Source organism: Mizuhopecten yessoensis, unplaced genomic scaffold (assembly GCF_002113885.1).
Source record: "Mizuhopecten yessoensis strain PY_sf001 unplaced genomic scaffold, ASM211388v2 scaffold10573, whole genome shotgun sequence".
In the NCBI taxonomy this organism is placed as follows: Eukaryota; Metazoa; Mollusca; class Bivalvia; order Pectinida; family Pectinidae; genus Mizuhopecten; species Mizuhopecten yessoensis.
Window position 1 is genome coordinate 397,073 of NW_018408614.1, and position 56,027 is coordinate 453,099.

Genomic DNA, 56,027 nt, shown 5'->3' on the forward strand with positions numbered 1-56,027 from the left:
ATTTTTGAAAACAAAAGTAGAACCTTCAATAATTATTTTACATGTTCCACATCTGGGCGAATTACATTTAGACACAATAAGTTCAGCTTGATTCGTTTCAAACTTGGAAAAACTCAATAGCCTTTTGAGATTTTTGGGTTGTCTTTTACTATTGATAATTCTATGTTGAAAAATGTTTTAGCTAAACATAGAATTATCAATAGTAAAAGACAACCCAAAAATCTCAAAAGGCTATTGAGTTTTTCCAAGTTTGAAACGAATCAAGCTGAACTTATTGTGTCTAAATGTAATTCGCCCAGATGTGGAACATGTAAAATACTTATTGAAGGTTCTACTTTTGTATATATATATTTATATTTATATTTAATTCCAACACAAGGACTTCTCAATGTTTTCTTTATATATACATATATATAGTAGATAATAAATAAATAAGTCCTTGCGAAGGAAAATATAGAATAAAAACAAATTTTTCAGATCGTCCGCCAGGCCTTTCTGCCTTCTAGGGCTTCTTCAGGCGGACATATACATATATATATATATATATCTAATTATATTTGTGAAATTACATACATGCATGGAGTTCGGGCAATGTTTACAAGTTCAAGTTGGCTGACGCTTACACATTTTTTAACTAAATTTTTGTTTATGTAAACATACTATTGATTAAAGTGAAAGTTTTGGTAAATTTTTCCACTCGGCGAGGTCGGTGGTGGGGTGGACCAATCATACCTGTTGTACCATTATCAGACTCGGCTAAGTCGGTGGTGGACCAATCATACCTGTTGTACCATTATCAGACTCGGCTAGGTCGGTGGTGGACCAATCATACCTGCTGTACCATTATCAGACTCGACTAGGTCGTTGGTGGACCAATCATACCTGTTGTACCATTATCAGACTCGACTAGGGCGTTGGTGGACCAATCATACCTGTTGTACCTTTATCAGACTTGGCTAGGTCGGTGGTGGACCAATCATACCTGTTGTACCTTTATCAGACTATCATCATCACGAATGACTCGGAATGACTGTCTTCGTTTTGCCACAAAAAGATAAGAAATGTTCTGGAAGTAGACAAGGTCCGAACCAACGCGCCAGGACTATGGAAGTCTGTAATACCGATTATTATTATGACTGGTGCTAATTCCCATCCCTGATTGGAGGAGCGACGTCATGAGACAAGTCTGTAAATAGAAAAGGGTTATAGAACACGACCCATAATAAAACAGTGTTACAGACCGCTACTAAAAATAGGCATCGGTAATTTCACAGCCAGTCTGTGAATCTGTTACAAATCAAACTACTGAATTCAACTACAAATTAGTTGTCCCATCAAATTCTGAACTATGTGATGCTATTGATGATGCGGTTGTGCAAATGATATTTACTTGAAATGAAATATCACATGAAGTGAATCTGAAATTGTGTATATTATTTTGTATTTGAAGTCCTTCAATCTGTGATTCCGAAATGGTACATGCCATCCATGTGTTTATGACATGAAACATGATTAAACTTATTGTTAAATGTCATATAATAAAATAATTGTGGACTTTATTTTCGGTATATCCTTGATTCACGGAGCTTGTCTGAACAATATTCACCTCGGCCTCCGGCCACAGTGAATATTGTTCAGACAAGGTCTGTGAATCAGGTATAGACCTCACCTGAAGTCCATAATTGTATGATAACTTTAGTATCGGTTGACAGCTGGTGATATGTAAAGTGGGGGTTATCGCGTAGAGTCCCCGTCCTGGACACTTCTGGTGATCTTCTCATTCTGTCGGAGAAATGGAATTTGGACTTGCAATTCTTTTATAACCTAAACATGGTGTACTCTATTTGTAGCCGCTACTTTAGTTTCGGACACTTATATTTCAGTGTTGACTGACTATAATTGTGGCTGTTAGTTTTTTTTAACACATATGTGGTTGACTATAATGATACTATTATTCGTGAAAACTTATACAATGAATTTCAAATATGTTTTTATAAACTTTCGTAATTTAACCTGGCGTGTCACTTGTTCCCTGTTTTCAACGAAAGACAATACGCATTCCAGCAAATGAATTTGTCAAACCTAATATATAAAAACGACAAAACAAAAAACACATACCGGAGTTGATTATAATATTTAATAAAAATATTTGATATAATTTGTAAATATTACCATGATACATTAGGTCGTTCGTCGCTACTCTTACGATATTATACAGCTGCAGCGTTAGGTTTACTTATGACGTCATGAATTAACCTTGTTCAATGGGAGTCTTGTCGCTTAACTTTGGATAGCATGCTACGTGAAACACTCAAATGACTTGTACCGCCAATGTCGTTTAAGGATCGAAGCATAAACAAAATGCAGTAAATAAATGAATTATTTCAGAACAAATGAATAAAATTAAACATTTGTTATATAGTAAAAATGTAAATATAGGGACTGAACGCCGTATTTTAAATTTTCATGCCGGTATGAACGCAAATCGGTTACATTCATATTAAACATGAAGCCCTAGCGGGCTTTATGCAATATGGATGTAACCGATTAGCCGTTCAATCCCTGTATAAATATTCAACACAAAGTTGTACGTCACCTCATTGATGTTAGTCGTCACTTGATAACAATATATATCTTCTACACAAATTCGTACGTCACCTCATTGATGTTAGACGTCACTTGATAACATTATAGATCTTCAACACAAATTTGTACGTCACCTCATTGATGTAAGACCTCACTTGATAACATTATATATCTTCTACACAAATTCGTACGTCACCTCATTGATGTAAGACCTCACTTGATAACATTTTAAATCTTCAACACAAATTCGTACGTCACCTCATTGATGTACGACCTCACTTGATAACATTTTAAATCTTCAACACAAATCAAATTTGTACGTCACCTCACTGATGCTGTCACTATTTGGTGACATAATTAACTTGCAGCGTAACATGCGCCAGGCGTAGTTATAAAACGGCGACACACAGATTACTATAGCGCTATTTCAACAGGTCGACTCGCTCTCTTCACATTTACTTGATTTATACGAGATGACGGACAGTAGGGTTCTGTTTGACCTTGAAGAAGTAGACGTGTCACTCGAACGTTGTGTACTTACACCATATCTCGTGTAACATACCTGGACACAGCTGCCAGACCTCGCTGCTTTAAGAAGTCCTAGAACCTTTTTAGAACACACGAAAGACAGAAAAATGAGAACGCCCTGCAAAGCGTTGAAAATGACAAATAAATACCAAAATGGGGGCAAATTTGCAAAAGTAGCGACACATGCGAAACCCCAAGTAAACCCCATGACGCTCGAGAGCTTCATATATATCAGTAATTTACAAGTTTGCTTTTTTTGAAGGATGCGTGACGTACTTTTGTCTGATACGTAGATAGCTCTAGCGGTAAAAATAAACAGGATCATATTGGTGAAAACGAGAGCAAATAAAGGAACTAAGAAGAAGTACAATAATGCATAACTGTTGGAAATCCAGCAGACGACAGCTCCATATTTAGGTTTGGAGTCCAATTCCAATGTTGTAAAATCGAAAACAACAGCAATAGAGACGATAACAGCAGGAGTTAGCCAGCTGTACAATGAATAGGAGAAAAAATGTTGAAAATCAGTTCCCTTGTCACTTCTTGATTGTGCGAGACCTCTTGAAAATGTAAGAAATATGTCTACTGCCATTACATTCATCCAGAAAAACGCGGCCAGATACGCGTAGTGCATCACTATAGCAACAATGGTACACAGAGGAGTAACGCCAATGGCGAGCGGCGCTAGGATGAAGAGCACCTGTGCCGTAAGCAGACTGGCCATCAAACAAATCAAGTTCTTACCGGGAATATTTTGTAATTTGGGAAAGCAGACGTATATCATCAGTCCGAGACACAGGGCCGTGATTGATAAACACTCGCACACTACAGAGAGAACGCTCTCCACACTGCTAAACACTAACGTTACTTTATCGGGTTCCAAAAAACGTGTTTTATTCAGTGGTTCTTGGACACATACCAAGGCGAATCCATCACCTATGTAAGAATCGTTTTTACTGTAAATAAACCCAGAAGATAAAATAAATACTTGATCAGTGTTAATGATTTGATATTCGCTTTGGTTGAGACGTACATACGGACACGGCAGGTGTTGTTCGTCATTCTCTGTTTTCCAGAGGTTGGTGTCTGCCACCGAACCTAGCGCACACTTTTTATCTTTATAAACAAATGGTACAGCACAAAATATCTGCCGACAGGTTTCAGCCAAAGGATCGTATACCCAGGAGTCTGTACAGAAATTAGATAAGTCCCGCTCCTCTTTCCTCTCCGCAGCCCTCCTCGCTGAGGCTACACCCACGCTAGTCAGGGCCTGGAGGTCCACCAGAAGCCGATAGCTGTAATTAATGGGCTTTCGTTTGTTTGGGTTTTTCGGGAAGATTTGGACACTGTTAGGATCACAAGATAGGTTCGCCAATACTTCACTATTACATAAGGCACAGTGAATGTTTTTAAATATTGCCTTTCCAAACACGAGGGCTCTGTCTCCTGTCTGGCATTTCTCTCCGTCATTAAACTTCTCCTCACACGAATCAACCACAGGGAGACATTCTCTTAGTTCCAAATTTACCAAAGATGGCGGTGGCTCGAAAATTGTTCTACAGTTGGAGTCGTTTAGAAGAGCAACTAAAGAATAGTTTCTTCCATAATAGTCAATCTTCCATGTACAATCAATTCCCGGTCTCCATGTCACGTAATCTTCCCGGTGACACATAGCACAGTACATGTTTCTGTACAGGAAGCCGGATTTTACACCAGAGACAGGTGTCCGAATTGTGATGTCGTCACCAGACGTGACATTTTCACATAACGTCTCCCACTGGTCGTTGTTATAACTATTTGGGCAGGTTTCTATGATATGTACGTAGGCCTTTTCTTTAACTTCCGGTATATATTTACATGTTAAATGGACGTTGTGTTGGACATCACTACCGTGGTCAGCACCTAAGCAGCAATCGTCATAGATTCTACACCTGTCATCACACTGGCACAGGTCTATCACACTACTCACGTTATCGGCACAGGTCCAGCTACTCTGACATTTCTGACTCCCTAAATTCCACTCCAGTTTAAAATTATCAACTGTATACTGGCATCGAAAACACGGCAGCGTCACTGTAACCACCGCTAACAACGGTAACAATGACAAAATGTTGTTTTTCAAAGATTCCATGACTTTCCGAGCTGCAGTGTTGTGATATCCTAGATTAAGTGTGAAGCGGAGGCAGTCGTTGGATGTTTATAAGTGGGATGCGGGGCTAATGATATGGCCCGGAGATGTTCGTGTGGGATTCTGACTGGGTAACATGGCGGAGGCATGAACAGCCTTCAGCTCTACTGTATTACTGACAAGTTAGACGGCGTACACACTTACTTAACAAACGTGAGACCGACTACGTATTAGCAACATGTAATAATACATAGTGACATGACTAAACATATCAAGAATTTCTAATGTTTCCAGAGAAAATGAATCAACTTAGTATCTTAAGCAGACAGTACTTTGAGTTTTGAGGATTGATACTCGAGATACAGTCAGCAGTAAGAGCGATATTTATACTAACGTTCAGCACCAAATACACGTGATCAGTCCGGAAGTTTTCTAATGACTTTCCATTTGGCATACAGCTTGTGTATACGTACACGTTTTGTTAATCATTGATTTAAGCTAAAAAAGGGAAAATATGATCAGTTGTGTACTGTGTGTGTCGTTAAACCCGAGGTAACACTTAGTGTCAGCTACATAGACTGTTTGTGTGTCGTTAAACCCGAGGTAACACTTAGTGTCAGTTACATAGACTGTTTGTGTGTCGTTAAACCCGAGGTAACACTTAGTGTCAGCTACATAGACTGTTTGTGTGTCGTTAAACCCGAGGTAACACTTAGTGTCAGCTACATAGACTGTTTGTGTGTCGTTAAACCCGAGGTAACACTTAGTGTCAGCTACATAGACTGTTTGTGTGTCGTTAAACCCGAGGTAACACTTAGTGTCAGCTACATAGACTGTTTGTGTGTCGTTAAACCCGAGGTAACACTTAGTGTCAGCTACATAGACTGTTTGTGTGTCGTTAAACCCGAGGTAACACTTAGTGTCAGCTACATAGACTGTTTGTGTGTCGTTAAACCCGAGGTAACACTTAGTGTCAGCTACATAGACTGTTTGTGTGTCGTTAAACCCGAGGTAACACTTAGTGTCAGCTACATAGACTGTTTGTGTGTCGTTAAACCCGAGGTAACACTTAGTGTCAGCTACATAGACTGTTTGTGTGTCGTTAAACCCGAGGTAACACTTAGTGTCAGCTACATAGACTGTTTGTGTGTCGTTAAACCCGAGGTAACACTTAGTGTCAGCTACATAGACTGTTTGTGTGTCGTTAAACCCGAGGTAACACTTAGTGTCAGCTACATAGACTGTTTGTGTGTCGTTAAACCCGAGGTAACACTTAGTGTCAGCTACATAGACTGTTTGTGTGTCGTTAAACCCGAGGTAACACTTAGTGTCAGCTACATAGACTGTTTGTGTGTCGTTAAACCCGAGGTAACACTTAGTGTCAGCTACATAGACTGTTTGTGTGTCGTTAAACCCGAGGTAACACTTAGTGTCAGCTACATAGACTGTTTGTGTGTCGTTAAACCCGAGGTAACACTTAGTGTCAGTTACATAGACTGTTTGTGTGTCGTTAAACCCGAGGTAACACTTAGTGTCAGCTACATACAGTGTTTGTGTGTCGTTTAACCCGAGGTAACACTAAGTGCCAGCTACGTATACATAGACTGTTTGTGTGTCGTTAAACCCGAGGTTACACTTAGTGTCAGTTTCATAGACTGTTTGTGTGTCGTTAAACCGGAGGTTACACTTAGTGTCAGTTACATAGACTGTTTGTGTGTCGTTAATCCCGAGGTTACACTTAGTGTCAGCTACATTGACTGTTTGTGTGTCGTTAAACCCGAGGTTACACTTAGTGCCAGCTACATAGACTGTTTGTGTGTCGTTAAACCGGGGGTTACACTTAGTGTCAGTTACATAGAGTGTTTGTGTGTCATTAAACCCGAGGCAACACTTTGTGTCAGCTACACACAGTGTTGGTGTGGCATTAAACCCGAGGTAACACTTAGTGTCAGTTACATACAGTGTTTGTGTGTCGTTAAACCCGAGGGAACACTTAGTGTCAGCTACATACAGGCTTTGTGTGTCGTTAAACCCGAGGTAACACTTAGTGTCAGCTACATAGACTGTTTGTGTGTCATTAAACCCGAGGTAACACTTTGTGTCAGCTACACACAGTGTTTGTGTGTCATTAAACCCGAGGTAACACTTAGTGTCAGCTACATACAGTGTTTGTGTGTCGTTACACCCGAGGTTACACTTAGTGTCAGTTACCTAGACAGTGTGTGTGTCATTAAACCCGAGGTAACACTTTGTGTCAGCTACACACAGTGTTTGTGTGTCGTTAAACCCGAGGTAACACTTAGTGTCAGCTACTTACAGTGTTGGTGTGTCGTTAAACCCGAGGTTACACTTAGTGTCAGCTACATACAGTGTTTGTGTGTCGTTAAACCCGAGGTAACACTTCTTCTTCTTCTTCTCCCTTTACAAGGATCAGACTCAAAGGTTTGAGTGCACTTGATCCTGGGAGGTGGCATTAAAAATGTTAAAAACAATTATTTTTGTTAATTTGTACTATAAGATAAAACAGAAAACACTTTATGAAAGGTTGAAACTAGCCAGGGCAGACCTGAAAGAGTTCAGATTTGGCTCCTGTGCTAGGGATGATGGTAGCGAATTCCATTTAACAATAGTTCTAGGGAAGAATGAATATTTGTACAAATTTGTGTGGGTTGATATTTGATTAATTCTGTGGTCCCCTCTGGTTCTCCTGTCGCCTGATGTTATGAATTGGGATGGATCAATAGCCACATGTCCGTTTGTTATTTTATATAACATCATGAGCCTGGCTTTTGTTCTTCGCTGGGCTAGGGGCTCCCAGTTAAGTATATTTATCATGTTGGTGACACATCCAGGCTCTCTAGATCTATTATCATTAAATAAGTATCTGGCAGCCCTACGCTGTACATTTTCAAATGCTAGGACCTGGTCTGAAATATAAGGGTCCCAGCAAGTGGCTGCATATTCTAGTGATGGTCTTACTAGTGTGGTGAATGTCTGGGTTTTGATTTTTCTGGTGCATGATGACATGTTGCGGCGCAGAAATTCCAGTGTCCTATTTGCCTTGTTGGTGATGGATTGTATGTGTTTATCCCAATTTAGGTCTGAGGTGAAAGTGACCCCTAGGTATTTGCTAGAGTCTAAATTTTCCAAAACTTGATTGCGCAGGGAGTAGTTAAACTTAATTGGATTTTTCTTTCTAGATATGTTGATGATAGAACATTTTTTGGCGTTAAAATTCATTTGCCATTTACCGTCCCAGATTTCCAAGGATTTGAGGTCGTTTTCCAGTTTCTGACAGTCTTCTAATGAATCAATTTCTGTATATAATAAGCAGTCGTCAACAAAGAGTTTGATGTCGCAGGAAACTGAGTCGATGATGTCATTAATGTAGACCAAAAAGAGGAGTGGGCCAACAACCTTTCCCTGAGGTACCCCGGATAGGACGGGGGCGCTATCAGAGCTGGTACCGTTAATTATTACTTTCTGTTGTCTGTTGTTCAGAAAAGAGGAAAACCAACCAATAGTATCTGGATCTACCCCATAAAATTCTAGTTTGGAAAGTAATCTTGCATGAGGGACTTTGTCGAATGCTTTCGAGAAATCTAAAAGGGCGACGTCAATTTGTTTATTTTTATCAAGGTTCCTTGCTATGTCGTCAATTGTCAGAATCAGTTGAGATTCAGTAGAGAATTTTGCACGGAAATCATGTTGTAAATTTGTTAGGATGTTATTTTGCTCAAGGTGGGACATAACGTTACTATGGATGATATGTTCTAATAATTTGCATGTGATACAGGTAAGTGAGACAGGTCTATAATTTTCAGCAGCTTGTTTATCCCCTTTTTTGAAGACTGGCACGATGTGTGCTTCACGCTAATCGTGTGGTACGGTGCCAGAGTCGAGGGAATTTTGAAAGATAATTGATAGTGCTGGGGTGATTTCTGTTGCCAATTCATGGGGATTCTGGCTGGAATGGAATCAGGACCAGGCTTTATGAATTTTGATATTCTGAAGGAGTTTATATACACCTGGTTCGCTGATGGTGATGCGTGCCATTGGTCTGAATGGTGACGGACCGAAGTCGGGTATTCTTTGGTGAAGACGGACTGAAATTGTTGGTTTATTATGTATGCTTTGCTTTTTGCATCAGCATATGTAAGGCCGTCTTCAGGATTCCTAATTGGTGAGATGTTGTTTGTATCCATTTTTTTACTTTTAATAAACTTTGGATTTTATTTTCTTGTACCTGTCCCAGTCTTTTGTCTTGTGTGTTTTCTTGGCTTTGTTTTAGGATCTTCGTTTTTGTCGGGCTAGCCTATTTATGTTGTTACTAGCCAATGGATTGGTGAATTTTGACCTCGTTAGTTTTTGGGGTACGTGGATTTTAATAACTGAATTAAGGACATTTTTGAAATGTGACCAGGCCTGGTCAACAGACATAGTTTGGTCTACTATACATTTCAGCTTTTCTTTCACCTCCTCTTTCATAAGGGTGATGTTAGCCTTGCTCCATAAAAATATGGTTCGTCTTGGCTGTTTTATGGAAGGAGTTGAGCTTTCATTGTCAATTAGGACGATATCATGGTCTGACACACCTGGGATAGCCTTGCACTTATTGACAACTGACGGCATGTTTGTTAGAAAGAGATCAAGTGTGTTGTTATAACGAGTGGGGAAGTCCACTACTTGATTCAAGCCGAGATCATGGAAGAGAGCAATGAATTGTTCACTCAGAATTTTTGGATAGTTGCTACTTGCGATGACACTATCGGGCCAGCTGATGTCACTCAAGTTGAAATCACCCCCGAGCCAAAAGGTATGGTTTGGGAAAGTATTGTATAGGTTGGTGATTTCCATTACCGAGTCGCTTATGAACTGTTGGTCAGTCTTATTGGGTGGCCTATAGTATGAGGCTATTATTATGGGTTTTTGCTTTGCAATATGGATTCTAGCGGCTACAAGTTCTACCTTGTCACTTTTGTGGGCTAATGTGGCATTGAGATTTGCCCTAGTAGCAACGAGGACTCCGCCGCTACGTGATGAGGTCCTATCATTTCTGAACAGTTCGAAATCAGAGGAAAACACTTCGCTATCACTGACCTCTGGTTTTAACCAGGTTTCTGTACCTATGAATACGTCAGGGTTAGCTGATTCAATTAGCTAAACCTGACGTCTTCCTAGGTCAGTGTCAGCTACATACAGTGTTTGTGTGTCGTTAAACCCGAGGTAACACTTAGTGTCAGCTACATAGACTGTTTAGTGTCCAACATGGTGGGCTTAACGGGTCGACTGGCCTGACAGACGTTTACGTCGTGCAGTCAACATGTAAAACATAAACATATTTGATGACAAAAATTGTGATTAAATTGCTAATTGTCTGATCTATTTAAAAACAGGAATTTTACGAGCCATGACGTCAAAATGCATTCATCCGAATTCATTTTCGAGTTTTATGCTAAATATAAACTCAAACTTTTTTAAGTAACAAATGACCTTTGAAAACACATTCTATATTTTTGCGCACCATGTATTTGCGTTCAAAGTAACACTGTACGTACATGTGAGTCAAGACAGTACACGATAGTTGTGTGTCAATACAGTAAACGATATATGTAGTTGTTTGTCAAAACAGTTAACGATAGTTGTTTATCAATATAATTATAGACAGTTGTGTGTCAATACAGTAAACGATAGTTGTGTGTCAATACAGTAAACGATAGTTGTTTGTCAAAACAGTTAACGATAGTTGTTTGTCAAAACAGTTAACGATAGTTTTTTTATCAATACTATTATAGACAGTTGTCTGTGTCAATACAGTAAACGATAGTTGTGAGTCAAAGACAGTAAACGATAGCTGTGTGTCAATACAGTACACGATAGGTATGAGTCGATACAGTAAACGATAGCTGTGTGTCAATACAGTAAACGATAGGTATGAGTCAATACAGTAAACGATAGCTGTGTGTCAATACAGTAAACGATAGGAATGAGTCAATACAGTAAACGATAGTTGTGTGTAAATACAGTAAACGATAGGTATGAGTCAATACTGTAAACGATAGCTGTGTGTCAATACAGTAAACGACAGGTATGAGTCAATACAGTAAACGATAGCTGTGGGTCAAGACAGTAAACGATAAGTATGTGTCAATGCAGTAAATGATAGGTTTGAGTCAATACAGTAAACGATAGTTGTTTGTCAATACAGTAACCGATAGTTGTGTGTCAGTACAGTACACGATAGGTATGAGTCAATACAGTAACCGATAGCTGTGTGTCAATACAGTAAACGATAGCTGTGTGTCAATACAGCACACGACAGGTATGAGTCAATACAGTAAACGATAGTTGTGTGTCAATACAGTAAACGATAGGTATGAGTCAATACAGTAAACGATAGCTATGTGTCAATACAGTAAACGATAGCTGTGTGTCAAGACAGTAAACGATAAGTATGTGTCAATACAGTAAATGATAGGTTTGAGTCAATACAGTAAACGATAGTTGTTTGTCAATACAGTAAACGATAGCTGTGTGTCAGTACAGTACACGATAGGTATGAGTCAATACAGTAAACGATAGCTGTGTGTCAAGACAGTAAACGATAGGTATGTGTCAATACATTAAACGATAGGTATGAGTCAATACAGTAAACGATAGCTGTGTGTCAATACAGTAAACGACAGTTGTGTGTCAATACAGTAAACGATAGCTGTGTGTCAAGACAGTAAACGATAGGTATGTGTCAATACAGTAAACGATAGGTATGAGCCAATACGGTAAACGATAGTTGTGTGTCAATACAGTAAACGATAGCTGTGTGTCAATACAGTAAACGATAGCTGTGCGTCAATACAGTAAACTATAGGTATGAGTCAATACAGTAACGATAGTTGTGTGTCAATAAAGTAAACAATAGTTGTTGGTCAATAAAGTAAACGATAGTTGTTTGTCAAGATAGGTGATAGGTATACTTTTTCTTTTTCAGAATCATTTTTAAAACTATTTCTTTGTTTATTGAAATATATTGAAAACCATATCAAAATCAAGCAAACGTTTGACAGCGTTTTGAACAAAACATTCCATAGCAAACACATCATGTTCAACGCTATACCAACTGATGGTGTTTGTCACATGTCAGTCCATCTCTCACACATATTCACACGAGCACGTGTCGTTTTAAAACTAAATATTATAAGCTAACAGTGTGTATTTCAAACATCCCTCCACTCGTTTGACCAGAGAAAGCGGAAGAAAGTCAGAATGACCGTTTAAGTGGACACTGATTCAGATTTCCGGGGTGGATTAGGCCTATAGTGACCAGTAAAATGGGGAGTGATAACGACACTCACACGCCACGTATATTAAAAAAACAAGTGTCCCAGAGGGCCTGTTTCACTCACATTGATTTTCAAGCAATTATATTTCATAAAGAATTATTTAACAATACTTCGATTCCAGTATTGAACTTCACTATTTCTAACATAAAGTATACCAAACTTGAAGAGCTGTTAACTCTTAGAGGTAGACACCTATATTTTCTCATTCTGCGACAGGCAGAAGCCATTTAAGTTAGATTCCTCTAAAAGGCTGATCAGTTCCGATCCACAACTTTTAGTTACAGTATTCTCACCTAAATGCACGAGGAGGTAGTATATGATAACAGGTAAACAGCCTGACGGAATAAATCTCGGTAATGAATGCCCTTAATCTTTGACAGAATGAACAAGGCAAAACCTACGATCAACGTTGTAAAAGGACAGATATAGCAAAGTTTTTGAGCTGAAACAATTCATTCTGTCTACAGGAAAGAGCTGTAGCAGACAATTCCGCCTACAGGATAGGGCTGAAACGAGTCATTCCGCCTACAGGATAGGGCTGAAACGAGTCATTCCGCCTACAGGATAGGGGTGAAACCAGTCATTCCGCCTACAGGATAGGGCTGAAACCAGTCATTCCGCCTACAAGATAGGGCTGAAACCAGTCATTCCGCCTACAGGATAGGGCTGAAACCAGTCATTCCGCCTACAGGATAGGGCTGAAACCAGTCATTCCGCCTACAGGATAGGGCTGAAACCAGTCATTCCGCCTACAGGATAGGGCTGAAACCAGTCATTCCGCCTACAGGATAGGGCTGAAACCAGTCATTCCGCCTACAGGATAGGGCTGAAACCAGTCATTCCGCCTACAGGATAGGGCTGAAACCAGTCATTCCGCCTACAGGATAGGGCTGAAACCAGTCATTCCGCCTACAGGATAGGGCTGAAACCAGTCATTCCGCCTACAGGATAGGGCTGAAACCAGTCATTCCGCCTACAGGATAGGGCTGAAACCAGTCATTCCGCCTACAGGATAGGGCTGAAACCAGTCATTCCGCCTACAGGATAGGGCTGAAACCAGTCATTCCGCCTACAGGATAGGGCTGAAACCAGTCATTCCGCCTACAGGATAGGGCTGAAACCAGTCATTCCGCCTACAGGATAGGGCTGAAACCAGCCATTCCGCCTACAGGATAGGCCTGAAACCAGCCAGTCGGCCTACATGATAGGGCTGATATCAGCCATTCCGTCTACAGGATATAACTGAAACCAGCCATTCAGCTTAGAGGAAAGAGTTGTAACAAGCAATTCAGCTTACAAGATAGAGCTGAAACCAGCCAGTCAGCCTACAGGATAAGGCTTAAACCAGCCATGCCGCCTACAGGAAAGGGCTGAAACCAGCCATTCCGCCTTCATGATAGGGCTGAATACAGCCATTTAGCTTACAGGTTAGAGTTTTAACAAACAATTCAGCTTACAAGATAGAACTGGAACCAGCCAGTCAACCAACAGGATAGGGCTGAACCCAGCCAGAAGGGCTAAAACCAGCCATGCCGCCTACAGTATAGGCCTGAAACCAGCCATTCCGCCTACAGGATAGGACTGAAACTAGACAGTCATCCTATAGGATAGGGCTGAAACCAGCCAGTCAGCCTACAGGATCGAGCTGTATCCAGCCAGTCAGCCTACAGAATCGAGCTGTATCCAGCCAGTCAGCCTACAGGATTGGGCTTAAACCAGGCAGTTAGCCTATAGGTTATGGCTGAAACCAGCCAGTCAGCTTACAGGATATTACTGAAACCAGCCAGTCAGCTAAAAGAATTGAGCTAATAATTGAGCTGAAACCAACCAATCAGCGAAAAGGATTGTGCTGGACCAGCCAGTCAGCCAAAATGAAACAACTGCAACTTCTTAAAGTTTTCTGCAAATGATTTAAGAATTTGTTTAATCATGAAGCAGAAACCATTAGCGATTCAAACTGAAGGAATCAATATTAAAAAAGCTTTGGCCGGAATCGGATTACTCCCCAATCCTGAATAGTATAGGCGTGTCCGTATCTAGCGTCTACAATAACTTTATGACGTCAAGTGAGGACGAGGAATAGTCATGTAGTGAAAACGTTTAACCAGTCATTGTAAAATCAGAGACTATACCCCTATCTTGGAGTAGGCTCTCTCTCTCTCTGCAAGATCTCCAAAATTAAGTAAATGTCCCTTTTAACATAGTTCTGGAACACAACAGCAAATTTACAAGCATCCAGATGATATAGAGTTACAACATCAAACAGGTAGTTTAAAACACACCAAGTTCTCTACCCGCGCCATCCCTGGCCCCTAGCTCCGACCGAGGCCTTCCCTTGCTTCTCTCTCCAGAGGCTCACATTCCCGAACCTCGAATACCAACTCTCAACTTGGGCTATACTGGAATCACCCTGTCTGTCTGTCTGTCTGTCTGTCGTCCACAGTAACTTGTCCGGAAAACTCATCCTTAACTAACAGGTGGATTTCATTGAAACTTTGCATGAATGATCGTTATCTTTTTTAGTTGTGCACCGGCATTTTAATTTGGGATTTCGACCCTCTTTGATTGAGTTATGCCCCTTTGTGCGAAATACTTGTCCGCGCAACTCCTCCTTGACTAACAGGTGGATTTCATTGAAACATTGTATGAATGATCGGTATCTTGTGTAGTTGTGGACCTGTATTTTAATTTGGGATTTCGACCCTTTTTGATGGAGTTATGCCCCTTTGTGTGAAATACTTGTCCACGCAACTCCTCCTTAACAAACAGGCGGATTTCATTGAAACTTTGCATGAATGATCGGTATCTTTTGTAGTTGTGCACCGGCATTTTCATTTGGGATTTCGACTCTTTTTGATGGAGTTATAAACCTTTGTGCGAAATACTTGTCCGCGCAACTTCTCCTTAACTAAGATAAGATAAGATAAGATAAGATAAATTTTATTTAGAGTCGGTGGGTATATAACAAAATAACATAAGCTCTGAAGAGCTTTTGACCGACATATACATATACACATACAGATACATGGTACATAAAATACAATACATTAAGACATCATTTACTTATATCACACACATATTGTTTATATATTACTTTGATAATAGGTTTAGTGTTTCACAACACTCAAAGTCCATATACCATATATCAAATAAATTGAATTAAGATAAATTAAGTTAAAACAAGGCTTTGAAGTTAAAAGTTCTCAATGGAGGCACTGTAGGCTGGATAAAGAGAAAATGAGGTTAGAGTAAGGTGAGATATTTATTATTTGCAGGCTGCACATTTACATTTGGTTCCGTTCCAGGAGGATATTAAAGATTTAAAGTGGCCGTAATTTGTTGTGGTCCTAAAGTTTTCAGGAAGATTATTCCAAAGACAGGCTGCTGCATATTTGAAGGATTTTATACCGTATGTAGTAGTCTTAACATGTGGGATGTCCAAAATGTTTGTATATCTGAAGCTGTAATTTTGAGACTTGGGTGTGACAATGTTGTGGAGACATGGCGATGTTGTTTTGTGTATGATTTTGTAGGTTTCTATAGCCAGTTGCCTCATTCTTCTAATTTTCAAAGTAGGTATCTTTGCCCGGGCCAAAAGTTCACCGTAGTTGCTTGAGAAGTCATCATAAATAAATCTGAGTGCCCTATACTGAATTTTCTCAATTTTTTAACATTTATTTCCGAACAGAAGTGCCAGGAGAGTGGGCAAAAATTAAAGTGTGATAGTATGAAGGTGTGGAAGATTGTGAGTCTATTTAGTCTGTTCAGGTGTTTTCTAATTCTGTAGAGTACATTTAGTTGTTGTGAGGCTTTTCTACATATAGTTTTGATGTGGAGATCGAAAGAGAGCTTAAAGTCAATGTCAACACCTAGTAGTTTTACACTTTCTTCACATGGGATCGAAATATCATCTATTTGGAAAGAATTTTTTTTTGACCAGGTCTTTTTTTACCTATTGCAAGTGCTTGGAATTTGTCAGGGTTTGCTTTCATTTTATTTATATCGAACGCGTGTATGAGATTTTTGGTGTCTTCTTCAAGTGCGGATGTCAGTTTTTCTAAGTTTGTAGATGAGTGTGACAGGGTATTTTCATCAGCATAGTTGTATAGTTGACAGTGTTTTACAGCGAGGAAGATGTCATTAACAAATACGTTAAAAAGAAGTGGGCCTAAGATTGAGCCTTGGGGTACCCCCTTTATGATATTACTCCAGCTGCTAAAAGAGTCTTGAATCTTGATTCTTTGTGTTCTGTTGGTAAGATAATTTTCTACTAGGTTTGATGAATGTTCCGAAACTCCATAGGCTGATAATTTGGCAAGAAGAATTTCATGTGGGAGACAATCAAATGCTTTAGATAAATCCATCAGAATAGCAGCTACATATTTGTTATCATCCAAAAAAAAATTCCAGTCTTCAATAATTCTTAAAAGTACGGTTTGGCATCCATATCCTTTCCTAAAAGCACAGAGAAAGTTGTCAAAAATATGGTCGAAAAATTTGCTGAGTTGGTCAAAAAGTGTTCGTTCATAGATCTTGGATATGGATGGTAGTATGCTGACTGGGCGATAGTTACCTTTATCTAGTCTGTCTTTTTTCTTGTAAATGGGTTGGACTTGGGCACGCTTTAAATTGTCGGGGAAAATTCCAGAAGTGATGGTTGTGTTGATGAGTTTGGTTATATGAGGGGTAAGGGAGTGTTGTCCTGCTCTGATGAGTTTTGCGCTGATGTGATCTACACCGGGAGCCTTTTTAATGTTTAAACGTGAAACTATTTTTGTAATATCCTCTTCCTGAACCGTGGTGAAGTTAAATTGCAAATTGTGGTCTGAGTTTTCTTTGATTATGTTAATGCTCTCGTGTGTGTCTGGGTTAAAATCAATGTGTTCTCCTATATCATTAGCGACATTTACAAAAAAGTTGTTAAAAGTTTGGCATACCTCGGTTTTGTCAGAAACAATTCTGTCATCTTCCAATAACACTATGTTAGATTGGTGTTTGTTTTTGTTCGAAAGGAATGGTTTGATTGTAGGCCAGAAATCAGTGTTCTTAGCTCCACCAGTACATCTTTCCATGAAATAATTGTTTATTGAGGATTTCTTTAGTTTGTTGACATGGTTTCTTTGAATCCTGTATTTTTCCCATGAATTGTTGTTTCGGGTTTTAGTATATTTGTTATATAGCATGTGTTTTCTGTGTATAGCTTTCCGTAAGTTTTGATTCATGCAGGGAAAGTTTTTCTTGCGATTTGATTGGGTTTTCATTGGTGCATGCTTGTTTATAGTGTTGGTTACTGAATTTTCGAAGTTTTCATACATTTCATTTACTGATTTGGATGATAATTTCGACTGTTCAGTGGTGGTAGGCAGAGGTGATGTTTCCAGATCTTTATTGAAATTTTCTATGTTAAAATGTTTGAAGCTTCTGTATGTCATTTTAGTTTGATGTGTAGTCTGCACGCTACCTTTTATTGATGTTGCTATTATATTGTGCCAGTCGCTGATTCCAGTGGGAAAGTTTGTTGTGTTGAAACAAAGATTTTTATTCTCCTTAACGAAATGCTTGTCCGCGCAACTTCTCCTTAACTAACAGGCGGATTTTATTGAAACTTTGCATGAATGGTCGGTATCTTTTGTAGTTGTGCAAAAGCAAAAGCATGGGCCCCAAACCTCTTGGTTATACAGTGGAGAGCTTATCAGCCTGATCCCTAGAATTGGAGGATATATCTGTATTACATCTATACGTTTGAGGAGATATTTGCATTGCATCTAACAGGCGGATTTCATCTAACAGGCGGATTTCATTGAAACTTTGGATGAATGATCGTTATCTTTTGTAGTTGTGCATCGGCATTTTAATTTGAGATTCCGACCCTTTTTGGTGGAGTTATGCCCCTTTGTGTGAAATACTTGTCCACGGAACTCCTCCTTTTTTTATTTTTTTTATTATATTTTCAAAATTTTATGACATAAACATATATATAAATATACATACAATGTACATGAGCGTCAAGAATCGCCTTTAAATAATGTATATACTGTTCAAAATATTCTATCAAGTGTCAGTATTCGTCTTACATTATATATTAACAAATAAGTAAAGATTCACATTCTGATATAAAAAATAAACTTCCGGATATTCTTGTCCGTACTCTATTCTAATTGAAATTGTATTATAATCCAGTGTCTGATTTCCGGTTATAGTCACGATGGTGCACAGACTTCGATTCGCACAACGTTATTATATGGTAAATATTAGTATATGAAATGCTTCGTATGGTATAACATCATCCAATTCAGCGAATTAAAGTGCCATGTTAGCGTTATAGTTCTAGAGTATGTGTTGATAATAGTCAGGGTATAATCTATTAAACAAAAACATTTTTCTTTTCCGCCCCCCCCCCCCAAAAAAAAACCAACACCAGGCTTCAATATGTCTAGGTGCTAGTTAATATACCTTGCAATAATTTATAGTTCTGAATTAGTATACGTGTAGATTTTGTATCTCTTATTGAGTTTGATTTTGTAAATACTTTTAAGTTTTCTAATAATACATGTTTAAACATTTTAAATGTAGATAGTGGTGTCTGTCTCTTGTTTTGATATTTTATTATATTTCTTGTTTTCCAGATAACCCATTTCATTGTATAGACAACAGTGTTTGTTATTGCTGTGTTTGTATCTGAACATTCTCCTAGCAATATTATTTCTTTGTTCAAAGTAATCAATAGTCCAGGTATTTTATTTATAACATTATTTTGTATGAGTTCTACCACTTGAGTAACAAAGTTACAATGCAAAAATAGGTGGCTCAATGTTTCTAATTCAATATGACACATATGACATATACCGTTGGATCGATTCATAACATGGAGTTTATATTCAGTATAAATTATTTTATGTACACATTTCCAATGAAGTTCCCTTATTTTTGTTTCTGTTGCAATCAGTTTACATTTATTATTTCCCCATATTTTCTCCCAATTAAATGTTTTTTGAAGTTCATCTTCCCACTTTATTTCTGATTTAGGTCTTGTTTTTGGGAGTAATGTATTTTGTAGCATGGTAATTTTTAAGTCTTTATTTTTCATAATTTTTGTTCCTTTACATAATGGCAAAATTATTTCAAATTTATTATTTATGAAGAGGTCTTCTGACTTAGGATTATCTATTTGATTATTTTCAGTAGGATCTTTTAATATTCTGAGAAAATTTAGAGGTATAGCTTTCCTAATTTTAGAGATTTCTGATATCCAATTCTGTTTATTGATAAGTTTTGCAAATATAATATCATTCCCTTTAAATTCCTTCTTTTCATCATCCCAAATATCTGCTATTTTTGTGATACCACTTAATGAGAAAGACTGTATAAATAAGGCTTTGTTCCGAAATTGTATGTAGGTGTTCCCAAATAAATTTTGGTTTAGAATTTCTTTTTTTTAAGTGGTGCGTTAACTCCTTTAAGTTTTGCCCATGCTTTCAAGCTATCTTCATAAAAAGTTGGTAGTATTCTGTTAATATCAAGGCCCTGTAGGTCCGAACAAGTGCACAAAAACATTTTTGACATATACTTGATGTCTAATTTAGTAAGATAGTATCTACCTATAGAGTTCCAGTTCTCATTTTTAGAGTGGATTATCTTATATATAGTTTTGATTTGTTTACTTTGTACATATGTTTCAAGATCTACCATTCCCATACCTCCTTTTTTATTTTACTACAACACATTTTTCTTTCCAGTTGATTTACTTTTCCATCCCAGATGTAATCCCAAATTATCTTGTTAATTTCTTTTAGATATTTACATGGTATGCCCCTCGCTTCTATTTCATATCCTATAATAGATATTATTAGTGATTTAATGATTAAAGTTTTCCCGCTAAATGTTAAGTTTCTGGTTTTCCAAATTTGCAGACAGTGTTTTATTTTGTTAATTTTTTCTTGCCAAATTTTGTCATTATCTATCATATATCCATGATGAATTCCTAGAGTTTTCACATTTGTTTTTGTCCATTTTATGATATTAAATGTTGGGTCTTTATTTTTCAATAGTCCTATATACAAACCTTCAGTCTTTTCATAATTAATCTTGGCACCTGATGCTTTTTCATATGATTTTAATAGTTTATAAGCTTCTCGAATGGATTTTTCTGTTTGATTGATTAGCTGAGTATCATCTGCAAACATACTTAATTTTATTTCCTTATCATTACCTGGTACTCGGATGCCTAATATTTCTGGGTTTGCTCTGATAGCACATGCAAGTGGTTCTGCTTGAATAATGTATAAAAGTGGGGCGATCGGGCATCCCTGACGAGCTGATCTTGAGGTGTTGAAATATTTAGATGTAAAACCATTAGTTTGGATACATGTTTTTGAATTTTTTAAAAGCATTTCTTTTAGATATTTACATGGTATGCCCCTCGCTTCTATCAAAAGCCTTTTGTACTACTCTTTTTGCGTTTCCTCATGCCACTCGGTGTGCGCATGGGTAACAACGTTGTGTCGGTTGTGTCCAAAAAATGCAACAACGAGGCAGCCATTTTGCCAGCACCGCATTTACTTACGTGAATGCCACTGGGATCGTTCGGGTCGTAGTTGGTCTTACATGGTGTCCCGTTCGATATTAATTCACTGAACACATCTATAATGTGTAACTTTTTGTTTCGCTGACACATCTTGGCGATAAATGAGTTTACGAGTTTAGTGGTCTCATTTAGCGTGATGATGTTGTTACTCTTTCCTTTACGAGGGATCACGGTACACACACCTATATCATCAACCTCCGGGAAGTCATCTTGTACCTGCTGAAGCGCCTCTGTGACATTGATGTAAACATCGTCTGGGGCTTGTTTGTTCTTGCTTATGTCGTTGGTTCCTAGGCAAATAACTATTTTATTTACCTTTTCACCTTCCAGGATTGATTGGGCATGCTGGATGACTTGGGATATACCTTCTAGTGTCGCTCCAGATATTGAAGCATTGACAATGTTATCGTTCTGTATCTCGAGACGTTTACAATTAGAAGCACCCAGGATCAAAGATCTAGACCACTGCATTTCAGCTATCGGCCAAATACCATATGCAATGTCATACAATTTTTTTTTAAGATTAATCATTGGAGTGTTTGATCCATGCAACCTGGGTCAAGAACATTTCTTTTCGCAAAGTTAATGGCACTACATTGGATTACAACTTGACTCCAAAATGAGAAAACTTCATGCTTATACACCTACCTTTTCCTAACAAAATTGATTCAGAGGAATTTTGGCTCTATATTGAAAATAGATTTTGAAGATGTCTGCTGTGGTTGCCACTTTGGACTAAACTCCAGATGAAAAGAAAAGGTCTGGACCATACACTGTTAATATCAAATAAATGTCAGCCAAATCAGTTCAGTGTTATTTGAATTTAAGTTCAAAATCTACTTGAAAGATGTGTGTGATACTGAAATACAAATCAACTAAAAAAACTAGAACTGTCACCATGAATGTCACCATGAATGGTAGATTATACCCCCCCCCTGCAGTAATAGTTCTTTCGGAACATTTAATGAGGCACGGTAGTCTAATGGTAGGACGCTGGGTTTGTGACCGAATGGTTGCGGGTTCGAGTCACTGTACGGCACTGTGTTTTATATTTGAGCAAGATACTTAACTCTGATTGTTCCAGTCTACTCAGCTGTAAATGAGTACGTGGTTGGGTAGTGCTAGAATTGTAGAATGCTAGCTGTGAGCGCCGAAATGACAGCACCGGCCGTATGCTCCCAACGGAGTTGAGAAAGATATTGGCTGGTTGCAAAGGCCCTATAACCACGGATAATAATCTGTGAACCGCTTTGAGACGACCTTCGAACTAGGTTGTGATAAAGCGGTATATAAGAACCTCAAATTATTATTTTCATTATGAATGAACAAGGCAAAGCATTGCAAAGCTTGAGGAAAGGGCAAACATAAGTCACATTGAAATTTTCATCCCAAGAAGTACTTGCATACAAAATCTAGCAAATCAAGGTGAATTAGCATAGAATAGGGTATAAGATCAAAGGTAAAACCATACGTCACAGTGACCTACCTTTTTGTACTTGACACTCTGCCATCCCAAGATGTGCTTGCATATGAAATTTAGTTACTCAAAGTGAAATTGTACAGACAGCATGTCCTGTTATTTCCAATAAATTTCAGCAGAATCAGCTCACTAGAATTTAGCTTTAAACAAGAGGCCCAGAGGGCCTGTATTGTATCGCTCACCTGGATATTTGAGCAATCATGGAAAAAAAATCAATAAAAGTCCTTTTGCAAATACAGTAGATTCCTCTTAATATCACTTCCCATTTGTCAGAGAAAAACATGATATTAACCGAAACATGACATAAACAGAATACATATTTTTTGATGTTTTTCAACCCTCAAAACCGGAAGTGAACTTAGTCAAATGCCTAAGTGATGTGGCTCTATGAAGAAGATTGATATTTTGTAACTAACCTTGTTCTATACCCTAGTTGAAATATAGATATAAGTATAGAAATAAATTTATTATTTGTATTTCATTTCAGTACGCAGTTACATTTCATATTGTTAAGTAGCAAAATGACGATCAGTACGATTGTAATTATGATTGTTTACTGCAGTAGTGATGTAGGCATACAAGTGTTTGGCTGGTATTCTGCATCAAATTCAATTGTAAACATGAGACTTGGTAAATATTTACCTATATCTTGATATATATACTGTTCTTTCTCTAGTAACATCTTTTTATGGGTTAATTTCCTTAGATATTTGCTGCAAGTGTGTAATCGAAGATAGTACACATGTTATAATTAGTTGAAAGAATACATCACACTTGGCATTAGAAAAGTTTACAGATGTTAGACTGCCCTAGCTCCCCAACCACAGGTGAATATCATGTTAACAAGTATGTAAGTCAACCTATTGTTTAACAGTCAGCCAGGTGTAACCTATTGTTTGACAGTCAGCCAGGTGTAAAAAATACCCTGTTAGGTCAAGGCATTGTTTACATAATGCGTCCAGGGTGTGAAAGAAGGTCCCCAGGGCATTTATCATGAATCATTACCACCATTTACCTGTATTTTTTTTGTGGCAGTGGCCAAAATAAAGTGATATTAAGAGAAATCAACATAAAATCAGGTGATAATAAAAGAATTGAATTGCATAGATTATATAGCAGGAAAAACGATGCATCCAAAAAACATGATAATAACCGAAAAGTGACATTAACAGACGTGATATTAGGTGAAATGTACTGTATGTCCATACTTTGAGTCTCCTTGGCTTAAGAATGTTTCAGACTAAACAGAACTTTATACTACTCTACCCAAGCACGCTATTGGTCAAATATCATCACCCAGGGCCTCCTAGTATTGCAGAAGAATTTGTTTAAATATATTTACATATTTGACCCATGTGACCGTGAAAGTAGGTCAAGATCATTTATTTGTGGTAACTTTATATCACTCTGTCCCAGGTACCTACTGGCCAAATATCATTGTTTTTAGCCTCCTGGTTATTACAAAAGATCCCAGAGGGATCTTGGCGCCCACCTTTGTACCATCTTCATTAGTTCTTTGTCAGTTCGATCTTTTCTCTTATCTGTTTGATCGAGTCATGTTAACAGTGTATGAAAGCCAACCTTCAAAGTGAGTTTGTCATTTCACATATTTACTAGTACAATACTTAATGTGAAAGAAATAGAATCTATCATTGCAATATGAGAAAGATCTGTTTAGTTCTTCTTTTAATCCATTTTGTTTTTATGATCAGTCTCAAAATATAACATGCACAACGAGGGATCAAGGGGATCATACATTTAAAATTTGAGAAAGATCCCTCCCGTGCTTCCCGAGAAATAGCGATAACAAACTTTCAATATCAAAATCCAAGATGGCTGCCTGTCGGCCATGTTGTTTATCCGATCAATCTCAAAAAAAGGCCCTGCACAGCTTAGGACTAAAGGGAACCTACAAATAAAATTTGAGAAAGATCCCTCTGTTGCTTCTTGAGAAATAGCGATAACAAACTTTCAATATCAAAATCCAAGATGGCTGCCTGTCGGCCATGTTGTTTATCCGATCAGTCTCAAAAATTGCCCTGCACAGCTAAGGACCAAGGGGAACCTACATATAAAATTTAAGAATGATCTCTCTGGTACTTCTTGAGAAATAGTGATAACAAACTTTCACTATCAAAATCAAAGATGGCTGCCTGTCGGCCATGTTGTTTATCCGATCAGTCTCAAAAATTGCCCTGCACAGCTAAGGACCAAGGGGAACCTACATATAAAATTTGAGAAAGATCCCTCAGGTACTTCTTGAGAAATAGCGATAACAAACTTTCACTATCAAAATCCAAGATGGCTGCCTGTCAGCCATGTTGTTTATCAAATCAGTCTCAAAAGTTGCCCTGCACAGCTAAGGACCCAAGGGGAACCTATATATAAAATTTGAGAAAGAAAGATCCCTCTAGTACTTCTTGAGAAATAGCGATAACAAACTTTCATTATCACAATCCAAGGTGGCTGACAGGCAGCCATGTTGTTTATCCGACCAGTCTCAAAAATTGCCCTGCACAGCTAAGGACCAAGGGTAACCTACATTTAAAATTTGAGAAAGATCCCTCTGGTTCCTCTGGAGAAATAGCGATAACAAACTTTTAATATCAAAATCCAAGATGGCTGCCTGTTTATCCGATCAGTCTCAAAAGTTGCCCTGCACAGCTAAGGACCAAGGGGAACCTGCATATAAAATTTGAGAAAGATCCCTCTGGTACTTCTTGAGAAATATCGATAACAAGAATTGTTTAAGGACGGAAATGGACGACGGACCATGGACGATGATGGTGGGCTAAAAATGTTTAAATGTTTTGGGTGGGCTAAAAATGAAGTTGTTTAAAGGTTTTGAACACGTTTCACCCTTTTGACCTTGCAAATAGGTCAAGGTTCTTTATTTCAGGAAACTTGAAAGCACTCTGTCCCAGGTACCTACTGGCCAATAATCATTGATCTGGGACTCCTGGTTATTCTGAAGAAGTTGTTTAAAGCAAATAGGTCAAGGTAATTTATTTTAGGAAACTTGACAGCACTCTGTCCCAGGTACCTACTGGCCAAGTATCATTGAACTTGGACTCCTAGTTATTCTGAAGAAGTTGATTAAAGTTTTATACATATTTGACCCTTTTGACCTTGAAAATATGTCAAGTGGCCAAATACCATTGCTCTAGGCCTTTCAATTATTTGAAAGATGTTTTAACGTTTTAAACACATTTGACCATTTTGATATTGAAAGTAGGTCAAGGACATTTATTTGAGGACATTTTATAGCACTTCATTCCAGGTACTTACTGGCCTAGTATTATTAATCTGGGCGTCCTGGTTTTTCAGAAGAAATTGTTCAAATGTTTTTTTTACATTTTTAACCCCGGTGACATTGAAATTAGGTCAAGGTTATTTTTTTGAGGAAACTGTATAGCACTCTGTCCCAGGTACCTACTGGCCAAGACGACGGAAAACACCATTCCATAAGCCCATGTTGGATTTTAAGTTAACTTAAAATGAAGTGAAAATAAAGGAAATTAGTCTGTAGCATACATTGATCATTTCAAATAATATTTTAGGGAAATAAGACAGTAGATTTGGAAGTAATAGATTTTTAAAATGGCTTTGATGAGGATTTCAAATTGCCTCAAAAATAATAATTGTTCAGCATGATGCACTGAACATTGCCACTAACTTTCATCAATACAGAAACATTTGGGGGATAACGCACGACAAAGCTAAATACCAACAACTCAATGATTCTCATTTGGGCAAGGAATAACAAAGATTTCAATTCATATTGCTGAAAGATATTTAATCAACTCTGTAACAAAGTATTAACATCTATCTCATATTGATAGTAAAATAAAAAATACATCACATTTAGTAGTAAAAGTCTACGTTTTCTCTTCACAACCATCATTTAGTCCAACAATCCTTCTTTTACAAAACCTTTAACAGGCTACACTTGAAGCCAAACTTAATTGGCAATAAATACAAACTTGAAACACAGAATTGTAATATTTTCGGCTTTCTCATCAACTTGCTTATACGAAAAGCTTCTAAAGTTTGCAACAGGTGGTTAAGTAAGTTGCTATTGCTAATACATATATGTATATAGACAAGTTCCTACCTAGAGGACTGTGAGATGATTGTGAAGAGATGTTTCCTTGGACGGATTTCTGATATAGTGCTACAGACAGTATATCTGTACAGTAATCTAGCTGTATGCCCTGACAGTAAAAGTGTTCATACATGATATGGGTGCTGCCCCTCGAGACATGGTCAAACAATTGACCAATGGAGGATTGTTGGTCAGTTAAACATGTGAATAGCAGTACATCACAGTTCACAGAAATACCTGAACAGAGTGGAGAGAAAGCAATTAACAAGAAATACAAAATTATGTTAGATCAGAAAACAGGGAATAGAAAGAATACTAGAAAGTTACACGGTGTGTTGGATTTTCAAATAATAGTGATTTTTCTGAATAAAAGGAGACATCAGCATAAATATATTTCTACATAAGTCTTTCCCTTATGAACACAATAATATTTTTGTTATCAAATTGATGTATACGGCACTAAACTTTGTTATTATATATATCAATTGATATGTTAGGTGATGTTTCATTATTCCTAGAACCACGTGTGGTACAAGCCGTTGCCCTGGTAAACAGACAAGACAGTAAGGACAGGGGAGATATCAAAGAACTAGGTAGTAAGGACAGGGGAGATAACAAAGAACTAAGTAAACAGACAAGACAGTAAGGACAGGGGAGATAACAAAGAACTAGACAGGGGAGATAACAAAGAACTAGGTAGTAAGGACAGGGGAGATAACAACGAAATAGGTGGTAAGGACAGGGAAGATGACAAAGAACTAGCACTTATCAACTGCATTTCCCACAAGTTGCAGGGATACAATACAAGAATATATATATATATCTGAATTAAATATACAACATTGTAGATCAGACAATTTAAAAAAGCTCCTAGCATTTGATAGAGCATTTAGACAATGCATTAATGCATTCCAACAAAATGGTAGGACCATTTTCAAATATGAAAAGAATCACGTTTACCATTTTTTTCATTTTTAAAAGGTATCAGTTTATCAACACCTGCCAATTGTTATTAAACAATAACATGGTGGACAGATTTTTATTAAATAAGTTTTGTTCGTATCAAACATTAAAAGTAGAAACATGGATCAGGTATAAATTGCACCACTAAAATATGTAAGTTGGTCAAGAACGACTTGATGATATAATATGGTCCCATTTTGCAGGGGAGATTCTACAGCAAATATATATAGATATTCTATAATATAAAATTAACATACATAGATAAAACAATCACAAGAAAAACAACTTGAAAATATCTAACTGGTTCTCCTGCGTAGGTGCTAACAGTAGTCCGGGGAATTGGTGGGAATAAATAACTTGATGTGACCTTAGCCTTTCCCAGAAATCTCATTATTGCCATGATTGAAGATAGTTTCTCCATGAATTTAATTCCTACATATATCACTTGAGCACTATAAGTAAAATCATACCATTAGCACTAGACTTCCACCAAGGTACACTCTACCTGTATATCTCCAAGTACAGGTTTTACCAAACAAAGTAATCACAGTCTAAGTAAGACCATTGATAACAATATATTTTTAAGAATTTTAGGCCATCAGCAGTTTAGTATTAACATTCAAAATAGTTTTGCAATAAAATACTGATAATTATTTAACAATAAATACAAAATGTTTGCATAAAAATGGACGGACTTTTCAATATTTCATATATATCTTAATTCAGCAGTGAAAATAATCTATGCACATTGACCTGAAGTTGACATTCAGATTTTTGATATTGATGTGCATGCCACATATCTAAACATGGTTGTCGTTATGGACAGCAAACTACAGATTTTTACTTGGTATGATGTTAATGTATCAAAGACAGAGACAGTACAAATCACCGGACAAAACCTCCTTTCTGTTCACAGTAGATATTATTTGCTGTGGTGTATGCCTAGAGAAAAACTCCTTTCTGTTCACAGTAGATATTACTTGCTGTGGTGTATGCCTAGTCTCAAGCTGAAACAGGTTATTCACCATGCAATGCCGTTGTCTTCCTGCCTGTGACCAAACTGTTCTTTCATCGCATTCACCTTTGCACATACATCTCAATGACGATGAACATTCCTCATTTTTTCAACGATGCATTTCTGTATGAATTTCTGGTCATGATTCTGTTTTCCTGAACCATTGTAGCGATTAAAACAAACAATATCGCAGAACTAAATAAGTACATTAAATTTACATCTACATAACACCAGGCAGGAATGATAGAGATTAAAAAGTGTTCCAGCGTTGATCTCTTTAGTTTTCTGTTTAAACATTGCTTTGGTATCCTCTGTCATATATGAAATCCTACAAAATGAAGAAGAGACGAGTAAGAAATTATCCGTAAGTAACAAAGTAATATTCAGCATATACATTAATTTGAAATAGAAATTAAGGAGAAATAAGACAATTAAGTTTTTAAGCTTTAACAATGCACCTGCTCTTGTTGATTACTAAGATAGGAAGCTGTATAATAAAGACATCACATGTACAACTATTCCCATTTTGAAACTTTTTAACGATCCTCAGTATTCATATGCTTGTGCTCCTGTAAATCCATCAACTCATCTTTTAAAATGTATTTATCTCCAAAAGAGATCTTCAAAATATTATTTAAAGAAACAAACAAAGCTAAACAAAGACAATCAGATTATATGCATATTTTAGTTAAAATCGCTTGGATATTGGGGTGGGGATCTTGACCATTTCCATGTAACGACCTTATGATTAAGTCCTCAGGGGCAGGGCTGAGCACTGGTGCCAATTATTGTAGCATGGATAAATTTATCTCTTCATGTCTAGTGTGTGCATGGGCATATAGTGGGGATATCGATTAAAGAAATACAGCTATACACCAAACTATATATTGAGTCTCATCCCTCCAGTCCCAGGATCACGCCAACTACATATCATGACATGAGGCCTATTCCGTCCTTGCATATTGCAGAGTTATCTTCTCTTGTGAGCAGGTTTTGATTGTGACGTCATTGGTTTGTGTGAGAAAATTACGTCGTTTTCTCAAAATTTGATGACGTTACTCTCGCCAACAAATGACGTAACAATCAATACCTGCTCTCAAGAGCAGATAACTCTGCAATACGCAAAGACGGAATAGGGCCTTAATGCCCACACAAGTTCAAATAAAGATGTCTCAACCATTCAGAGTCCACATTAGCCATCTTGGCTTTTGCGATTGGCATGGAAAAGTAAGAACTCTTATTTAAGATCTTATAAATAACATTTACACCATATTTGAAGTCAATTGGTGCAACCATTCTTGAGAAGAAGTCAAGGAATGTCTCAGCTAATCAAATGCTAGGGTGGCCATCTTGGATTTTCCAATCAGCACAGAAAGTAGAAACACTTGTTTGGGACCTCATAAGGAAAACTTTAAAGTCAACTTTGGAAAATGTTTTAGTCAACTTAGGAAAATATTTCAGCCAATCAGACATCTGGACATCCATCTTGGCATGAAAAGCTAGATAATTTAATTTAATTGATTTAGCCATTTTTGAGAAGTATTAAAAAATGTCTCAGCCTATCAGAGGCCATGCTGGCCTCTTTGATTTTCAGAATGAGCAACCAAACTGGTTAAAATCTAACACTACTGATTTACTGATAGAGTATTATTTATGTCTTTCCCCCCCATTGGTTCCTACCCCTATGACCTGGTGGTGTAGGCTGCTTCTCCCTTTATACAACATTCACAACGCTCCAACCCAAATTTAATCAAAATCTATTCAGCTGTCCCGAACTGGTAGGATTTTAAACTGAAAGTCAATGGATAGGTAATTGATGATGTCACAGTATAATATGCTCATTTTACCCTGTGGGCCAGGCAGCAAAATACATTTATTTGTTACTATTGATAAAATAAAAATGTCCCTTACACACTATATATATACATTTTGTATTTCACTTTGCATTATCTAATAGCTTATGTGCAAATTACAACAAATTACTGTTTTTTTTAAACAAAATTGTTCTATAATTGTTTCTAATTCTGGTACTAAAAATATAAAATATCACTGAACATTGCCACTATAAGAATCAAATATGAAATAATTTTACGAACACAATAATCACAAATGAATAAAAATACACAAAAATAAGCTTTATGGTCAGCAGGAGGTTATTATCACTCTTCACACAATCTATAGCTTAAAATCATTATTTACAATATCACTTTTCACACAATCTATAGCTTAAAATCATTATTTACAATATCACTCTTCACACAATCTATAGCTTAAAATCATTATTTACAAAACACCGCAGTTTCAAATCACACTAATAAACAGATTTCAAGTAAAAAGTCCCCCGCAACAGTTGAAGACACACATTAATTATAAATAAGATAAATATATACCCTAGTTTGATACATCAGGGTCATTAAAATATAAAGTGAATGTATACCCTAGTTTGATACATCAGGGTCATTAAAATATAAAGTTTATATACACCCTAGTTTAATACATCAATATAAAGTTAATATATACCCCTGTTTGTTACTTAGAGTTTTACTTTTTTTTTATAAACATAAAACCAGGTGCACAGACAGGTTATGCATAATTGTATGTGAAAGACAAACAGCATTTATTCATACCAACATTTGTGATTCAGGAAATAAATAAAACATTACTAAATCTACACATACTTTGTGAGAAAAAATCTGAACTAAAAATGTGAAGTCATTTCACCTAAAAAGCTAAAAAACAATTCCAAAAATAGTAAAGCTTTCAATAATTAATGAAACCCAAACTTTTCTCTATCTTAAAACTTTTCTCTATAGCTTCAAACTTTTCTCTATAGCTTCAAACTTTCCTCTAGCTTCAAACTTTTCTCTATAGCTTCAAACTTTTCTCTATAGCTTCAAACTTTTCTCTATAGCTTCAAACTTTCCTCTAGCTTCAAACTTTTCTCTATAGCTTCAAACTTTTCTCTATAGCTTCAAACTTTTCTCTATAGCTTCAAACTTTCCTCTAGCTTCAAACTTTTCTCTATAGCTTCAAACTTTTCTCTATAGCTTCAAACTTTTCTCTAGCTTCAAACTTTTCTCTATAGCTTCAAACTTTTCTCTATAGCTTCAAACTTTTCTCTATAGCTTCAAACTTTCCTCTAGCTTCAAACTTTTCTCTATAGCTTCAAACTTTTCTCTATAGCTTCAAACTTTCCTCTAGCTTCAAACTTTTCTCTATAGCTTCAAACTTTCCTCTAGCTTCAAACTTTTCTCTATAGCTTCAAACTTTTCTCTAGCCTCAAACTTTTCTCTATAGCTTCAAACTTTTCTCTAGCCTCAAACTTTTCTCTATAGCTTCAAAGTTTTCTCTATAGCTTCAATTTTTCTCTAGCTTCAAACTTTTCTGAAGAATTTGTCATTTGTTTTATCAGCTGCTGTTAATGATACCATTTCACAACTCCCCAACTCTTCGTGAAACTGGATCTGGTTGGAAATTCCTAATTTCAAACTTTAGTTATTTCATTTAATTTCAGTAAATTGTCAGCCACTCCATTAATAATAAAAACACTAGAAAAATAATGAAATTTGATAAGAGGAGTCAAAACAAAAATAAACCACAAAATATAAAGCACTAATAAGTGTATTTACCATTAGACTTCAGAGGACTAAAAGAAGACGACAAAAACATAGTGAGGAGACATTTCACCTTTATATGTTCATTACAGTTTATTTACACTAATTAAAATGTCTCAATATGGTATAAAAGTACAGTTCCAGGGATTGAAAGCATAGTTATACTCTGGAAGTTGCCATAAGGCATAGTTGATGACCTAAATGGGAGTGCACTTCCCACATCTTCACAGGGAAATGTACTGTATACATTATAAACATGTACCTTTAACTTAGGATACTTTATACATTTACCTTCAAAGGGAAGTGTTCTATAAACATGTCTCTGCTAATCTGAAAACTATCTTGGCACAGTAGCTACAATCTATTTTATTATCATTCTCATTGCTTTTAATTAACTCAATTATCATTTTGAATTTAAACAAAAGGATTTGGTCATATGAGAGGCTATGTGAGAAATTACCATTGGGAGTCTTTGCTAGAAATCGTCATAAATAAGGTTACATGATAGAACATCATATCAGCAATCACCATGTGAGTGACCATTTGAACATGGTCTTAATGTCATGTAAACAATGGAACGGTGTAAAGGTGCAGTCGACTGAAGTACTACCACATAATAGGTTTATCTTAAATAAACCCTACTAAAGACAATGTATTGGCAACATTATCAATTAGGAAGACACAGCAAATAATAGAGTATATAATAATATTAGTATACATCAATGAAAAGCTGAAGAAATACCTGAGGATGCGCCTCTCTAGGAGAGCTTTTTAACAAAAATAAACATGCTGATAGTATTGGTAGTAACTGACCTATCATTGGGTTGTAAAGAGACATTATAATCAAGAAGAAGTCCATTGGACCAGTATCTCTCAACAGTTTATTTTGTTATCTTAACTATAAAAGATGTTAAAATGTTTCTGCAAATTTGAGACTACGGTGGAAATCTCAGATTTGACCCAAAGAACAAAATTAACAATATGAAAATGTTTTGGTAAGGGCTATTATTCAGGTAAGTTTGGTTGAGACAATCAGACAATCAGAGACTATGAGCTTGAAAAATAACTTGTCCTGAGATTATCGTTTGCACTAATTTTTGTTTACATTGGCCGATTAAACCAGGAGAAGTAAAAGTGATTTTGTTCCATTTTCTCACACTGAGCCCAGCCCCACTCCTCCGAAGTAGAATTAAACCCCTTATTTAAATAACAATGAAACCCCTTCATGCAGGGATAATGCCTTATAAGATCAAAAGTCCTTCACTCATAGGTAGGAAGTAGTCCTTTATTTATACATATATCACCCTTTCTCTACTGATGTCTTATATGCTGTCAAACTCCCATCAAGCCATATTTAGTCACAATTACTTCAGCCATTCTGCGTTAGCGGTCATTTAAAGAAAAGTTGATGACGGACACCACACCAAAGCCTTTGTTCCTTGTGTACTTAAAATCTAACTTGAATCCTGTAAGTTCATGGACTTCCACTACTAAGTCTTAGAATTCATATTCATCAATCTGAATAATTAATACCTAAATTGGTTATGAATAATACATATAACAAGATGACATTGTTTTATTACCCCTTGCTATAATAATGTATATATTGTTATGCTTATTAACTAAATATGTGTGCTAAATTTGGTGCTGAAATCTTGAATTCTTAAATCTTACAATATTTCTATGATGATTCAAAACTCATGAGATATAACAAGGTAGGAGTATAATCTGTTAACTAACCCTGATCAGGTGTTGTGTGGAACAACTGACTTAAATTAACTTACCACAGGATTTCCTGAATTTGGTCGGGATCGTGCTCTGACCCCACGAGAACTGTTGCCACTACCAGGTGATGCCCCTCGGCCACTAGGGCTAAATGAAGTTTCTGAATCCCATCTTTCTAATTCTTCACGAACTAATTTTTCCATCTGTTCTCTTTTCATTTCATCACTATTACCATCAGACTTGAAGAAACAAAGTGTGTGATCAAACCATTTATCATTGTGAAAGGTTACAAGGAAAGTGAAATGTTATCTTGGAACATGACTGGCTAAACGTTAAATAGAACATGTCACCAATCTGACCAATCAAAGTGAATCAATCATTAAAACAAAGAGTCAATTGCAGTTTTCAGTCTGTCACATTTTCAATACAAGTAATTCTTTAACTTTAGTGTGCGCAGTCTATATCAATGAACATGCACTAGATCACAAACAATCTTTGTCATTTTATGAAAATTAAACATGAAAACAGCAACTGACTTCATAGTGATAATTCGTTACTTCAAAAATTAAAACATATTAAAAGTGGGAGTTGGATAAAGTTAACCACTGCAAATCAAATATGATAAGTTATTTTATGTTACAAATTATACTTAATGTTGTAAATGCATCAATATTAAAATTTGTGAAATAATTATAAAATCATTGTGACAAGTAAATATTAATATACACAGCTATCTCTAACCGAACTTGTGAAATCATTGAACAAGAGTTGAAGCTAAACACATAATCAAAGTCTGCCAGATCTCTCAAGTAAAAAAAAAAGGAAAACAAAACTGCCAAAAAAATCAATCATGTGATACCTACCTCTGTTATACTGTCAAGTATTTTTCCCATTGTTTCCCTTCTTTTTAATTTAGCTTTTTCCATGGCTTCTAATTTCACTAATACAGCATCTATTTTTGAAACTATGCTGCCTATGGAGTGTTCCATTCTATCTACCCTCCGAGAGAGGACTGTGAATTCTTCATATGAAACCCCACTTGATGCCCGTCCAGAGCGTGAAGATTTGGTGCCACTTTCGTCGTCATCAGATTCGTCTCCAGTATCATCATTTTCACTAATTCCGCTACGTGCTGTACCTGGTCTGTGCCCTGTCTTCTCTAAATTGTCATATTCTTTATTTATAGCAGTCTGTGAGAAAAAAAGCAAGATACACCTTACATATGGCAGCTTACATTGCATATGAGATTTCAGAAAAATGCCATCTTGAGGCCTACCATGTTGCATATATTGTCCTAATTATGATGTCATAAGTGAAAGACATGTGACATCACATTTGATGGGCCATTATTCACATGTTACTGTTAGTTTATGAGGGAAGACTTCTAACATGGATACAATTCATGTTACAGTTATAGTACATGTCATATCATTGTTAACCATTACACTATCAGCATAAACGGAACATCTCTTGGACCATTATCCTTTACTCATTCAAACATATTTTATTTACACTGGGCACAACTTCTTGCAACTTACTAGGCCCTATCCTTTATTAAGCATGAACAAATCTTAAGATCCTTCTCTTTACATTCAAAATTCCCTACCGTCTGTTCCTCCAGATCATTTGTCAATCGTTTCTGTTCTGCAGAATCCAAGATACGGTCACCATCAACATCGTATTTGGCGAATAGAGCCTCAATTTCACTATCAGCATACCCACGACTAGGAAGAGAAAAAAAGCAATTACATATATATATAATTTTCAATGTTTCTTTCCTTTTTGTTTTGGACTGAAGGTTAAATTTGCAAGAGATTGAAATAATGTTTGAGACAACAATATAATTGTACGTGAGAGGAGGGTAATTTTACAGAAAGACACGCGACTGTAGGCTGTAACAATTAGTATGTGATTTGTGTTGGAAAAAATGATAATTATATATGACATTGACAATTATGTTGGACAAAAACATTTGTTTAATAAGCACTTGTACTGTTATGAAGGGCCAGTAAATAAACCATATTTGGAATTGTGTTTAAAACATTTGCTGAATTTCTATATACTGATAACCTTGGTTTTAAAATCCTTTTGAAATTCAGCTGTTTAGAAACGTGCAAAACTGCCACTGTTTACAAATACCAATGATGTAAGTTTGGAAAAAGAACAACTATACGTATGGTAAATATGTTAAGGCCTTGCAACACGTTAGCAGATAGCTTAGAATGTAAAACATGTAAAGCTTACGTTTTCAGATCTGTGCGCCATTCATCAAATTCCAGTTTATGATCCTGGTTAATGTCAGCAGTTTTCAGAGCTTCCTGGATGTCAACGATCTTGTCACGCTTGAAGTTGATTTTTTCAACCATCTTCATGTATCCCTATATCCAAGCATTAAGAAATTAGTCATTATATCTCAAAATTTTATATCTAATCTTAAAAGCCCATCTTCATACCAAGGTAATACTCTCATTGGGTAGCAACAAAAACCATGGATTAGATAAATTATACAGGTAAGTACTGTTCTTTATCTTAGTAGAACAACTTGAATAACATTGTGGTTTACAGTCGATCATAGACAAATGGATAGTTCTTTGAATTTGACAATAAAATCAGCGATTGTAATTAATACTGAAGCCTTACCCTCTTGAAATAGTCTCCCATCTCAAACTCGTTCTTTTGGTTTGCCATGTCACCCTTCACCTCAGAATAGGTGTCGTTGATAATGGCCAAGAACATGTTGATCAGCACGAAGAACACAAAGAACACAAACAGCATGAAAAAGATCGGACCAAGAACACGATTGGCTGCTTCCAGTTGATGGAAATCAAAATCTCCAAGGATGATACGGAACAGTGTGAAGCTAAAATTGTGAAGAGTTTAAGATAAATTTTCATATGTATACAATGTATTTGATTATTGTCTGCAGAAATATATTTCATGTTATTCAAATTTATTCTTCCTTCAAACATTTTTACCATTTTTTCCTCCCTTTATTCACATATTTCAGACTCTCTCGTTAATGGACTCAAGTATAGAATAAAATTGATTTCAAATGTTGAATATAAGTTGTAAGCAGATTTGTTTTATACTTGTGTTAAATTTTCGAAGTATCATAACAGTTCAAATCAGGTGATGCAATATTTGTGTACTTACAAGGAGTTCTGGAAATTGCTGAAGTCCTTCACCTGTGTGCCAAAGAGGAGATAACCCAGCTGTGTGAAAGCCAGGAAGATGATGAAGAACATGACAGCGAAACCAGCCAAGTCCTTGGCACAGCGCCCAAGTGTGGACGACAGCTGGGTCATTGTCTTGTTGAAACTGATGTACTTGAAGATCTGGATTAAAGATGTAATCATACATTAAACTTCTGCAGTTTTCTTGTTGGACTTGCTACACATTTTTATCTTAACAGTTCATGTTCAGTCAATCATGAAATAACAAAATTGAAAATATGGTATATTAAATCTAAATGACTTTTTCTCTTTTTTCCTTTGGTAGAGGTGAAAGAAAACTAAATGAAATACAATTGAAATACAACATTTTCAAAGTCTGAAAATATTCAATCTGTCTATAAATGTAGATGGCTTTTTAAATAGTCTTTTTAGTACCATACCCTTTGTTACTCCAACAGAACTTCCATTATGCTTTCTGTTAGTTTGGGAAAAAACAATTTCAAATATTTACTTTTGTTCACATTAGTAATAAGCATTTCTTTATGCATTCAACTATCATTTTGCTCTGTTCTTGGAGCAGGCGAGTGTTAAAAGGTTTAGCATTCCAAACCTAAAACAAACCTTGATCCAGGCCAGGAAGACTGCTATGGCAATCGCATTGTCGAATCTGGTCTGCCAGTAGCTGAGGAACTCAAAGTCTGCGAATTTGTCTGGATTCTCCAGTAGTACACTTAGCTTGTTGTCCACTTCCACTGTCCGATATACATCAAACGCAACACAAAGGATGGCTAACAGGATCACCAGTATGTCAAGGATGTTCCACACGTTCTTGAAGTAGGACAGTTTGTGCTTCTTGATCTGTTAAAAGTAGAAGTTACAGTAAATTTCCAATTAATTTATAAATAAAGTTCAAATCTAGAATACAAATTTCTTAAACATATCTTGTTAACACTTATAATTGAACAGTAATTTTGACTCTCAATTTTTGAGAGAAAAAAAACTCAAGCATACCTCAAGGGATTCCTCTACAATGTAGTAAACAATGAAGAGGACAAAGATGCATTCACAAGCCATGATGAAGTAATCCTGAACAGTCACGTAGCGGATCAGCTTCACAGTTCGGAATGTCCAGGAGGGGATGGCGCCACCTGTTGCCGGGAACTCAACAAGGAACCTGTCAAACAAAACCTACATACAGCACCACTGTTCTCACCACTATTCTCTTATGAAGTTTTTTCATCAGACATTTTCATTTGTAAAGTGTTTTTTTCCTGTTGTAACTTGTTGTTTCTTTTTGATGATGTTTAAGGTTTCAACCTCATTTCTTCCAAGACAGGAGATTAATGTTTTAAATATAAATGGATGGATATGAAAGATAATCACCTTACGACACAGAAGAGGTTGATGTTGGCGTTGTAGACAGTGAAGTCGATAAAGACAGCCCTTGTGCCTCGGTCTATCCATCGCTCATTAAACAGGTGGTCAACCAGCGCCTTCGCTGAGGTGTAGTTGTTCCCGACCAGCTCCTGGACATAACCTGCGCCACTGTAAGTCGTCAGCTGACCCCAGTGGCTCGAGCCATCCAGTTCCTCTTCTGTTTTATACGTCCACCTGCACAAATCAAAGAACCACTTTTTCTAAGAAGTTTTCAGTAAAATGTTTTAGAATGAAAGAGTATTTAATATTAAACGGTGACAGACTCTCCCTCCTGTTTTTTTTCAAAACAATAATTACAATGAATTAGAAAGCTACTATATACTACTTACGCTGTGTAACCTGGGTGGTCTGCAGTGGTAGATGTTTTGTCTTCCAAGTTATCTGAGTATGAGTCATAGCAATGACGAATGACATCCTTGAAGTCCTCATGAACAACACAGGAATTGCTGCTGACCTTCAGTTGTCTGAAACGTGGTATACCAAGTAGCTTGTTTTCGTAGTAGATGTAGCCAAGGTCATCAGGGTTGGTGATGTCATCTCCATTGTACCATTTTTCCCAGTACAGTCCCTTCAGCAGAGTCTCCCGGCTGAACTGTAAATACAATAAGCAGAAGTCAGTTTTCATTTTCAATCAAACATGCTATCTTTTCATGTCTTGAGTTTTTTATTACATTTTAACAAGTTTCATGTTATTATATGAAAACTATGGAGTTATTGCCTTACCTTCCAGAAGTCATCAACATTTGTGAGGGTTTGGAAGGTGCCACCGCCACTGTGAGTGGTAGAGAGGAACAGGTCACTCATAACCTTGGTGTAGTAGTACATTTTGGTTGAGGTCATTCCAAAGGTCACTGTTCAATAAAAAGATGCAATGTTAATTAGATATATAAGGAATATTCTTTAATTAATGAAACAACTTAATGCATTGACAAAGATGTGAAAGGACAATGGCCTGAAATACATACCCTCATCCTGTCTGTCAATTTACCTTTGTATATTACTTAACAATGTATGCCATTGTAATTATTTCCCACTATGTTGTTCTAAGAAATTTTAAATAGAGAAGAAATAACATAAATTTAACAGGAAAATAAATTTTCAAAGCCTGTTTTTAGTTCAGAAAGAGTTGGGGGTCTTCTTCCTTAACAGTGATTGATGAATAATGCTTGAGAATTCAAAATTACTTAATAGCATACATGTTTGTATACTGCAAACAGAATATTTTCCACCTGTGTTAATAATAATATACACCTACCGACACAGAGAATGACCAGAAACACAATGTAGATGATCAGTTCTCTGAGAGTGGTCTTTACATGAAGTTCCCGGTTGCCTTTGGTCTCTTCTGTCTGACGGGTAGCCCATAGTGCTGTGCAAGATATTAAACACATACATTTAATGCAGCTCACTTGTCACAAAGTTGATATCCAGGAAATTATTTCATGCAATGTAGTTATGTGTTTTCAGTTTCTGAAATCAGTCAAATTAATAAAAAAAAAAAAAAGTATAGTTTGGCTACTCTATCTGTCATGTTTAAGTATCACATATGGACAAGCATCAAGATAGCTGCCAGTTTACTAAGCCAGCCTTCAAAAAAATGTTAGTTGACATTTTAGTATTATAACTTGACCTTTTAATATTATAACTTAACCTTTTACTATTATAACTTAACCTTTTGCTATTATAACTTAACCTTCTCCTAATTTGACTTGACCTTCGTCTGATTATTCCTCTCTTAATTTAATTTCATCATCCCAAATTTATTTGAATTAAATGAAACTGAAATGAGTATTACAAATATAAAAAGTTTCTACTGGTTTTCAAATTATGTAAGAGTTCTGAAGAAATTTGGAGGAATCACAGCACAATCAAATGAGTCTAATAGGAGTCCTGTAAGTGTATATACCTTGTAAGTATACTATGACTCAGAAGATTTAGACTCAGAAGATTTAAGTCCACATACATAAAGAGTATATATACACCTGTGTACAGTTAAACCTAGTTCAACCTGATCATTGGCCTGGTATTTGTTATCACAAACTAATACTATACACGTCTCAATTGCATTACAGTACAGCCTAGATATGAAAAAAATAAGTTTTAATTACCAGGTATTAGTCCAACATAACATACAACAGAAGAGCATCATCCACAGAATATCATCCAAAATACTTTTAAAAAAATTCTGAAATAATATTTTGGCAGGTAACATGAATATCTTTTCCTCAGACAGTTGTAGAATAGTATATGGATTATATAGTTGTTTGGTCTACACCATATGTAAGGTCTTGGTATTCTTATTGGGTGCTATCTAGTAATCTACTATGTAATCTAAACTTTGTAGCTCTAATGTTCCTTTTCCGGTTAAATAAATGGTTTGGTCAAAATTTAAAGGTTACTATTTACAAACATGTACCTTGATGACTGATGTTTCAACTTCAAGAAAGAGAGTGTGTTAACTTGCATGAATTGTACAGGTATGTTATCCTCAATCAATAACTTCTCTATTTCACAAGGCATTGAAATCAATCACCGTGAATTCTATGGCCTAGAACAACATCATACAATATGTAAGATAAAAGAGGAAAAATCTATAACAGGACCATGGTACCTTTGTTTTGCAGTGATGTTGTGTTTCAGTTTACCTGTAAAATCAATACTGTCATAACAGAGAGCTGCATAGAATCAATAGAAAATCTACTTCATTATCCATGGGACTGGCACCAAGTAGCTTTATAGGTATACATTGGTATGAATTATTCAGGTGCTGAGTAATCAATATACCTGTATCAGTAAGTAGGACCAGAACACCTGAGGTAGATATGGTGTGTATACAACCAAACTGGACCCTGGTTCTAGACTTACACACATCATACCGGCTTCAATAAAACTTTGGCCTCTCAATGCATTCATCAGGTGACCCTTATATGACTGTGTTAACTGCTATGATTTTGACTCCTTTAGCTTTTGCTCATGGGTTCAATGGAACAAGTGTAACTGACATGAGTTTGACCCTCCAGTTTTCAGGGAAAATATCTATATTGCATCTGAAATTGCTAAATATCATGAGTCAACTGAAAGCCCGACTGCTCTTCATCTTTTTTAATATTAATATAACTTTAATATGATAACTGGGATTTTATCTTTTCCGTAGTAATTTCGGGATAATAAATGACCACCAGGTCTTGCCTGTGTGACACAGTCCCTGAAGTAGGGAAAAAAAGGAATTAAACGTGAACTCAGTCTGTTACCACTATCATTATGCACGTAACAGTAAATTAAATGGCATGGACAGTCAGTCATAATCAGTATAATTACCCACATAGGCATAACTATTATATGTGGGTTATTTCCATGGATTCTTCATGGTCTGGTCTAGGATTATAATACAGTTTAAACACTACAAACTACATGTATCTGTTCACATCAAATATTGGTTGTTGTGTTTATTCATATCTTTTGTAATTTCTGTCGGTACATTAATTACCATTCTTTATTTTTATTTGTTTAGTGATATTTGTAGGATTTTCTCAGACAAGTTAGGTACTGGTTAAGAGTGATTTTTGTTGAATTATGTTATATACCACTTACACCAAAATTATTTTTTTACAGGCGAAATTCAAAATGTGGGCAAGTCCCATGATAGCATGAGTCCAGGATTCACCATGTTCTGTTAAATTAAGCCAGTCGCAATAATAAGAAATAATTCTTACTTCACAGAATAAGACTGATTTACGGTCTTTGCTGATGATGTACAAGACTTGTCATTTGACCAAGGCAGTAGTTTTGTTCAGGGTTTGTACTGGGCTTGTGGACCCTATAACCAATGTAAGCTTACTCGTCTGACATACACCTATAGCTAGGTGTACCTGGAACCATGAACAGATTTGGGGAATGATAAAGATGGACTGTTGGATATTGAAAGATATCATATGATACTTACATCTGATTCCCCTTCCAATTTTGCCAAATATGCCGACAGGTTTTGGCCTAGCAACTTGTGTTTGCTCCTTTCCCCGGTCTGATCTTGATCCAGGTTTCTGACCAAACTCGTTCTCCATTGGTAGATCAGCGTCCTCTCTGGCCCGAAATTCGAATTGGCTATCGGGCCTTGCATGACCTCCTGATCCGTAAGTATCCATGTCATCTATCCATGCCGTGCGGGATTGCGCACTAGTGGGACGTTCCTTCGGCATAATCCTCTCAGCTCCGTTTGATCGGATCACAAAGTCTTACAAAGAGCACAGTACCCAAAACAACAATGAGTTTGACAACTCGCCAAAACTGTTTACAAAGTTTCCACCAGTTCCTGTTTAAAATAACAAAGGGAAAATAGTTTCCATGTCAGTCACAGTTATCACCAGTACACACCACTTCTGTTATTCGACGACACAAGTGACAGTTCACTTGAGTGTTTAGACTGTACTGTCGGAATCTAATGATAAATTATCATGGCTGCCCAACCGTGACGTCACACTTTGTTCGATGATATATTGCAAATTATCTCCCTTTACACATAGCACACGACTCGCTCACCACGGTTCGCATTTAGCTGATAACGTTATATTCCTTCCTCTAACAATGGTCAATTACTGTTATACTTAGTTAGATCTACCAACCCCAAAAAGTTACAAACTTACAAACATAATATGCATTAGACGTCGTGGAAGAAAATATGAAGGAATTACTTCTGAAATTGCTTCCAGGCTTATAACCTATAACGGTTTACTGGATATCGATATCCTGTCAAAAAGATGAAAAAAAAATGACGAGTTCAAATTCCATACACGGCAACATTTTACCAAGCGATTGTAATGAAATACAACTAAGTCAACGGAGGCGGGTTGTTTTTCCGGAATGGATGTATTTTTGTGTATTTTTTTTAACCAATTAATGGTCTTCCGAATAACAATTGTAGATTGATTTGTTACTAGCATTATTGTTATAGGTTTTAGGGCGGATACATGCGCGTATAAGATCCATCTGAGTTTTACATTTACTTCGCCTGCAAATGTAATATGGAAAAGGCAAAGCCTCGAAAGTTATGCTTATCTGTGACATTATATAGGCCTTCATTTGTCCCTGTCATGAACTGTTACGTATGTTTTTAAGAGTAGTCCTAGACCTATCTTCAGTAGTGCTACTGGATATATGTGTATACTTATATCTCAACATCTGTTTCACTGTGTCTTGATAAAGGAGCGGATCGCTCCGAAAATTTGACAACCTAAACTTGTCCACACTGTTGGAATTACTTCTTTGCCCCATATATCTAAACATCGATATAGGAGCTACCGTCATCTTATGTTTTGAGAAATGTTGATGATATAAAAAGGGTTTGGGGGACACAGCAGCAAAAAGTCTGAAATTAATCTGTTCATATTGGCTCCGACATTTTAAATATCTAGTTAATTTCAATTCTTCAGGAAAGAGATATTTTCGGGTAATTTTGCGATGCTTTCCAATAATAAATTGAATGAATTAACCAAAAAATGTTTTTTGTAAAATAAATTAAAATACTCAAATATGTATCTAAAAAGCCACCAGATGGCACGACAGAGCTTCTAGATCTTAACAGAATCCGGGGGGGGGGGGGGGGGGGGGGGGGGATGCCCCCGTACCCCCCTTCAGTGCGACTTTCTGCATGCACAACCAAAACAGCCCGGCTACGCGCCTGACACAGTGGCACGTCCATGAACGACCTTAACTGTAACAGAACGTTAGGACGTTAAACAAAAAATAAATTTCGAAAAGTTGTTTTCTTATGAAGATTCCCAGATGCAGTACTTTGAAGATTGTACATTGTATTACGACCTACACTATTTTCTCAAGGTTTTTACTGTTTTTTTTTATCGTAACAAACAGTCATAGTATGATTGACTCACTACCGTTATGACTGGATCGGCAGAGACAAATCGGGACCGTGCCACAATCCACAGTTGAAGCGCATTGAGCATCTCGGACATCCAAAAACGACATTGCTTTAACAGATTACACATCAGAAACAAGTGCAAAAAAGAAAAGTTGATATAACAAAATACCTTATTGAAGTATGACCACAACCCAAGTATTGCTATCAGTCAGATATGGATGTCCCATATACATAAGTCCACGACAATTAAGACTAAAGTCAAAAACGCAATTGTGATATTAGGCATATCTATGTCGATCATGTAAGTCCATCTTAATCATACATTCGATATCTCATGTCAACTAACAGATATGAAAGACTAATTTCGGTTCATTAAGCGGGAATATTGATATGAAAATACTGTTAAGCCAAACCCTAACCGCGCACCTGTAATGTTGTGCTGTAGCGTCTGTACATACCTGTCCTGGGATGGATTCTGTTGTTCTGTGGAGGAGCTGCGTCACACTGGATTTATAGTGGTATTGATTGGGTTAGATGGAACCATGGATACATTTACGCCATCACAGGTAAGCCAATTAATATCTACCACAGGTAAGTATTGATTAGTCTCCTCAAGTCAGCTTCAGGACCCGTACATAACCCACCAACTTTTTATTTTGGCTCTTCGCCAGAAGTTAGTTTGCACCAAGCAAACACTTCATTTAGAATAAGTTAATACCAAATAATTTAGTACTGAGAGACAAACTTTATTATTTCCAATGTAAACGTAGAACACGGACAGGTCCCCGCCATATATCTGACCATATTGGATTTGACATATTTGTGATAAAGCGTTGCATACTTATGTAATTCGAAAATACCAGTTACTACCAAGTATATGAACTAAATCAGATTAGCAGAAAAGAAATTTTAACCTGAAAGGTTTTAGCCAAGCAATATTTACTATCTTAATTCTACATCCCAGCATGCTACTGGCCAAATATAATCATTCTTGGCCTCTTGGTTATTACAAAGTTTGTTTTAACCAATTTGACGCTTGTGATACAAATGTTTTAACCAATTTGACATTAAAATTGGGTCAAGGTTAGAACAAACTTTTCAAACCCATATTGCACATCTATATGTATCAATGTGTATCACCATGCCTATCTATATGTATCAATGTGTATCACCATGCCTATCTATATGTATCAATGTGTATCACCATGCCTATCTATATGTATCAATGTGTATCACCATGCCTATCTATATGTATCAATGTGTATCACCATGCCTATCTATATGTATCAATGTGTATCACCATGCCTATCTATATGTATCAATGTGTATCACCATGCCTATCTATATGTATCAATGTGTATCACCATGCCTATCTATATGTATCAATGTGTATCACCATGCCTATCTATATGTATCAATGTGTATCACCATGCCTATCTATATGTATCAATGTGTATCACCATGCCTATCTATATGTATCAATGTGTATCACCATGCCTATCTATATGTATCAATGTGTATCACCATGCCTATCTATATGTATCAATGTGTATCACCATGCCTATCTATATGTATCAATGTGTATCACCATGCCTATCTATATGTATCAATGTGTATCACCATGCCTATCTATATGTATCAATGTGTATCACCATGCCTATCTATATGTATCAATGTGTATCACCATGCCTATCTATATGTATCAATGTGTATCACCATGCCTATCTATATGTATCAATGTGTATCACCATGCCTATCTATATGTATCAATGTGTATCACCATGCCTATCTATATGTATCAATGTGTATCACCATGCCTATCTATATGTATCAATGTGTATCACCATGCCTATCTATATGTATCAATGTGTATCACCATGCCTATCTATATGTATCAATGTGTATCACCATGCCTATCTATATGTATCAATGTGTATCACCATGCCTATCTATATGTATCAATGTGTATCACCATGCCTATCTATATGTATCAATGTGTATCACCATGCCTATCTATATGTATCAATGTGTATCACCATGCCTATCTATATGTATCAATGTGTATCACCATGCCTATCTATATGTATCAATGTGTATCACCATGCCTATCTATATGTATCAATGTGTATCACCATGCCTATCTATATGTATCAATGTGTATCACCATGCCTATCTATATGTATCAATGTGTATCACCATGCCTATCTATATGTATCAATGTGTATCACCATGCCTATCTATATGTATCAATGTGTATCACCATGCCTATCTATATGTATCAATGTGTATCACCATGCCTATCTATATGTATCAATGTGTATCACCATGCCTATCTATATGTATCAATGTGTATCACCATGCCTATCTATATGTATCAATGTGTATCACCATGCCTATCTATATGTATCAATGTGTATCACCATGCCTATCTATATGTATCAATGTGTATCACCATGCCTATCTATATGTATCAATGTGTATCACCATGCCTATCTATATGTATCAATGTGTATCACCATGCCTATCTATATGTATCAATGTGTATCACCATGCCTATCTATATGTATCAATGTGTATCACCATGCCTATCTATATGTATCAATGTGTATCACCATGCCTATCTATATGTATCAATGTGTATCACCATGCCTATCTATATGTATCAATGTGTATCACCATGCCTATCTATATGTATCAATGTGTATCACCATGCCTATCTATATGTATCAATGTGTATCACCATGCCTATCTATATGTATCAATGTGTATCACCATGCCTATCTATATGTATCAATGTGTATCACCATGCCTATCTATATGTATCAATGTGTATCACCATGCCTATCTATATGTATCAATGTGTATCACCATGCCTATCTATATGTATCAATGTGTATCACCATGCCTATCTATATGTATCAATGTGTATCACCATGCCTATCTATATGTATCAATGTGTATCACCATGCCTATCTATATGTATCAATGTGTATCACCATGCCTATCTATATGTATCAATGTGTATCACCATGCCTATCTATATGTATCAATGTGTATCACCATGCCTATCTATATGTATCAATGTGTATCACCATGCCTATCTATATGTATCAATGTGTATCACCATGCCTATCTATATGTATCAATGTGTATCACCATGCCTATCTATATGTATCAATGTGTATCACCATGCCTATCTATATGTATCAATGTGTATCACCATGCCTATCTATATGTATCAATGTGTATCACCATGCCTATCTATATGTATCAATGTGTATCACCATGCCTATCTATATGTATCAATGTGTATCACCATGCCTATCTATATGTATCAATGTGTATCACCATGCCTATCTATATGTATCAATGTGTATCACCATGCCTATCTATATGTATCAATGTGTATCACCATGCCTATCTATATGTATCAATGTGTATCACCATGCCTATCTATATGTATCAATGTGTATCACCATGCCTATCTATATGTATCAATGTGTATCACCATGCCTATCTATATGTATCAATGTGTATCACCATGCCTATCTATATGTATCAATGTGTATCACCATGCCTATCTATATGTATCAATGTGTATCACCATGCCTATCTATATGTATCAATGTGTATCACCATGCCTATCTATATGTATCAATGTGTATCACCATGCCTATCTATATGTATCAATGTGTATCACCATGCCTATCTATATGTATCAATGTGTATCACCATGCCTATCTATATGTATCAATGTGTATCACCATGCCTATCTATATGTATCAATGTGTATCACCATGCCTATCTATATGTATCAATGTGTATCACCATGCCTATCTATATGTATCAATGTGTATCACCATGCCTATCTATATGTATCAATGTGTATCACCATGCCTATCTATATGTATCAATGTGTATCACCATGCCTATCTATATGTATCAATGTGTATCACCATGCCTATCTATATGTATCAATGTGTATCACCATGCCTATCTATATGTATCAATGTGTATCACCATGCCTATCTATATGTATCAATGTGTATCACCATGCCTATCTATATGTATCAATGTGTATCACCATGCCTATCTATATGTATCAATGTGTATCACCATGCCTATCTATATGTATCAATGTGTATCACCATGCCTATCTATATGTATCAATGTGTATCACCATGCCTATCTATATGTATCAATGTGTATCACCATGCCTATCTATATGTATCAATGTGTATCACCATGCCTATCTATATGTATCAATGTGTATCACCATGCCTATCTATATGTATCAATGTGTATCACCATGCCTATCTATATGTATCAATGTGTATCACCATGCCTATCTATATGTATCAATGTGTATCACCATGCCTATCTATATGTATCAATGTGTATCACCATGCCTATCTATATGTATCAATGTGTATCACCATGCCTATCTATATGTATCAATGTGTATCACCATGCCTATCTATATGTATCAATGTGTATCACCATGCCTATCTATATGTATCAATGTGTATCACCATGCCTATCTATATGTATCAATGTGTATCACCATGCCTATCTATATGTATCAATGTGTATCACCATGCCTATCTATATGTATCAATGTGTATCACCATGCCTATCTATATGTATCAATGTGTATCACCATGCCTATCTATATGTATCAATGTGTATCACCATGCCTATCTATATGTATCAATGTGTATCACCATGCCTATCTATATGTATCAATGTGTATCACCATGCCTATCTATATGTATCAATGTGTATCACCATGCCTATCTATATGTATCAATGTGTATCACCATGCCTATCTATATGTATCAATGTGTATCACCATGCCTATCTATATGTATCAATGTGTATCACCATGCCTATCTATATGTATCAATGTGTATCACCATGCCTATCTATATGTATCAATGTGTATCACCATGCCTATCTATATGTATCAATGTGTATCACCATGCCTATCTATATGTATCAATGTGTATCACCATGCCTATCTATATGTATCAATGTGTATCACCATGCCTATCTATATGTATCAATGTGTATCACCATGCCTATCTATATGTATCAATGTGTATCACCATGCCTATCTATATGTATCAATGTGTATCACCATGCCTATCTATATGTATCAATGTGTATCACCATGCCTATCTATATGTATCAATGTGTATCACCATGCCTATCTATATGTATCAATGTGTATCACCATGCCTATCTATATGTATCAATGTGTATCACCATGCCTATCTATATGTATCAATGTGTATCACCATGCCTATCTATATGTATCAATGTGTATCACCATGCCTATCTATATGTATCAATGTGTATCACCATGCCTATCTATATGTATCAATGTGTATCACCATGCCTATCTATATGTATCAATGTGTATCACCATGCCTATCTATATGTATCAATGTGTATCACCATGCCTATCTATATGTATCAATGTGTATCACCATGCCTATCTATATGTATCAATGTGTATCACCATGCCTATCTATATGTATCAATGTGTATCACCATGCCTATCTATATGTATCAATGTGTATCACCATGCCTATCTATATGTATCAATGTGTATCACCATGCCTATCTATATGTATCAATGTGTATCACCATGCCTATCTATATGTATCAATGTGTATCACCATGCCTATCTATATGTATCAATGTGTATCACCATGCCTATCTATATGTATCAATGTGTATCACCATGCCTATCTATATGTATCAATGTGTATCACCATGCCTATCTATATGTATCAATGTGTATCACCATGCCTATCTATATGTATCAATGTGTATCACCATGCCTATCTATATGTATCAATGTGTATCACCATGCCTATCTATATGTATCAATGTGTATCACCATGCCTATCTATATGTATCAATGTGTATCACCATGCCTATCTATATGTATCAATGTGTATCACCATGCCTATCTATATGTATCAATGTGTATCACCATGCCTATCTATATGTATCAATGTGTATCACCATGCCTATCTATATGTATCAATGTGTATCACCATGCCTATCTATATGTATCAATGTGTATCACCATGCCTATCTATATGTATCAATGTGTATCACCATGCCTATCTATATGTATCAATGTGTATCACCATGCCTATCTATATGTATCAATGTGTATCACCATGCCTATCTATATGTATCAATGTGTATCACCATGCCTATCTATATGTATCAATGTGTATCACCATGCCTATCTATATGTATCAATGTGTATCACCATGCCTATCTATATGTATCAATGTGTATCACCATGCCTATCTATATGTATCAATGTGTATCACCATGCCTATCTATATGTATCAATGTGTATCACCATGCCTATCTATATGTATCAATGTGTATCACCATGCCTATCTATATGTATCAATGTGTATCACCATGCCTATCTATATGTATCAATGTGTATCACCATGCCTATCTATATGTATCAATGTGTATCACCATGCCTATCTATATGTATCAATGTGTATCACCATGCCTATCTATATGTATCAATGTGTATCACCATGCCTATCTATATGTATCAATGTGTATCACCATGCCTATCTATATGTATCAATGTGTATCACCATGCCTATCTATATGTATCAATGTGTATCACCATGCCTATCTATATGTATCAATGTGTATCACCATGCCTATCTATATGTATCAATGTGTATCACCATGCCTATCTATATGTATCAATGTGTATCACCATGCCTATCTATATGTATCAATGTGTATCACCATGCCTATCTATATGTATCAATGTGTATCACCATGCCTATCTATATGTATCAATGTGTATCACCATGCCTATCTATATGTATCAATGTGTATCACCATGCCTATCTATATGTATCAATGTGTATCACCATGCCTATCTATATGTATCAATGTGTATCACCATGCCTATCTATATGTATCAATGTGTATCACCATGCCTATCTATATGTATCAATGTGTATCACCATGCCTATCTATATGTATCAATGTGTATCACCATGCCTATCTATATGTATCAATGTGTATCACCATGCCTATCTATATGTATCAATGTGTATCACCATGCCTATCTATATGTATCAATGTGTATCACCATGCCTATCTATATGTATCAATGTGTATCACCATGCCTATCTATATGTATCAATGTGTATCACCATGCCTATCTATATGTATCAATGTGTATCACCATGCCTATCTATATGTATCAATGTGTATCACCATGCCTATCTATATGTATCAATGTGTATCACCATGCCTATCTATATGTATCAATGTGTATCACCATGCCTATCTATATGTATCAATGTGTATCACCATGCCTATCTATATGTATCAATGTGTATCACCATGCCTATCTATATGTATCAATGTGTATCACCATGCCTATCTATATGTATCAATGTGTATCACCATGCCTATCTATATGTATCAATGTGTATCACCATGCCTATCTATATGTATCAATGTGTATCACCATGCCTATCTATATGTATCAATGTGTATCACCATGCCTATCTATATGTATCAATGTGTATCACCATGCCTATCTATATGTATCAATGTGTATCACCATGCCTATCTATATGTATCAATGTGTATCACCATGCCTATCTATATGTATCAATGTGTATCACCATGCCTATCTATATGTATCAATGTGTATCACCATGCCTATCTATATGTATCAATGTGTATCACCATGCCTATCTATATGTATCAATGTGTATCACCATGCCTATCTATATGTATCAATGTGTATCACCATGCCTATCTATATGTATCAATGTGTATCACCATGCCTATCTATATGTATCAATGTGTATCACCATGCCTATCTATATGTATCAATGTGTATCACCATGCCTATCTATATGTATCAATGTGTATCACCATGCCTATCTATATGTATCAATGTGTATCACCATGCCTATCTATATGTATCAATGTGTATCACCATGCCTATCTATATGTATCAATGTGTATCACCATGCCTATCTATATGTATCAATGTGTATCACCATGCCTATCTATATGTATCAATGTGTATCACCATGCCTATCTATATGTATCAATGTGTATCACCATGCCTATCTATATGTATCAATGTGTATCACCATGCCTATCTATATGTATCAATGTGTATCACCATGCCTATCTATATGTATCAATGTGTATCACCATGCCTATCTATATGTATCAATGTGTATCACCATGCCTATCTATATGTATCAATGTGTATCACCATGCCTATCTATATGTATCAATGTGTATCACCATGCCTATCTATATGTATCAATGTGTATCACCATGCCTATCTATATGTATCAATGTGTATCACCATGCCTATCTATATGTATCAATGTGTATCACCATGCCTATCTATATGTATCAATGTGTATCACCATGCCTATCTATATGTATCAATGTGTATCACCATGCCTATCTATATGTATCAATGTGTATCACCATGCCTATCTATATGTATCAATGTGTATCACCATGCCTATCTATATGTATCAATGTGTATCACCATGCCTATCTATATGTATCAATGTGTATCACCATGCCTATCTATATGTATCAATGTGTATCACCATGCCTATCTATATGTATCAATGTGTATCACCATGCCTATCTATATGTATCAATGTGTATCACCATGCCTATCTATATGTATCACCATGCCTATCTATATGTATCAATGTGTATCACCATGCCTATCCATATGTATCAATGTGTATCACCATGCCTGTCTATATGTATCAATGTGTATCACCATGCCTATTTATATGTACCAATGTGTATCACCATGCCAGATTTCAAAAAGGTAAGACTTTTGTGAACTCTGAGACAATCGCCAGAAACGAAGCGCGGAAGGACGGACGGACGGACTGATTACTGTAGGGCACCCACAACTCCGATGCGGGGCCGTACTGAATCGATTTCATTGTTATCATATTACGTTCTATTTACATGTAGGACGTCGTCATAGATGTATTGCTTTGTGTAGGTTCTACTGGCTTATATATAATCAAAATATTTTTACTGAAGGTAAAACACCAATTATTTCTGTATGATGAATAACGCTTTATAAAACTAAAGCCAAATTGCAGATAAAAATGTTTCAGGTTAGAATTTCAAATATGCATTTACCAATAGAAACTTGAAATGGCCCGGATAACATCGAGTAAACAGAGTTTATATCGATGTTATAACATGTTCGGTGATCAGTTCAAGAGTGAAAATGTATCTGTAGAACATATAAGACAATAACTTATACTAACTTATCACTACAATTACGATAACATTACCTAAATGCAAAAGTTATTTACTAAGAACTATCAAAGATAAGAATATTCACAACCACTGTGTACACATTGGCTCCTTGCTCCCCTTATTTGACACAACCATTGTGTACACATTGGCTCCTTGCTCCCCTTCCGTGACATAACCATTGTGTACACATTGGCTCCTTGCTCCCCTTCTTTGACACAACCACTGTGTACACATTGACTCCTTGCTCCCCTTACTTGACACAATCACTGAGTACACATTGGCCTATTAAATGCTTCCCTTACTTGACACAACCATTGTGTACATATTGGCTCCTTGCTTCACATCCTTGACACAACCACTGTGTACACATTGGCTCCTTGCTTCCCTTACTTGACACAACCACTGTGTACACATTGGCTCATTGCTTCTCAACCTTGACACAACCACTGTGTACACATTGGCTCATTGCTTCCCTTACTTGACACAACTATTGTGTACACATTGGCTCATTAGTTCTCTTGCTTGACACAACTATTGTGTACACATCGGCCCATTGGTTCTCTTCTTTGACACAACCAGTGTGGTCAACATTGCCTCCTTGCGTCTCTTGCGTGACACAACTATTGTGTACACATTGGCTCCTTGCTGCTATTCCCTGACACAACTATTGTGTACACATTGGCTCCTTGCTTCCCTCGCTTGACACAACTATTGTGTACACATTGGCTCATTGGCTCTCTCGCTTGACACAACTATTGTTTACATATTGGCTCATTGGTTCTCTTACTTGACACAACAATTGTGTACACATTGGCTCATTGCGTCCCTTGCCTGACACAACCATTGTGTACACATTGGCTCCTTGCTCCCCTTCCGTGACATAACCACTTTGTACACATTGGCTCCTTGCTCCTCTTGCTTGACACAACCATTGTGTACACATTGGCTCCTTGCTCCCCTTCCTTGACACAACCACTGTGTACACATTGACTCCTTGCTCCCCTTACTTGACACAACCACTGTGTACACATTGGCCTATTGCTTCCCTTACTTGACACAACCAATGTGTACATATTGGCTCCTTGCTTCTCTTCCTTGACACAACCACTGTGTACACATTGGCTCCTTGCTTCCCTTACTTGACACAACCACTGTGTACACATTGGGTCATTGCTTCTCTTCCTTGACACAACTATTGTGTACACATTGGCTCATTGGTTCTATTCCTTGACACAACTATTTTGTACACATTGGCTCATTAGTTCTCTTGCTTGACACAACTATTGTGTACACATCGGCTCATTGGTTCTCTTCCTTGACACAACCAGTGTGGTCAACATTGGCTCCTTGCGTCCCTTGCTTGACACAACTATTGTGTACACATTGGCTGCTTGCTGCTATTCCTTGACACAACTATTGTGTACACATTGGCTCCTTGCTTCCCTTGCTTGACACAACTATTGTGTACACATTGGCTCATTGGTTCTCTCGCTTGACGCAGCTATTGTTTACATATTGGCTCATTGGTTCTCTTACTTGACACAACTATTGTGTACACATTGGCTCATTACTTCCCTTGCCTGACACAACTATTGTGTACACATTGGCTCCTTGCTGCTATTCCTTGACACAACCATTGTGTACACCTTGGCTAGTTGGTTCTATTGCTTGACACAACTATTGTTTACATATTGGCTCATTGGTTCTCTTACTTGACACAACCACTGTGTAAACCTTGGCTCAATGCTTCCCTTACTTGGCACAACCACTGTTTACACACTGGCTCATTGGTTCTCTCGCTTGACACAACTATTGTTTACATATTGGCTCATTGGTTCTATTCCTTGACACAACCAGTGTCTACAAATTGGCTCATTGCTTCCTTTACTTGGCACAACCACTGTGTACACATTGGCTCCTTGCTCCCTTTCCGTGACACAACCACTGTGTACACATTGGCCTATTGCTTCCCTTACTTGACACAACCATTGTGTACATATTGGCTCCTTGCTTATGTTCCTTGACACAACCACTGTGTACACATTGGCTCCTTGATTCCCTTACTTAACACAACCACTGTACACATTGGCTCATTGCTTCTCTTCCTTGACACAACTATTGTGTACACATTGGCT

General features: G+C 36.6%; 2 protein-coding genes and 1 long non-coding RNA gene across 7 annotated transcripts; 1 reads left to right on the plus strand and 2 right to left on the minus strand.

Moving 5' to 3' along the window:
- Positions 1-2,474: 2,474 nt before the first annotated feature.
- Positions 2,475-5,322, minus strand: LOC110461134. Its single transcript, XM_021514461.1, has one exon. It carries the CDS (start codon positions 5,243-5,245, stop codon positions 3,014-3,016), a length of 2,232 nt encoding a protein of 743 aa, XP_021370136.1. The 5' UTR covers positions 5,246-5,322; the 3' UTR covers positions 2,475-3,013.
- Positions 5,323-18,758: 13,436 nt separating this feature from the next.
- LOC110461133 lies at positions 18,759-21,971 on the plus strand. The gene is made up of 2 exons (XR_002464091.1): positions 18,759-18,826; positions 21,497-21,971. It is a non-coding gene; the product is annotated as an uncharacterized LOC110461133 (long non-coding RNA).
- Positions 21,972-26,421: 4,450 nt separating this feature from the next.
- On the minus strand, positions 26,422-45,049 carry LOC110461127 (polycystic kidney disease 2-like 1 protein). Of its 5 annotated transcripts, XM_021514452.1 has the most exons (16): positions 42,622-43,170; positions 39,934-40,047; positions 39,402-39,529; positions 39,008-39,270; positions 38,625-38,852; positions 38,253-38,415; positions 37,863-38,099; positions 37,222-37,403; positions 36,709-36,928; positions 36,313-36,446; positions 35,675-35,792; positions 34,932-35,258; positions 34,128-34,307; positions 33,086-33,110; positions 32,359-32,375; positions 26,422-29,057 (listed from the first exon to the last, which is right to left on the minus strand). In XM_021514452.1, exons 1-14 carry the CDS (start codon positions 42,872-42,874, stop codon positions 33,102-33,104), a joined length of 2,556 nt encoding a protein of 851 aa, XP_021370127.1. In that variant the 5' UTR covers positions 42,875-43,170; the 3' UTR covers positions 26,422-29,057; positions 32,359-32,375; positions 33,086-33,101. The 5 variants fall into 5 exon arrangements, with proteins under 5 accessions (XP_021370127.1, XP_021370124.1, XP_021370125.1 ...); XM_021514449.1 differs by lacking the exons at positions 32,359-32,375; positions 33,086-33,110 and adding an exon at positions 45,009-45,049 and having other exon boundaries at positions 42,622-42,987; XM_021514450.1 differs by lacking the exons at positions 32,359-32,375; positions 33,086-33,110 and adding an exon at positions 44,977-44,993 and having other exon boundaries at positions 42,622-42,987.
- Positions 45,050-56,027: the final 10,978 nt, after the last annotated feature.

Excerpts from the sequence above, each read along its gene's own strand:
- LOC110461134 (XM_021514461.1), bottom strand. The coding sequence starts at position 5,245 with ATGGAATCTTTGAAAAACAACATTTTGTCATTGTTACCGTTGTTAGCG.
- LOC110461127 (XM_021514449.1), bottom strand. The coding sequence starts at position 42,874 with ATGCCGAAGGAACGTCCCACTAGTGCGCAATCCCGCACGGCATGGATA. Across the intron at positions 37,404-37,862 it reads TCTTCCTGGCCTGGATCAAG|ATCTTCAAGTACATCAGTTT; the intron begins GTTTGTTTTAGG and ends TCTTTAATCCAG. Across the intron at positions 36,929-37,221 it reads AGCAATTTCCAGAACTCCTT|CTTCACACTGTTCCGTATCA; the intron begins GTAAGTACACAA and ends TCACAATTTTAG.